Source organism: Hippichthys cyanospilos, chromosome 21 (genome assembly GCF_059441005.1).
Source record: "Hippichthys cyanospilos isolate Australia breed blue-spotted pipefish chromosome 21, RoL_Hcya_1.0, whole genome shotgun sequence".
Taxonomy (NCBI): Eukaryota; Metazoa; Chordata; class Actinopteri; order Syngnathiformes; family Syngnathidae; genus Hippichthys; species Hippichthys cyanospilos.
In genome coordinates, this window is record NC_142389.1 from 14083185 (window position 1) to 14155273 (window position 72089).

At 40.0% G+C, this 72089-nt stretch overlaps 1 protein-coding gene across 7 annotated transcripts; it reads right to left on the bottom strand.

The window, feature by feature from the left end:
• Positions 1 to 22163: 22163 nt before the first annotated feature.
• On the bottom strand, positions 22164 to 50112 carry atat1 (alpha tubulin acetyltransferase 1). Of its 7 annotated transcripts, none has more exons than XM_088405058.1 (12): positions 49733 to 50112; positions 48060 to 48120; positions 44896 to 44987; positions 43417 to 43474; positions 43200 to 43313; positions 40206 to 40307; positions 39270 to 39315; positions 31894 to 31968; positions 31353 to 31560; positions 27396 to 27481; positions 26962 to 27043; positions 22164 to 22725 (listed from the first exon to the last, which is right to left on the bottom strand). In XM_088405058.1, exons 1-12 carry the CDS (start codon positions 49822 to 49824, stop codon positions 22455 to 22457), a joined length of 1287 nt encoding a protein of 428 aa, XP_088261184.1. In that variant the 5' UTR covers positions 49825 to 50112; the 3' UTR covers positions 22164 to 22454. The 7 variants fall into 7 exon arrangements, with proteins under 7 accessions (XP_088261184.1, XP_088261186.1, XP_088261185.1 ...); XM_088405062.1 differs by lacking the exon at positions 27396 to 27481 and adding an exon at positions 25338 to 25401 and having other exon boundaries at positions 22502 to 22725; XM_088405065.1 differs by lacking the exon at positions 22164 to 22725 and adding an exon at positions 23760 to 23884.
• Between the last annotated feature and the right edge of the window lie 21977 nt (positions 50113 to 72089).

The following is a 72089-nucleotide window of genomic DNA, read 5'->3' on the forward strand; positions in this document are numbered from 1 at the left end:
GGAATCCATTAAAGTTGGAACGGTGGGAATCGGAGCAGGAATGGCCAAGATAGAAGGTTACAAAGTTTTGGATGAGGAAAATGGGAATGAGGAATTATGGGTAAAAATATGAAAATAGTTATGAATTACTGGAAGGTGTGAATATGAGTAGTATTCAAATTGGGGAATGTATTAACTGATTAATGTGAGTGTGAAGTGGAGAAGCTTTAAATAAAAAATGTAAAGTCCGCCACTGGGAATGAATTATGAATTGTTATACATGAAAAATATGTAATTATGGGAAAATATTGAAAATTATTAATTGTTACAATAGTGGGAATGAGCCAACAGGCGAAATGTATGAGTTAAATGTTATGAATATGAAATAGGAAAGCTCAAAATGTGAAATGTTTAATCTCCCATTGGGAATGAATGGGAAGCCCTCCCATTGGAAATGAATTATGAATATTTGAAGGATGAAAAATATGGAATTATGGGAAAATATTGGAATGTATTAATTACTGGAATGATAGGAAGGATCCCTATAACGAGATGAATAAGTTAAATATTGAAAATATGAAAAGGGAGAGCTGTAATAATGAAACAAAATATGACCCAATGTTAGTCAATGGGACTTTTTGGGGTGGAAAACCGGGAATTCTGGGAAAACTGTGAATACTTGGAATTCCAAAAATGGAAACGCCCTTCGGGCGCTTTACTGGAATAATGTGAAATTGGAACGGTGTGAATCGGATAAACTGGGAATGAGCTGAAACCCGTCGAAAAACAGGCAGAAGTAGAATAATAATAATAACTAGAATATTTGCAATTTCTGAAGAAATTGCGTGTGAAGGTGTAACCTCTGAAGGCAAAGGTGTTGAATGATGTGGAATGGTGGGAATTGGGGGAATTGATTAAAGTTGGAACGGTCCGAATCGGATGAAGAATGACAAAGATAGAAGTGATAAACTGAAAAAGTGGAATTGTGGGTAATTTTTGAACTCTGGAAAGAAGAAAATTCAAACTACCATTGAATGGGGGGAATTGGATGAATCGATTAAACTTGGAACGGTCGCAATCGGATGAAGAATGGCAAAGGTAGAAGGGAAAAACTGAAAAAGTGGAATTGTGGGAAATTTTTGAATTGTGAGTAAAAATGGAGTGGCGGGCATTGGGAGAATGGATTAAAGTTAGAACGGTAAAAATCGGATGAAGAATGGTGAAGATAGAAGGGAAAAACTGAAAAAGTGGAATTATGGGTAATTTTTGAATTGTGGGTAAAAATGGAGTGGCGGGCATTGGGGGAATTGATTAAAGTTGGAACGGTCAGAATCGGATGAAGAATGGCAAAGATAGAAGGGAAAAACTGAAAAAGTGGAATTATGGGTAATTTTTGAATTGTGGGTAAAAATGGAGTGGCGGGCATCGGGGGAATTGATGAAAGTTGGAACGGTCAGAATCGGATGAAGAATGGCAAAGATAGAAGGGAAAAACTGAAAAAGTGGAATTATGGGTAATTTTTGAATTGTGGGTAAAAATGGAGTGGCGGGCATCAGGGGAATTGATTAATGTTGGAACGGTCACAATCGGATGAAGAATGGAAAAGATAGAAGGGAAAAACTGAAAAAGTGGAATTGTGGGTAATTTTTTAATTCAGGTAAGAAGAAAATAGATACCACCATGTAATGGCGGGAATTGGGGGAATTGATTCAAGTTGGAACGGTCGCAATTGGATGAAGAATGGCAAAGATAGAAGGGAAAAACTGAAAAAGTGGAATTATGGGTAATTTTTGAATTGTGGGTAAAAATGGAGTGGCGGGCATTGGGGGAATTGATTAAAGTTGGAATGGTCAGAATCGGATAAAGAATGGAAAAGATAGAGGGGAAAAACTGATAAAGTGGAATTGTGGGTAATTTTTGAATCATGGGAAGAGGAAAGGGGATACACAAATGAAATGGTGGGAATTGGGGGAATCCATTAAAGTTGGAACGGTGGGAATCGGAGCAGGAATGGCCAAGATAGAAGGTTACAAAGTTTTGGATGAGGAAAATGGGAATGAGGAATTATGGGTAAAAATATGAAAATAGTTATGAATTACTGGAAGGTGTGAATATGAGTAGTATTCAAATTGGGGAATGTATTAACTGATTAATGTGAGTGTGAAGTGGAGAAGCTTTAAATAAAAAATGTTAAGTCCGCCACTGGGAATGAATTATGAGTTGTTATACATGAAAAATATGTAATTATGGGAAAATATTGAAAATTATTAATTGTTACAATAGTGGGAATGAGCCAACAGGCGAAATGTATGAGTTAAATGTTATGAATATGAAATAGGAAAGCTCAAAATGTGAAATGTTTAATCTCCCATTGGGAATGAATGGGAAGCCCTCCCATTGGAAATGAATTATGAATATTTGAAGGATGAAAAATATGGAATTATGGGAAAATATTGGAATGTATTAATTACTGGAATGATAGGAAGGATCCCTATAACGAGATGAATAAGTTAAATATTGAAAATATGAAAAGGGAGAGCTGTAATAATGAAACAAAATATGACCCAATGTTAGTCAATGGGACTTTTTGGGGTGGAAAACCGGGAATTCTGGGAAAACTGTGAATACTTGGAATTCCAAAAATGGAAACGCCCTTCGGGCGCTTTACTGGAATAATGTGAAATTGGAACGGTGTGAATCGGATAAACTGGGAATGAGCTGAAACCCGTCGAAAAACAGGCAGAAGTAGAATAATAATAATAATAATAATAACTAGAATATTTGCAATTTCTGAAGAAATTGCGTGTGAAGGTGTAACCTCTGAAGGCAAAGGTGTTGAATGATGTGGAATGGTGGGAATTGGGGGAATTGATTAAAGTTGGAACGGTCCGAATCGGATGAAGAATGACAAAGATAGAAGTGATAAACTGAAAAAGTGGAATTGTGGGTAATTTTTGAACTCTGGAAAGAAGAAAATTCAAACTACCATTGAATGGGGGGAATTGGATGAATCGATTAAACTTGGAACGGTCGCAATCGGATGAAGAATGGCAAAGGTAGAAGGGAAAAACTGAAAAAGTGGAATTGTGGGAAATTTTTGAATTGTGAGTAAAAATGGAGTGGCGGGCATTGGGAGAATGGATTAAAGTTAGAACGGTAAAAATCGGATGAAGAATGGTGAAGATAGAAGGGAAAAACTGAAAAAGTGGAATTATGGGTAATTTTTGAATTGTGGGTAAAAATGGAGTGGCGGGCATTGGGGGAATTGATTAAAGTTGGAACGGTCAGAATCGGATGAAGAATGGCAAAGATAGAAGGGAAAAACTGAAAAAGTGGAATTATGGGTAATTTTTGAATTGTGGGTAAAAATGGAGTGGCGGGCATCGGGGGAATTGATGAAAGTTGGAACGGTCAGAATCGGATGAAGAATGGCAAAGATAGAAGGGAAAAACTGAAAAAGTGGAATTATGGGTAATTTTTGAATTGTGGGTAAAAATGGAGTGGCGGGCATCAGGGGAATTGATTAATGTTGGAACGGTCACAATCGGATGAAGAATGGAAAAGATAGAAGGGAAAAACTGAAAAAGTGGAATTGTGGGTAATTTTTTAATTCAGGTAAGAAGAAAATAGATACCACCATGTAATGGCGGGAATTGGGGGAATTGATTCAAGTTGGAACGGTCGCAATTGGATGAAGAATGGCAAAGATAGAAGGGAAAAACTGAAAAAGTGGAATTATGGGTAATTTTTGAATTGTGGGTAAAAATGGAGTGGCGGGCATCGGGGGAATTGATGAAAGTTGGAACGGTCAGAATCGGATGAAGAATGGCAAAGATAGAAGGGAAAAACTGAAAAAGTGGAATTATGGGTAATTTTTGAATTGTGGGTAAAAATGGAGTGGCGGGCATTGGGGGAATTGATTAAAGTTGGAATGGTCAGAATCGGATAAAGAATGGAAAAGATAGAGGGGAAAAACTGATAAAGTGGAATTGTGGGTAATTTTTGAATCATGGGAAGAGGAAAGGGGATACACAAATGAAATGGTGGGAATTGGGGGAATCCATTAAAGTTGGAACGGTGGGAATCGGAGCAGGAATGGCCAAGATAGAAGGTTACAAAGTTTTGGATGAGGAAAATGGGAATGAGGAATTATGGGTAAAAATATGAAAATAGTTATGAATTACTGGAAGGTGTGAATATGAGTAGTATTCAAATTGGGGAATGTATTAACTGATTAATGTGAGTGTGAAGTGGAGAAGCTTTAAATAAAAAATGTTAAGTCCGCCACTGGGAATGAATTATGAATTGTTATACATGAAAAATATGTAATTATGGGAAAATATTGAAAATTATTAATTGTTACAATAGTGGGAATGAGCCAACAGGCGAAATGTATGAGTTAAATGTTATGAATATGAAATAGGAAAGCTCAAAATGTGAAATGTTTAATCTCCCATTGGGAATGAATGGGAAGCCCTCCCATTGGAAATGAATTATGAATATTTGAAGGATGAAAAATATGGAATTATGGGAAAATATTGGAATGTATTAATTACTGGAATGATAGGAAGGATCCCTATAACGAGATGAATAAGTTAAATATTGAAAATATGAAAAGGGAGAGCTGTAATAATGAAACAAAATATGACCCAATGTTAGTCAATGGGACTTTTTGGGGTGGAAAACCGGGAATTCTGGGAAAACTGTGAATACTTGGAATTCCAAAAATGGAAACGCCCTTCGGGCGCTTTACTGGAATAATGTGAAATTGGAACGGTGTGAATCGGATAAACTGGGAATGAGCTGAAACCCGTCGAAAAACAGGCAGAATAAGAATAATAATAATAATAATAAAGAAAATGGCCGAACACAATAACATATGTGTGAAGGTTCCACCTTCACACAATAAAGAAAATGGCCGAACACAATAACATATGTGTGAAGGTTCCACCTTCACACAATAATAATAATAAAGAAAATGGCCGAACACAATAACATATGTGTGAAGGTTCCACCTTCACACAATAATAATAAAGAAAATGGCCGAGCACAATAACATATGTGTGAAGGTTCCACCTTCACACAATAATAAAGAAAATGGCCGAGCACAATAACATATGTGTGAAGGTTCCACCTTCACACAATTAACAACACCTCAAAATCAAATCTCAGGTGTACTGGAAGCCAATGCAGGTTAGCTAGTATTGGGATAATATGATCAAACTTTCTCGTCCTCGTTCTCCTCAGGTCTTGTTTGTTTTTCTACCCACAAAATTTGTCCTATTTTGGACCTCAGCTGGTGTCTCTCCATTTCATTCAATGAAGCATCACTTTGTACAGCTCGTGCTTTCAGTATAGGAACTGGTTTTAGGTTGTTAATGTAGGTGTGTTGATGCACCTGCACTACACCGTCAAAAGTTACAATGTCCATGCCCACATATGGAAAACACTCAAGTTCATCTCAGCCCACATGAAAAACAGATTTGAGCACAGGGATTACAATGGAAATGAAGTGCTCTGACCGTGCCCCACCCCCCCAAAAAAAAAATAATCTACATGACACGCCAGTAGTCCTGTCACCTTAGACAGCTCATTCTGCCAATAGAACTTTGCAAGGTCAGCTTTTGACATTTTACCCCCAGTCTTTAGCATGAGGTGTTTGACTTTGTTGTACCAATAGAGAGAGGCATCCGCAAGTCTATACACCATTGGCGGTCCGTGACTTTCACACGTACTCCTTCTGTGATGTCAGACTCATATAAATACTATGCGTACGCATTACTGGGCTACACAGGCTGTTTTCCAGAGCTTTTAAACATCAATAAACCCGCATCAGTCATTAAAAGTCCAGAAAAGGCAGTCCAGAAAACAATACGTTAGGATGTTCAAGACGTGATGTAACAAAAGCATGAATTAATACTGTATTTCAGCATTGCTAGGTGACAGAATAGGGCGACATTGCGAAGGTGAGAAAACGCTGTTCTCGTCGTGTTCTTAATATGTGTTTGGAAAGAGAGGTTTTTTGCTGAGCCTCTTTGGGCAATAGTACAATTATCCGTTCAAAGTGGTATTCTTAAACAAGTGCTGATGATGAGCATGGCCAATGATTAACATCTCTGTTTTCCTGAGATTGAGAAGCAGAAAATTAGAAGACATCTATTAATTAATCTCAGCAAGGCAGACCTCCAGGTTACAGCATTTACGCAGATCTGTTATTTCTAAAGGCATGTATAGTTGGTTATCATCAACATAGCAATGAAAACAAATAGCATGTTTACGTATATCACCAAAAGGGATCATATAGATGTTAAACAGTAAAGGACCAGGTACTGACCCCTGCGGGACACCACATGAAATGGAGCAAGATTCAGAGGTCGCATTGCCATCCAGAGTTGAGATGCCGTGGGTATTCCCCGTCTGATGTTGGACTTCCGGTTCCGGGGGAGTGTTTTGCTGCTGTCGCTGTTTTAGCCTTAGCTGGAGAGACGAACGATGTTTTTCTTTTTCTATTTTTCTATTTTTACCACCACCCGTTCGGTGTTTTTTTTTTCTTCCTTTTCCTTCATTTTTGAGGACTGCTTCCATTCTTCGATAGCTAGTGATTCGCCGTTTCTTTGAACAGCTCCTAGCTCCGTTCGTCCTCGTGCAGCTCTGCTAGCGTAAGTATTTCGCTCGGTTGTACTAAGGTAAGCATGGCTCCATGCACCTCCACCTCATCTGTCACTTGCGACACCTGCGTTATTCTCATGGAGAGGCTTTCCCTCCTAGAGGGCCGTGTCCGTCAGCTAGAGCAGAGTAGTCTGATAATCATGAAATCAAACGAACACATCTGATAGTGACAATGCGGGCCGTAGCCCTCCCGCAATGCCGCTAGCGTCGGCTCGTGCGGGTCGTAGCCTACCCGCTAGTCCGGCTAGGATTAGCCCTAAGAAGCCTGCTAGCCGCTGTGAGCCTGTTCGGACGCATAATCGTTTTAGCCCCCTCGCTAGGCAAAGTCCATCTCAGTCTACTGGCTCCCGCACATTAGTTATAGGGGACTCCATCACCCGTAACATCAAGCTTAAAACGCCAGCCACCGTAATGTGTATCCCTGGGGCCAGAGCACCCGACATTGAAGCTAACCTTAGGGAGCTGACACGCAAGAGGGCTAGACACCAGTCTAGTGCAAACAACACTAGCTACTCGGACATAGTGATACACGTCTGCTCCAACGATACTAGAATGAGGCAGTCTGAGATTACAAAGAAGAACATAGCTAGGACTTGTAATCTCGCTAGAAAGATGAGTCGGCATCGAGTTATTGTCTCTGGCCCTCTGCCTGCGAGAGGCAATGATGAGAGGTTTAGCAGATTATTCTCGCTTAACCGGTGGATGGCTGGTTTCTGTAGAGAGCAGGGTTTCCAGTTTGTAGATAATTGGCCCTCTTTCTGGGGCCGGCCCGACCTGCTGAGGATGGATGGCCTTCACCCTAACTGGGAAGGCGCCATCACTCTTTCTAGAAACATAGATTACTGTTTGAGCCTTCCATGACTTCCCACATTAGAGCATGTCGGGTCGCAGGCGAGTAGCGAGCCTGCTAGAACGGGTGTGGAGTCGTTAAGGCTAGAGTTAATCGGCACTAGGCTGGACTGTTAAAACACACATAGCATATTTAGTCTAGGTCACTGCAATCCACACACTGTTTCAATACCTAATGCTGAATGCCCTAATGATAAGATTTCTGCTGAGGTGGTGTTGATTAAGGAAAACAGCCCTGCCTCTTTAATCAGTAAGACTAGTGACAAAGTGCCTAGGCGGAATATTAATATCAATATGCGCGCTGTAGTCGTCAACAATTGAATTCCTACTTTACTAACATTGCAACGAGGTTTTAATTACTCAAAATACAGAGCAAGCCCCAGCCATAAAAATCTTGTTGGTATTGGTACTACCAACACGAGGACTCAGAATAGTCCAGGAAAAATTTCCCAGTTTAAATTCGGCTTCATAAATATTAGGTCACTCCCTTCAAAAGCCCTTCTTGTAAATGATCTTATTACAGATCAAAATCTTAACGTGCTTGGTCTCTGCGAAACCTGGCTAAAACCAAATGAATTCTTACCATTAAATGAGGCCTCACCTGCAAACTTTGTGGGCTCACATGTTGCCCGTCCTTGTAAAAAAAGGGGGGGGGGGGTGTCGCCCTAATTTCAGAATCTGATTTTAGGCTTAGCACGAGCACGAGTCACACTTTCAAGACATTTGAGGCTCTCGTTATGCGATCAAGCTCCTCACCACCATTCTATGTGGTAGTTATTTACCGTCCTCCCAGCCCATACTCTGGATTCTTAGATGAATTCCCTGAACTTATGGCTGACTTAATAACTCACACAGATAATATATTAATTATGGGTGACTTCAATATTCATATGAACTCCCCATTAGAGCCACTTACTGTAGCTTTTCAAGCAATAATCGATGCATTTGGTTTTACACAAATAATAAAAGCAGCAGCACACCGGAATGGTAATATCTTAGACTTAGTGCTAACCCATGGCCTAACTGCCTCAAACGTCACAATTCTGCCACATACTAACGTTATGTCTGATCATTATCTTATAACATTTGAAGTCCTAGCTCAGTGTGGTCTTGTTGTCCATAACCAAGGCTTTAAGAGCCGTGATATTAATTCTTCAACCACTGCTGCACTTTCTGAATTACTGCCTTCCGCAACAGCTGCCTTTCCGTCTTTCACTGGTTCAGTCGATAAGCTCGCGAATGATTTTAATTCGGTTCTTTTAAATTCCCTAAACTCTATTGCGCTGCTGAAACTTAAAACTCGTCCGAAGCGGCACACTCCGTGGTTTACGGAGGAAACGCGTACGTGTAAATTGTTAAGTAGACAACTTGACATAAATGGCGAACAACTAAACTCGAGGTTTTCCGTCAGGCCTGGTGCGATAGCTTGCTGTAATATAAAGAGGCTCTTAGGTTAGCAAAAACAAATTACTTTTCCAAAATGATTAGTCTTAATAAAAACAACCCAAAATATTTATTTGAGACGGTAGCGCAGCTAACACAGCAGCAGCAGGTTAATCATAATTCCCCCAGTTCAGCACACGATTTCATGCAATTCTTTACTCAGCGGATTCAGCTAACAAGGGAAGAAATAAAAAAGCAGCGCCGCTTACCCCCTCGACTGTGATTGTTGATGCTAGTTTAGACAATCAGGTTCATGAAAGTCTGGTTACCCTGTCCCAGTTTGATTTAGTATCCCTGGAGTGTCTTACACAACTGGTTAATGCAGCAAAGCCGACGTCCTGCATGCTCGACCCGCTTCCAGGCAAACTCGTTAAAGATTTATTCCCGGTCTTAGGGTCATCTGTCTTGAATATTATCAACCTGTCACTCTCCTCTGGCATTGTACCTGAAGCTTTTAAGACGGCCGTCATTCAACCATTACTTAAGAAACCTCACCTAGATCCTGAAGATCTCTCTAACTATTGGCCAGTGTCACACCTTCCGTTTATCGCCAAAATTCTTGAGAAAGTTGTAACACAACAGCTTAGCGATTTTATGATAGACAACAATAGATTTGAACTCCTTCAGTCAGGTTTTAGGGCCAACCACTCAACTGAGACAGCCCTAGTAAAAGTGACGAATGATCTTCTCTTAGCCTTGGATTCCAACATCTCATCAATATTATTACTGCTTGATCTTAGTGCCGCATTTGACACTATTGATCATCATATTCTTATAGAACGTCTTAGATCATGTGTTGGTATCTCGGGATCAGCACTTTCTTGGTTCAGATCTTACATCCTGGGAAGGACGCATAGTGTCTCTTATGGCGATGCGATCTCTGAATCTTTCTCCGTCTCATGTGGTGTCCCGCAGGGGTCAGTACTTGGTCCCTTACTGTTCAACATCTACATGATTCCTCTCGGCGATATTATACGTAAACATGCTATTAGTTTTCATTGCTATGCTGATGATACCCAACTCTATATGCCCTGCTCATCATCAGCACTTGCTTAAGAATACCACGCTGAACCTAGAAAACTGTATTATTTCCCAAAGTAGTTTTGCAAAAAATCTCGGCGTGATATTTGACTCAACTCTCTCCTTTCGAACACATATTAATAACATGACAAGAACGGCGTTTTTCACCTCCGCAATATAGCTAAAATTCGCCCTATTCTTTCTCTTAGCGACATTTTGTTTTCTGGACTTCCCATGTCCTACATTAAAAGCCTGCAGTGTGTACAGAATGCAGCAGCGAGACTATTGACAAGGACGAGAAAGTTTGATCATATTACTCCGATTCTAGCTGACCTGCATTGGCTTCCAATACACGTGAGATGTGATTTTAAGGTGCTGTTAATTACTTATAAAATTTTACACGGTTTAGCTCCTTCCTATCTCGTCGACTTAGTATCACCTTATGTTCCGTCCCGACAACTTCGATCACAAAATGCCGGTTTGCTATCGACCCCACGGACTAAAAAGAAGTCTGCGGGATCAAGGGCATTTTCCATTCGCGCGCCAGTACTATGGAATGCACCTATGGAAGTTCGCGCAGCCACCTCAGTAGAAATATTTAAAACACGACTAAAAACACATTTATATTCAAAAGCATTTAGTTAATTGAGCCTGTCTGCAGCTTTCTTCTTTTTTCTTTTTTTTCCTGCCCCCCTCTTCCGGCTGGGTTCCTGCCAAATGGCTTTGCCTGCTGTCAAGACATCACTGCACTATATAGCACAATATGTTTTCTGTAATTTATATTGTTTCTGTGTCTGGTACATGCAGCATCCACTTCAACCTGTGGGCCTGGAAGGGGGCTCCTCCCACCTGTGGTCCCTTCTGGAGGTTTCTGATTTTTCCCAAATTGGGGTCTTTGAGTTTTTTCTTCCCCTTCTGGGAGCTTTGACAGGGGATGCTGTTCTGTACCTTATACTGAAAAGATGTCTCTGTACGACCTCTTTTCATCTGTGAAGCCCTTTGAGACTTCGGTGATTTAGGGCTATATAAATAAAATTTGATTGATGATTGATGATTGCCATGAAAAACACTAAGCATCCTTTTTAAGATGTAAGATCTTAACCAAGAAAGTGCTGACCCTGATGTACTAACACACGATTCTAGATGTTCTAGAAGTATATGATGATCAATAATGTCAAATGTGGCACTAAGGTCAAGTAATAATAATATTGATGAGATGTTGGAATCCATGGCTAACAGAAGATTATTCGTCACTTTTACACGGGCTGTCTCAGATGAGTGATTGGCCCTAAATCCTAACTGAAGGAGTTCAAATCCACTATTATCAGCCATGTAATTGCTAATGTGTTGTGCTAGAACTTTCTCGAGAATTTTTGCAATAAACAGAAGATGTGACACTGGTCTATAATTAGATTTTCAGAATTGAGGTGAGGTTTCTTAAGTAGTGGTTGAATGATGGCAGTCTCAAAAGCTTCTGGTACAATGCCAGAGGAGAGCGACAAATTGATAATATTCATGACAGCATGCATGATGTCGGCTTTGTTGCATTAACCATGCGTGTAAGACACTCCAGGGAAACTAAATCAAACTGGGACAGGGTTACCTTGTGTCGGGTTCATTTGTCAGACATTTGTAAGAAATTGTACACAAAAAAGGAGACAAGGCAATCTTCCCAACTCATGCATGAGGGGAGCGAAGAGGAACCGGCTAAGGACAATTCCACTGCGCTTTGCCAATCTCTCCGACTCCCCTTACTTTTATTTGATACAGAGATCCCTAACTACATGAAGGTCCCGGCTCTCAAGGGGCAGGAAAAAACGCAAGTCTATGGCCAGGACCTTGTGTACTTGTCCTTCTATGTGTGAGCATGTGGGTGAGAAACTAATGCATGTATGAAAAAATACGTAGCGAAACATTCTGATAATGCTTAGCAAAACATCGATAAGAGTCACAGCTGTGGGAATGCTCCGACTGGCAGGCTTGAGCGGCCTTCCTTCTGCTTGAGAGAAAACAATGACGAGACAGTTCTTTTCCCACAAACAGTGCACTCATTCTCCCAGGGTACCATCAACATACCTAGCAGTACATCAGCAGTTTATTCATACATTATTATCATTCAGTATGTGTTTATTCATTCACACAGCAAAGCATTTCTTCATTGCGAGCATTAATATTTTGTAGCAAATGTATAATCACTATCTATAATTATTCTAACAATAATTATTCTAACACCTTGTTACTAGGGTGAACTAGCATCAGTAATCACAGAACCCGAGAGGGTAATTGGCGCTGCATCTTTATTTTGTCCCTTATTCGGTAAATCCGCTGAGTAAAAAATTGATTGAAATCGCGTGCTGAATGGAGGGAGCTTTGAGTCGTCTGCTGCTGTTGTGTTAGCTTTGCTATTGTATCAAATACATATTTAAGATTGTGTTTATAAGACCAATCAGTTTGGAAAAATAATTTGTTTTAGCTAAACTAAGAGCCGCTTTATATTTCAGCAAGCTATCGCACCAGGCCTGGAAGACCTGGATTTTGGTTGTTCGCCACTTGCGAAAAAATTTACTGAACAGTTTAAGCGTGCATGTAGCATCTGTAAATCACAGGGTACGCCACTTTGGGCGAGTTTTAAATCTTAACGGGGCTATGGAGTTTAGAGAGTTTAAAAGAACCACATTAAAATCGTTTGTGAGCTGGTCAATTGAAGCAATTAAAGATGGAATAGAAGCTGTTGCTAAAGGCACTAGTTCAGAGTTCAAGTGCGGCATCGGTTGATGAGTTAATATTATGGGTCTCATAACTTTGGTTGTGGTCAATAAGACCACACTGAGCTAAGACCTCAAATGTAATAAGATAATGATCAGACATAACGTTAGTATACAGCATATTATGACTAGTTTATATTATTTCATATTATGATTACTTGAAGCTGGAGGACGGTAAATAACTAACAAATAGAATGGTAGCGCGCAGTGATGGGCTAAGTACACAAGATTGTTTGAGTAAAAGTAAAACTACCCTATGTAAAAAAAAAAAATGACTTGAATATAAGTGCTGAACCAAAAATCGACTCCAGTAAAAGTCAAAGTACAAACTCTAAAATGTAATTTAAAGTAAAATAAAAAGTAAAAGTTTTTTTTTTTTTTTCAAGATTCAAAGATCACACGATGGAACTGTCTACAGGCAGTACGCAGGTGACACGCTTCCTCACACATTCCAAAAACATGCATTGAAGGTATATTGGACACTCTAAATGGTCACACAGGAAATCAGGGGTGTCAAACTCATTTAAGCTTGCAGGCCGCACATAGGAACATCTATTAAGAAGTGGGCCGGATAAATGAAACCACAGTATACATTTATATAACATTAGAACAGCAACTTCAGATGTATTATTCTTTTTTTAAATTGTCCAAAATAGTACAAACACAACATCACTAATAATGACAAATAATTAACCATAAAACATTTCAAGTTGTTCTTTAAAAGAAATGAAAAAATCTCATTTTGATACTAAACAAAATAATCTGTCGGGCCAGATTGAACCTGTTTGGGCTAGAACCAGCCTATGAGCTGTATGTTTGACATCCCCGCTCTCAATTGTCCTTACGTGTGATTTGGTGCGTGAATGGTTCTTCGTCACTGTGTACCCTACGAGTGACTCGCAACCAGTCCAGGGTGTCCCCCGCCTACTGCCGGAAGACTGCTGGGATAGGCACCAGCAATCCAGAGACCTCAGTGAGACTAGGCAGCTACATGCATAATGCTATAATGCATGGATGGATGCAATACTTGACGTACTTCTACGTCACTATAAAGTTAGCAGCATTAGATGCATTTGTTATTTACTCATCACACTTCTGTGTTCTGGATGAGACCAGGATTATTTTAACTAGGATGGATTCAAACTCATAGACCCATCTTTTAATTATTTTTTTTTAAATAGTACCATTTGTTCTGAATGAAATTTTACAGCAGTGCTTTTAATTATTCTCACAGTGGCGTGAGCATAGAGTGCCACATCCAGACTGTTACCGTAATAATGTGCATTGTCCCATTTAAAGCAAATAAAATTGCTGCGCACTGTGAAAATCAGACATCCACCCATTATCTGTAGCTACTTATCCTCACTAGGGTAGCTGGCTTGCTCGTGCCTATCCCAACTATCTACGGGCAGTAGGTGGTGGACACGCTGGACTGGTTGCCAGCCGATCACAGGGCACAATGACGAACAACCATTCATGCACCCAGTCACACCTAAGGACAGTATAGAGTGTCCAATACACCTGCCATGCATGTTTTTAGAATGTGGAAATAAGTTGGGGAGAACCAACACAGGATCAGGGAGAACAAGCAAAATTCGCACGGGTCAGCGCGACTTGGATTTGAACTTGGGACTCGGGACTGTGAAGCGGCTGTGCTAACCATTTTTACTCCCAGCTGCGCTGTGCAAATCAGATGACCAAAAATAAAACTCATACGTATGCCAGGGAAATCAAAGAATCTAAAACTGCAAATGAATCAGGTTGAATTACTCAAGTCCTTTCAAAATCCACTGTCCTTATTTGCTCAACAGTGTTATAAACTGATAAATAAAATGATAATTATAATATAGTAAATATGATCGAAATTATTTTTGATTTTCATATTTCTGCCTTTGGGATGTGTGGAAGTTGTCTGCAGCCAACTTCAATAATGCCTGATATGCATGTCATATTTAATCTTAAATACAGGAAAACGACATTAAAGCCGGACGGCTTCGAGGAAATTCTGGTCTACCATCCAGTGTCTCAGGAGGGGGAATCAGTGCACCATTAACACTGTGTACAGTGAAGATGAGGCACTGCTGACCTCAACTCGGGATGTTGTGAACCAGTGGGCAGAATACTTCGAAGACCTCCTCAATTCCACCGACACGTCATCCTCTGGGGAAGCAGAGTCTTTGGGCTCCGAGGTGGGCTCTCCCATCTCTGGGGCTGAAGTCACTGAGGTTGTCAAAAAACTCCTTGGTGGTAAGGCCCCGGGGGGGGATGAGATCCGCCCGGAGTCCCTGAAGACTCTGGATGTTGTAGGGCTGTCTTGGCTGACACGCCTCTGCAACATCGTGTGGACATCGTCGACAGTACCCCTGGATTGGCAGACTGGGGTGGTGGTTCCCCTTTTTAGGAAGGGGGATTGGAGCGTGTGCTCCAACTACAGAGGAATCACACTCCTCAGCCTCCCCTGGAAGGTCTGTTCAGGGGTGCTGGAGAGGAGAGTCCGTCAGGAAGTCGAATCTCGGATTCAGGAGCAGTGTGGTTTTCGTCCCTGTGTTGGAACAGTGAACCAGCTCTTCACCCTCGGCAGGGTCCTCAAGGGTGCATCTTATTCACGAGTGAGGGTAGGATGGAATGGGCGATCAACAGGCGGATCAGTGCGGCGTCTGCTGTAATGCGGACTCTGCACCGGTCTGTCATAGTGAAGAATGAGCTGAGCCGAAAGGCGAAGCTCCCTATTTACCAGCCGATTTATATTCCTGCACTCACCTATGGTCACGAGTAGAGAGGTAAGATCGGGCCTAAAAAATCCAGCCCGACCAATTAACTTGATTTGCAGGCCCAAGCCCGAAGCAAACCCAAAATTTCATATTTTATTTGTGAGGACTCGGGAGGAGATGATTTATGATAACAAATTAGCCTTTTGTAACAAATTCTAAGTTTAACAAGACTGTATAAACATTTACATCTTTTATATTTCTGTGTCTGTAGAAGTTACATTAACCAACAATTTTCCATCATTGATGGATTTTTTAAGAGTTGACGGGGAAAATTTTAAGGCCGTCCGTCATTGGTGCACACTTAATTACGCGGAGAAATACTGCAGCCCACTAGGCTTTAAATAGAATAATGCAAATCAAATAAATGGGAAAAGATATATTAAGATTATTAAGAGGGCGGCGTTCACGGGCGCAGAGCACGCTCTGGCTCTGCGGCTCATACAGTAGTTAAATGGCAATTACCTTACAGCGCCTTCTCTGTTGTATCCAATTATTTATTTTATAACAAGTATTCCTGTAGTGAGATGACTTTCGCATATGAATGTTCCTCTGAGCCACCGTAGTGAGCGTCTCGGCTACGGGATGACGCCAGAGAGAGACAGAGTCGTGCGCAGCGGTTTTTATGTTAGCTTTTGCTACTGCTGTACTGTTCCGAAAACCAGCAATAAAGCCGATAAGGTGAAAACTAGGTCTGATTAATTCACGTTAATTCCTTAGTTTAGTATCCACATTCCACACATCGTTTTAGTATACATTTTTCTAAACATATATTTATTAAAAAATAGTCAGCGAGATTGAAGGCTGGCCCGACCCGACCGTAATGAATGATATTTTGGGCTTAAAAGCTTACCTCTAATCATAAGCTGTGGGTCGTGACCAAAAGAACAAAATCCCGGATACAAGCAGCATAAATGAGATTCCGCCGCAGATTCTCCCTTAGAGATAGGGTGAAAAGCTCGGTCATCCGGGAGGGGCTTAGTGTCGAGTTGCTGCTCCTCTATGTTGCGAGGAGCCAGTTGAGGTGGTTCAGGCATCTGGTTTGGATGCCTCCTAGACACCTCCCTGATGAGGTGTTTCGGGCATGTCCCACAGGAAGGAGGCCCTGGGGACGACCCAGGACATGCTGGAGGAACTGTCTTTCGGCTGGCCTGGGAGCACCTGGGGATTCTTTCGGAGGAGCTAGACCAGGGGTCGGCAACCCAAAATGGTGAAAGAGCCATATTGGACCAAAAAAAAACAAAAAACAAATATGTCTGGAGCCTGAAGGAATGTAGTTTCAAGTAGGTTCATTGGCGAGTAAAATTCAGAGTAGCAACTTTCTGTGGAGCCGGCCCGGGAGGTCAACACCTGGTGCGATCATTTGTCTTTGTGATACAGTCAGTAAAACAGGGACACGACGTATCCATAGGGCACAAATTGCATTACGTATTGGAAGACTAGACAGTCAGGGACGTACTGGCGGCAATAACAAAAGAGAGGCGCCACAAAAAATAGGAGTGGGGGTAAAGTCCTCCAGAATGCATTGTTTGATGATCGACCTCGAATACACAGAGGTGATTGGCGTCCATAGGTCTGGGATGGTGGGGACACACACACACACATATGCACACACACACACACACACACACACACACCTACGGGCGCAAACAATAAAATACTAAAATATCGTACCGTATGATGGAGGAGTTAAAAGATCGGATGAATGTAACAATAAAAGTCAGGGCTATATAATGGTGCAAAAAAGAACGTTCTAATGTGTATTTGAGTATGTTCAAATGCATCTACACAGTTGCTGAAACGTCTGGACTGGAATCCTCCAACCGAAAGGGGGCAGCAGAGGACAGGAAACAACCCAACATGATGAATGGACCGGCGACAACCCCCATTCGGTGGACCGGCAAATATAAAAGAGGGCGGCGGATGAGGAACCGGCATCATTGTCACCATGACACGGGAATGATCCAGAGATCAATGTTTTGGACAATTGGCTTGTAAACTGCATTAGACAATTTGGTAATAATAAATCTTAGAAGTGCTGTGACCTGCGATGAACGTGTGCATGTGTGTTTATCCCGGCTCATACCCGAACGCGCAGGAATCTTTCACAAAAGTATGTAAACAATATACTATTATTCAACTGGGCCCGCAATCAAAACTACGAACAAATTTGAAAGTTCCAACAAGCCGCAAAAAAATAAAAACCTTTTAATGAAGGCAACACATGCTGTATGTATCTATAATAGCTATATTAGCCTAATATCAAAATGATTAACTACGAATACATAATGAGGCTTCATGATTAAATGTTTATTTTTCCTGCAGTGCATCCTGACACACCACATGACTACTCTGTTGTGCGATGCCGCCTCATGTTTAACTAAATTACAATATTAATGAATTATGTTTCATTGCTTTGATTAAATTAAATAAAGCGGATTTTAGAAGATTTTTTCATGAGGATTCGAAAAAAAAAATGGAACGTGCATAAGGTGGCCCTTATCTGGGCAATAGAGTGCAATAAAACGTAGCCTGCATCTATAAAAATAAAACATCAGCCACATACCTGCATAAACGCGCAGTCTGTTCAATATCGATCAAATCACTGGCAATTGAGTATGCTGGCGCTGAATTAATGTCCTTAATTTGTTGATCGGTGTTGCCTGCCATTTTAATCGTTCTTTCCTTCACTGTCTTGGCGGAGAGGCGTGTCTTTTTTTTTTTTTTTTTGGATTATCCCGGTTTTGTTTATGAAGTCCTTAAATTGGTGTTCTGATATGTTGATGAATGACTCCATGTAGTCACCAACTGTAAACGGTTTGCCACGTTTTATTATCTCCCGGGTTGCAACGAAACTTGCAGCAGTCGTGGAGTTTGGAGATGCAATCCACTTCTTAAATATATTTTTGCGCTCCTCTAATTTCTGCAGAAGTAATGCAATCGCACTTTTTCTCTCATTGCCAACTGTAAATGTAGAACGCCTTCCCTGAAAATGTTGTTCCACATTGCTATTTTTGTTATTTGACAACTTCTCGCTACAGAGGAAACATTCAGGCAATCCTTCTGCATTGGCAACGAATGCAAATGATTCTGTCCTAGAAATGTTGAATCGTCTGTTCTCCTCAGTTATTTTTCTCTTTTTCCCTTTGGGATCCATGGCTCATGGCCGCCGGTTTGGTTTTTTTTTTTAAAAAGCTCTAGGACTAGCACTAGGACCTCTCTAAAGAGCCGCATGCGGCTCGAGAGCCGCAGGTTGCCGACCCTTGAGCTAGACAAATTGGCCAGGGAGAGGGAAGTCTGGGCTTCCTTGCTCAAGCTGCTGCCCCCACGACCCGACCCCGGAACACAGCGGTAGAAGATGGATGGATGGATGGATGGATGGATGGATGGATGAATGGACATTTCAGTTTGGTTTAATGTGAGTGATCAACTCAGTTATTTCTATGGTGCTATCTGCAAGTTAAAGGCACCCAGGCACAAATAAATCAATCAAATTATGCTGGAAAAATCCCCACACTTTTGCTTGGTATGGGCTACCCCTACTAAATGGGGTTTCTAACATTGGTAGAAGATAAACCAACGAGAATATAGACCGAGACCTTTGTCAAAAAAAACATTAGCTAACGACATTAGCATTATCATTATTAGCATAGATAGCTAACGTTAGCCACGTTGTGAACATATCCAAGCTAGCTAATGAATAACCAAAGTTATAACGGCGGTGGCATTTAGCTACCTTACCTTATTGTGCTGAGATTCAACGGAGAGTTCTTGAAGGCAACCGCCCCATGTCGTTTTGCCTATGGGTGAGGGTGAATGGCTGTGGGCTTTGGCCTCTTGAACCTGTGCTTATTTGGCTTATTTGTACGTCTTGTTTCGATGCTAGCTTCTAGCAGAGGCTACCTACTGATATCTTCTCTGTTCTCCAGCCTATGTGGCACTGACAGTTGTGGGACATCCCTGGGTTTTTTTTTTTTTTTTTCATTTAGCGGCATCCAGGCTGGTCAAACACTGTTTACGTAGTTTGCGCAAAGATGCTGAAAGAAAAGTAACAAGGCTGTTTATTGTGAATTGTTAAAAAAAAATAAAAAATATGTAAACTAATGCATTTTTAAAAAATGTAGCTAGTAAAAAGAATGATATTTGTGTTTTAAATGTAGGGAGTAAAAGTAAAAATTTGTCAGGAAAAAAATACTTCTAAAAGTACAAAGTACAGGCAAAATTTGTACAGTAACGAAGTATTTTTACTTCCCATCACTGGTAGTGAGAAGCTGGATCGCATAAGAGCCTCAAATGTCTTGAAGGTATGACTAGTGCTTGGGTTAAGTTGAGAGAATTTGCTGAAATTAAGGCAACACTCCTCCCCTTTTTACAAAGACGGAGCAACATGTGAGCCCACAAAGTTTGTTTGAGAGGTCTTTTTTATTGGTAAGAATTCATATTGTTTTAACTAGGTTTCGCAGAGATTAAACTTTAACTAGGTTTCGCAGAGATCAAACAGTTTAAGATTGTGATCTGTAATAAGGTAATTTACAAGAAGGACTTCTGAGCAGGCCTTTTTGAGTGGCTTAATATTCATAAAGTCGAATTTAAACCGAGAAAGTTTCCCCGAGTTTCCGTGAACACCAATACAGCTGAAATCGATTAACCAGGCCCTCAACTACTTAACCAACTAGAAAATTATCAGACAGGTTTAATTCAATTCATGCCAGGCCCAATCAAGGAAAAAGTGCTCCTTTAATTTTTGTGAGCAGTGTGTGTATATATACAGTATATATTCATACACACATATACAGGCATTATCTTCTCCCTGAGTCAAGTCCTTGCATACATTTGTTTTTCATTCTGTGACACTGCAAAAAAAAAAATAGAAAAATAAGAAGTAGGAGTCGCCAAAGGAAAGCAGAGTTTAGGTTTACCAGTTGATGAAGTAAACACAGCTATGATATTTTTGCTTTTAAAACTCACAGGAAAAGTATCAATCAATCAATCAATCAAATTTTATTTATATAGCCCTAAATCACCGAAGTCTCAAAGGGCTTCACAGAATGAAAAGAGGTCATACAGAGACATCTTTTCAATGTAAGGTACACAACAGCATCCCCTGTCAAAGCTCCCAGAAGGGGAAGGATATATATATATAATATATATAATATATATATATAATAAGGATATATATATATAATATATATATAAAATATATATAATATATATATTATATATATATATATATTATATATATATATATTATATATATATATATAAAAGTACTTTCATTGAGCATTTTATTGTTTAAAAAAAAGTAAACAGTATACGATATTTCAAATTGTTGTTTAAAGTGTTGTTTAATAAGACACAAAACACACTCTTGAAACTTTCACTGAAGAATGAGGTAACTTGCACTTGAGACTGAGAACTTGAGAAGCTGTTTGTTCCATCTTTATTAGATGACTAGAAATAGACGGAATACTATTTGAAGCAATAGGACAAGCATAACTTCCCATCAAAGGTTTAAATTTTTATAAAGATTAAAAGATTAAACTTGATGAAAAATGTGTGTGTTGCATTTGTTCTTCTACTGCAGTTTATATTTGATCAGCAGCAGTTCCGCATGCTTGACATGTCTAACTAAAGGCTGACTGCAGACCTCAGACTGGATGTGGAAAATGTTTAAAATACTTATGGTCTGAACTTTGAAAATGCAGAATGCATATTATTTCCAAACTGATGCACACACCCTGTGCAAAGGCACCTGGAAATGCAGCTGCACCAATAAATGAGCAGCATGAGCCAATCAGGCGGGAACATTTTGGAAAACGGTGGTCAGGAAAACAAGCCTGTTGTGTGTGTGCTGCAAGTTCTTAAATGATTGCACATTTTCCTGAAAGTGACGACTCAGCCCAAAAGCCTCGGACTATGCTTTCTTCACTCACCATCTGCTTACACGTCACAGAGAGGAAGTGATATCTTGTACCCACAGGTGTCTAATTGTAGTGTATCGGGTAATGACTTTTAGAGGTCTCTGTCTCTTTTGCGGTCAGAGCTCATTTCCTAACAGGATTATAAAACATTATATATATATATATATATATATATATATATATATATATATATATATATATATATATATATATTGTATTATATATTGTCATGTGTGTGTGTTTTGCTCTGTGCCTAGGCAGTGTTCGATTGTGTCACGAGGGGGCGGGGTCACCAGCCTTGCGCACCTGTTCCCCATTACCCATCAGGGTCTTTTTAAGGCTGGTCGCTACAGGAGAGCGGCGCTGGGTTATTCCTTCGCCATATTCCCTGTGCCCAGCGAACCGAACCCTCGCGTCCCTCTCGCTTGTGATTCTTTTGGTTGGTACTTTTCTCTAGTTGTATTTTTGCTCGCTTAATGTTTTTTGTTGTTACTTTGTTCCTAGTCGTTCTCCTGTAGCCTCCGCCCCCTCGTTGCCTTAGTCCTTAGTTGGACTGATCCCTTCTAGACGTTCTCGTCTCTTCCTTATTTTGTACTTTGTGACTTTTGTTTGTACTTTCCTGTTCCCTTTTTGAACACCCTTATTTTCCACGCCAGACGTGCGCTTTCTGTTGTAATAAACTCTTTGAACCCAACCCCTCGGTTGCATCCTGTTCGGGCTCGGGGTCCCCCGTGACATATATATATAAATAAAAGTCAAAGTCAAGTTTATTGTCAATTTCTTCACATGTGCTTAACATACAAAGGAATCGAAATTGCGTTTCTCACTATCCTGCGTTTTACATGTACAATAACAAAGTGCAGGTGCGCAAGATGAGACAATCCTAAAAACTAGATTCTTATTTATAATAATGTAATTTGCAGTATGTATATATATATATATATATATATATATATATATATATATATAATATGTGTGTGTGTGTACACACTATAGAATTCCACTATGGAATTTCCACAACATTAGGAGTCATGCAAGCGTCACCATGGACACGTGCTCCTGTCTAAAAGCAATTGCTTCACATGCAGGGTAGAGAAGAAGCCATTTCCTCCAATCCACGAACAGCCGCCATTCCTGCTTCTATCTGGGTCTTTAGTCAAAAAATGTCTATGACGGTCGGGAACACAGAGTGGCTTTTTCACAATGGCTGGCTCAGCAACTGTTTCTGGTCTTAGTTTTTTGTTGTTGAACGATGTGGGCCTGCGAACCACATTTTCCTTGGTCGGAGATAGTGCTGGATATGTAGGAAGCCTGGGGTGAACAAATGGGACCAGTTCATGTTATTAGTAGGAAGAAGCTGAACCAGCAAGAAGATATTTGAATTACATATTTGAATACAATTACGCTCCCTTCCAAAAGTATTAAAAAAGCAAACAATCAAAATGAGAAAAAAGGACAGAATTGCAACTTTTAATTCAGGGTATTTGCATCTAGCTGTCCTAAATAACTCAGCACAGTACCTTTGATAAAATTTGATCACACTTTTCTATTTTTATTTAAAAAGAAAAATCTTCTCTTGATTTTTATACAAATAGATAGTCACTGATTCACTACCATTGATGGTTATAGCCATCAGAGGTTGACAAAGACATGGTACACCAATGCAAGGCAAGTTTGCTTTTATTGAAATACTTGAAGCCCTTTTGTCCAATTTTGATTCAATTATGTATATGCACGCCAAGTCATTTTGTTACAATGCATATTTAATGTGGAAGTTTAGGTAACCTGTGCCTGTGATTTCTTTTGGTTGCATTCATTTTAGCAATAATGTGATAATATCATGTGATCAACGTGACGATTAAACTTACAGTATTAACCCTAGTATTTTTTTGGTGACAGTTTTTGGACTGAAAAAAAAAAAAAACCCTCTACAGACCTGAAATTATTTGTTGGAATGTTAAAAGAGGCCAAAATTCAAAAGGGCACCAAGATCTTGTCTCTCTTTCAGATTGGTGCTCAGAAAATGATACCCTGCAACGTGATTTAAATCTATTTTTTGTCCCATTGACGCCCATTATAAATGGTCATTTTCCATATATAGTGATCCCCCCCTACTTCGCGGTTAATGGAGGCTGTCAACCCCCCGCAAAGTCTGAATTCCGCGAAGTAGGGTATCAGTTCCTAGATTTCCATGTACGCCCCATTATAGCCGCAGTAACCATAAACAATCCTTTTTTTTTGGTATTTTTTGCCTATTTTATTTCCTTTCTCCTATTATCTAACATTACATTATCTTTATTAACATTGTTAACATTATTGTATATTCATTAAATAACTAATATTACTTAGTTTGTTGAGAATTTGTTCTCCGGACTGGTTATCTGCTCCAAGACTCCGGTGAAAGAGTACGCACGTCATCACGTTGAACTTCACATTTATTTTGGCTCATGTACGGTGTATCATGTAGTATCTGTTGAATAATAAATCAACAACAATCTTAAAGTCAGTAAACTAACATATAAACACGTAATCTATTGTTGTCCGTTCCCGTTCATCTGGTGGCCGCAGACACAAGATACGGGGGAAACCTCATTTCCAGGGCTGGATTTGCCCGTCCGGGTAGATAGCCCTCGCAGGACGTCTCGAAGCGGTGCTCGACTCGGTACAAACGGCAGCGGGAAGGCAGTGCCGGTCTCAACCGTCACTTTTTAATTTTGTAAATACAACAGAGAACTGAGCAGCACTTCCACAAATGTTTTTTTTTTTTTTTAATGTTAACACGTTTTTCTCAGAAACAGAACTCTCTGCGCATGCATCGTCTTTTCTTCACATTCTCCTTCGTCTCTCGCGTGATCAACCACCCTCTCTCTCCACGCAACACTATGAATTTACTGTATTTTTAGCCAACATTAGCAAGTTAGCAACAACTAACAACTACTAACTATAGAGTGCAACCTCTACACAAACGAACACATAAACAGAATAAACACTCATCGCTTACTAAACATAGGCAGTAGCATGCGTTAACATAAATGATAATAAACTATAAATATGAGCTTACGTTGTCATTCACTACATCACCGTAACCAGCCGAATCACGCTGAGAACGTAAAGCAGGAAACGGAAATGCAACGCGACCCGGCAAATTAAAAGCATGCATTTCAAAATGAGATAAAGAACATCACAAACTTAACGTTAACGCTTGAAGAATTCTTAACATAGTTATTAACTAATATTACTTCATTATTTGATTAATACAGTACTGTATAATGTACTTTTTTGCATTTTTCAATTTTTGTACATTTTTGCACTTTTTTTAAGTGATTTTTTATTTTGAAATATTTTTTATTTTTTCTGGAAAAATCCGGAAGTACTGAGACCGCAATATCTGAGACCGCGAAGTAGGAAGGATCACTGTACTGTAAACCTGTTCTTTTTTCATGTATTTCTCATGATTATTGTCTGAATCACTTCAATGGGTCCTCGACTGTCGATCAAAAATGAACTTGATGCGTTGAAACGTTTAACACAACTAATCCAGTAGGTGCAGTCATAGCCTAATAAGTAAAATTTCTTTACAAACATTCACTGCACAGCGGGAGTATATTATTTAATAAACACAATATGGATTGCAAGAAGTATGTATGTGTGTTTTTGCATTGGTGCTTGAAGGTATTTTTTTTCTTTTTTATTATTATTTGAAATACAGTGATCCCTTGTTTTTCGCGGTTAATGGCGACCGGAACCCCCACTCGATAAGTGAAAAACCGCAAAGTAGCGTCACCCCCTACGGAATTTTCATGCATGTTTTATGTCAGTAGCTGAATATCTTTTTGAATGTGGTCTTCATACTATACATATTTAAGACAAATAATACCGCAGAACATAAATTTACTTAAATCTTAAATTATTGAACCTCATACAGTGAGTGAACAGTCCATCCTTTGAAGTCTCGCGGCAGTCACGGTCATACAGTATTAGCGGCGGCTGGAAGTCAAATTAAAGAGAAAGCTGTAGATAAACAAACATGATAACAATGAGTGAATACTTAAATACCATTTTATTATAAAATAAATCTAGGAAAGAGAATTCCAACGGTCTGGTCAACGTCTTTACTCCTCTCCCTTGGGTTTATCAAACAGCCTGTGACGCGGCACGTCCCATTGGTCTAAGAGGCGGGAGTTGGGGCAAGATTAGATTAAAACTTCTGCCCTCATTGGTCAATGGTCATGCCGGGGGCCAATCACGGTGTTGCAGGGCAATCAAAGGGAGATAGGCACTTGTATGAGAAACGAGATTGGCTCCTGCCGCGACCATCAACCAATTTTTTTGACTACAAAGCTGTGAATAGGTCTGATGCCACTGAGCATTTTGAGTGGTTAACAGCAAAAATATATTCATGAGTGGTTTTGTTATGATACCTCAAAAGCACCGACACTTTTTGGAAGAAAAATAAAATGTGTACTGTTTTTCACAAGCCCCCAAGGGTTAGGTTTCTATATGGTTTCATCTTTTTAAGAGTCAAACTGTTAAATGGTCAAAGAGATCTCTTGATTCCATGCAAAATCATAAATATATAGAGATACAGTGGGTCCCCGGTTTACGAGATTATTCCATTCCACTCTTGGGATTGTAACGCGAAGACATCCAGTCTTTAGCATGTGGCCATTTTAACCGTGACCAATAACAGATCAGCATTGTAGTGATGTAGACGATGACACGTGTATGGACGTAGGAGCACAGAGACATCCAACATGCACACACACTGACCACCATGTTGGATGTCGTAAGCCGAAAGAAATGATGTAAAGAGGGGACAAAAAAGTCGTGGTCCACGTCGTAAGGTGAAAAAAACGCAAGGCAGGGATGTCGTAAACCAGGGGTCCACTGTAAGCGAAAATTTCATATCTATCTAGGGCAACCTCAGTTTTAGTATGCCCTAATATGAGTGATACAACCTGCATCTTGAAATAGACCTGGCTTTAGATGGTCTAAAAAGTTTAGTCTACTTTTGGTCACTAAATTGCAAGATATGCTGTGGAGTACAGATGTGCTAGGACACTCATTGAGGCGAAAATCGCAAACGGGACAGTCTGGACATGTGGCGTCACGAACTTTAGGATGCACTCCTTTTTAAGCATCAGGCAGTCCACTCTTTGTTACCAAAATGTCAGGTGCGATATATGCGAGACATACAGTATGCAGCATTTGGAAAATTTTGTCTCAGAGGATGGGCTAACTAGCTAGTCGGGTAAAGACATTATCTACAAATCACTTATTTTCATATACTTCAACTAAGGAATTGATTTTTGGAAGAATCAAAATCTCACTTATTCTTGTTGATGCGATCTAATCTGTCATTTACATGAAACTTTACTCGCTGGCATGCAGACTCTTTTGCATGCCAGCAAAAGTTTGATCTTGTTGTTTGATCTATTCATTTTGACAGGTTGGTTGCTATCATGATGTAAGTGGACACTGTGCGTTAGTCTGGCGTTTGTGTGTAGCGTGTTGACCTTATTGACCTAGTGACAAAAGTATAAATACCTGCTTTGTTGTATCGGCATACTCATCCTCTGTTTTTCCGTAATTTTCAACATGTGTGGTTGGTCTCTCGCTGGTTTCAGACCTGAGGAGGTACGGGGTACTTGATCAGGGTGAGGAGTAGCAGGACACCTAACTGCCAAGCACTCACACGTTTCAGTGAGTGAAATGAGCACTTTTTTGTAGAGTCAGGTCCATAGATTTTGTGGCATCAACACATTTTCATCCCTGATAGCATTTATTTCCAAAATAAGAGTACAGGAATTACAACAGTTGCAAGAACTCAAGCATTTTTATAATACGACAAAAAGCTGGATTTTGAACAGGAGTGTGTAGAGTTTACATCACAATTAAGCGCTTTACTTGTCAACCATGGTTTCAAAAGTCTCTTACCAACCATGGTTTCAAAAGTCCCTTACATCTTCAGTAAACTTTACCTGCAAGGGGTCTTCCCAGCAATCTGAAAGATTTGCAGTCCATGTGGCGGCTGTACAAGCCGTCTCTGGCAACTTGACCCTGTTGGCTAGTAGATTAACAGCAACAGTGTCCATGGGAGATGAAAGAAAGAAATATAGAACGGGAGAAAAAAAAGGTATGGGGGTAGATATAAAGATGGAAGTGCCAGTAAAAAAACAAAAAAGAAAGACAAGATAAGATAAGCAAAATAATACAATAATAAATATAAAACAGAACCAAAACTGGGCAAACAAAGATATCGTAAAAATAAAAAAGGCAAGTGGGCTTTTGCAGCAACTACTGTTTGGTTATGTTATGTGAGTAGAATTGAGAGCTGAAGTGCAAAATTGAAAGTTTACATATTTTGAGAAAGTGGAAGTTTAATGCATTAAAAATGAACAAGGCAATTCAGAGCTACCATTTTTTTCTGAAGACTTGATAACAAGAACCTTTTTTTTTACAAGGAGAACAGGAGATCTTGTCATCACAGTGATATTCTCCAAGCCCATCACATACTCCATCTCCGCACAGAAACAGGACTATTCTAAGAAACTCGGACACTATAGTCTTTCTTTTATGACAAAATGGCGCCTGTCAGAAGGCAGTCAATGGAAACCCAGTTGAGATCTGTTAAGGGAACTATTCAATTTTGAGCATATAATGATTGTTTGGAAAAGATGAGGCAATGAATTAATACAAAGGGGTTTTGAAAAAAAATAGGTGGCATAATGGGTGAACAAAAAAGTGAAGGAAAAGATATAGAAGAGACAGTGTCAAGCAATAATTGTGTGTACGTAGAAAAGTCAAGTCAAACTTCATTTATAAAGCACATTTAAAAAGACCAGTCAACCAAAGTGCTGTACAATGAAATAAAAGTGCAAATAGAAAAACACTTAAGAGACACAAACAGGCTAAAACAGATAAGACAGCACTTCAGGGATGTCACCTTTAAAGGTGTATTAAAAGCAAGTGAGAAGAAGTTTTTAAAAGGGATTTAAAATCAAAAAGGTTCTGGGCGGATCTAATGAAAATTGGCAAATTATTCCAGAGCCTTGGGGCGGCTGCTGCAAAGGCTCGAACAGCATGGGTCTTTAGCCTAGTTTTAGGCGGAGCCAGCAGCAGCTGGTCAGCAAACCAAAGGGCTCGAACAGGGGTATGATGGTGCAGGAGTTCAGCTAAGTGAGAGGGCCTGGCTATTTAGGGCTTTGAAGGTGATCAGTAAGTTTATTCTGAAGGGAATGGGAAACGAGGGCAGAGAGGCCAGTACTGGAGTGTATGGCGTTATATTTGTGACACAAACGCGAGCAAAAAAAAGCGCAGAATATAAAACTGAGCGAGCAAAAACAGATTTTGAGCGCAGAAAAAAAACTATTGAGCAAGCAATGAGATTGCTTGTGTTCACCTGGAACGAGCAAACGAGAGTGCGTCAGCACAGACTTGGGCGGGAGAAGCTGGGCTTACAGTCTATAATTAAAGTACAGAAACTAACAAGGTAGTTCTGTCAAATGATACGATACAGCAATAATAATAATAATAAAAGCAATGCCCATACACTCAAAATTTTTTTTTGCACGCTCCCAATTGTGGCACTAATATAACACTATAGGCTTTGAAGGTGATCAGTAGTATTTTAAAGTTTATTCTGAAGGGAATGTGTAACGAGGGCAGAGAGGCCAGTATTGGAGTGATGTGTGAATGTTTCTTGGTTGGTGCGAGTGAGGAGACGAGCAGCCACGTTTTGAACCAGCTGAAGCTGGCTGATTAAGGACTGGTCGAGGCCAACGAACAAGGAGTTGCAGTTAGCTAACTATGATGAAATGAAGCAATGAATGACACGCTCCAAATCTGCCTGTGTGAGGTAAGTTAGTTTTAGCAAGGAGCCTCAGCTGGAAGAAACTGGTTTTAACAACAGAGCTGATACTGTATGTTTGTCGAATTTGAAATCACTGTCTAGAAGGACACCAAGTTTTCTTACGGTTGCACTTGTTTTAATACTAATGGGACCCAGGATCTTGGTGATGGAGCATGGGGTGATGTGGCCAAAAGTAATGGCTTCTGTCTTAATGTCATTGAGGTTGAGAAAATTAGCCTTCATCCAGGCTTTGGGTCACTCAAGCAGTCAAACAAAGACTCCTGGGTGAAGGTTCTTAAGAGCTGATAGATTTTGACATCATCAGCCAAAGAGTGGGAGGGAATGTTGTGCTTGGAGAAAATAGATCCGAGTGGTAAGAAGTACTTGAGAAAAAGTACGGTGCCGAGAATAGAACCTTGGAGGACTCTGCAAGTAATAGGGTCTGGAGAGGAGGAGAAAGCCCCTAAGTTGACCAAGAATGATCTGTCCGACAGATAGGATTTGAACCATGTGCCTGTAATGCCAACATGGTTTCGAGCCTTGCTAGCAGGATGGCGTGACCAACAATGTCAAAAGCAGCTATTAGGTCAAGAAGGACCGAAAAGAAGTAAAAGGTCATTCAAAACTCTAATGGCAGTTTCAGTGCTATGGCTTGGTGTGAAGCCAGACTGAAAGTTATCATGGATGCCATGACTGCTCTTTGCGTAATACAGTACAACATATTTTTGTCAGTTTTAAAATATAATGTTGCCATCAATTACATTATGGAAATTTCAGTCATTATCATCTGGAAAACTGAAGCAACTACAGTATAAAAAAATAATGAAGAACGTCCTGTCACACACATTTTTATTCTTTTATTTAGAAATCCCTAGAAGGTAAGCTCTTTGACCAGTCAAAAAAAATAACGTCAATTAAGAAGACAAAAAAAAGAGTATCAGTGGGAAAACTAAATGTCAGTCGTCGCTTGACTCATGTTTTTTAGTGCCCTGAATTGACACATTAAACTTCATTTTCAAACAACATAGTGTGAACATGATTGATTTCACAAAAACATCGTGTTGTTCACTCTAGGAGTTTGGTTTAGTGTTGTTGTGACTATGCTTCAAAAACTTCAAACTAAAAAAAACTTCAAAATAAAAGTGTACCAATGCATTTGTTGTACCATAATGTTTTGGAGGATTAGCTGACTTCCTCAAAACGTTTGGCTTTGACTATGCTACAGGAAGCCTAAACAAACATGCTTAATCCAGCTTCTGATCCTTGCGACTTCAAAGAAGTTGCTCAAATTACTTGGAATCCTAAATTTAATTTATTGTTTTTTCAAATTCAAAACTGGTATATACATTTAGAAGAAAAATGAAAAAGAAAAAGAATGAAAAAAAAAGTGAATTTCACCCCCCCAAAAAATCCAACATTTCCTCCGTTTCGTTGTTTTTATGTCTGCTATCCCCAAAAAGGACTGTATGCAACGCTGTCATGATGCAAAACATTGTCAGAAATGGTAAGGAACCAAGGATGGTCAAAGTAGAGCTTAATGGCTTGGCTCATTTGATAGGAGTGAACTTCACATAAGCAGAGCGTTCGTAATACTGTGGTAAAATAAGGAAAAGTTGAATTTGTCAAGAGGTCCTTTTTTAACTGATCATTTTAACCACACTATACTTTAAAGCAGGGTTGGCCAAGTCCGATCCTCGAGAGCCACAATCCACCCTGTTTTCTATGTTTCCCTTCGACCAACACACCTGCCTCAAATCAGGGTTGTTATCAGAATTCCTTGAAGCAGGCCGATAAGCTCATTATTTTAATCAGGTGTTTTGGTTCTAGGGAAAGATCGAAAACAGGCTGGATTGTGGCTCTCAAGGACAGGACTTGCCCACCCCTGCTTTAAAGCTTGCTTCACCTATTTCTTGGGTTTCAATTGTCAATAACAATACTCAGTGTAAAGGTGTGACGTAAATATCTTTTGAATCATTTCCACTTGAGTGACCATGACCACATATTCTGCTGCTGAAAGACAATTATTTTCAAAGTTTACTTGCAGTATGTACAAGCAATGGTTTCCGGCAGAGGGCTGTGTGTATACCTGGTGCGTCTTTCCCGGGATTGTTCGATGAGAGGAAAGTTTGGGCTCTGGTCCCTGTGTACCACAGAAGCAGATATTGTGGAGGCCTGAGGGGATGTCCTGGTGGGGGAGGAGTCCACACTGAGGGAGTAGTGGGAGGATGCCAACCGATGGGGAGAATGGGGAGTGGCAAATGGCCAGGGACGACTCCTTCGCTCCTGACGCGCCGCTGTTGAGGAAATTATTATTGGAAAGGCACTTAAACAACCTAAAAACAGTCTCATTATTACCTTGGCCTCTAGAACGAGTGACAGCTAAATCTCCAATGAATAATGGTCAAGAACAAATAATTATTTCTAATAATGTACTCATCAATAAGCTTAATTTAAAGTGAAGAATATTACTTTCACAAAAATACCAATTTAATAAATTACAAGACAGATAAACCTGAAGCATGTTGATGAATACTGTCAAGTAATCAACTATGTGAACACCACTAGTCTCACACACACACACACGCACACCCACACACAATTTTGTTGTCATGGAACTACATGTATACCTTCTCTCTCCGTTACAGAATAGGGTTTGATCTCCCCATCTGGCTTTTTTAGGGGAATCGTTCTCAATTGGGCCACTGTGGATGAAAACATATTTAGAACCCTGAGTATTGCAAGATAAAATGACATTTCACTTAATCTAAGATACTACTGTATACCAAAACATAGTAGTAGTTGAACCTACCTAACAAATGAATACAGTAATCCCTCGCTATATCGCGGTTCATCTGTCATGGGTTTGCTGCTTCACGGGTTTTTTACAGTGTGGAGAATTTTTACAGCGCATTGTGCTCTGAATCCTGATTGGCTCAGGGGATTACTCGAAATAAAATATTGACGCTGTACTGTATTGGTTTTTCACTTATCAATTTATTACAAAAGGCAAGAGGATCCAAAAGCTTGCTTTCGTCTCGCCTGTGTCTCTGTGTCTCTCTCCTGCTCAGCTCAGCACACAGGTTGCAATGTGCTAGTAAGCACATTGATTGACAGCTTGGGCTCTGGGAGCCGATCACGTGACTAGTAGGCGTGCCGAGAGCAAACGCACACACCTCGTCTGTGTGGCTGAGCAATGGAGAAATGCACAGCTTTGGATATCTGACTTTTACCTACATTTCTTTTTTAATAAATTGAACTTTCAAGTGTATTGTTATAATATAAGAAGCTTCACTTTAATTGAATGTCCGGGCATATCCGTTTATAGAAATCTTGTTGCTCAGAAAAAGAAAGAGCTCATATAACTACTCATTACAATGTGCGGGTTCAGGAAGAAGAGGCATTGCTGGTACTGTGAAATACGCGAGTGACAATGTTTCCAACTTTGTGTTACTATATTAAAATGATTGTTTTAAACAATTTTGGGGCTTTAAAACAGGTTTTGATTTTTGGTTTTATTTTATAGTATTGCATTGTAAAATAATAAAAAAATAAAGCTGGTTACTTCACAGATTTCACTTCGCGCGTGTTATTTTTTGGACGTAACCCCCGCGATAAATGAGTGGCACAAATAAATTATTGTCATTATGTTTTCAAAAGCTAACACACATGGGAAAGAGAATGGAAAAAGCAAAACAAGTAAAATGCCAAAAGCAACTAATGACATAAATCAAGACACTAGGGATGCCAGAGAAAAGAAAGAATTAAAAAAAAAAAAATCCTTACAAAAAGCCGCACATTCCAGTCAAAGGACACGAAATTGAGCCTTAGACAATTTAACGGTAAAACAATTTGGAAATTGAATAAAATTTCAGCTGTAACGGATAAACCCGTTTTCATTCTGGTTTCATCTTGCAAGGTGTTTTGTCATCTTGTACATATACCTTACAGACAAAACCAAAAAAAAAAAGCAATGATGACAAAAGCAAATCTTTACAATGGTATTATGCAAGATATGGTATGAATACCATGTGGCTACAAATGCACCAAATGTTATGGTGTTTTAGACGGAGGATACAAACAATTTTCCTAAAATGATGCCCAGTTTAGGAAAATTTAAAAGGGATGTTTCTATAGCATGGCTCCTTCTAATTTATTTATGTTTTCTTCAAAAAAATAATTCAAATAAGTATGCAGATTTGTTTAATTTGAGACCGAGACTGCAAGTTAAAACTCATGGATAGCAGGTTATAGTCTGAATACTTTAATACACATGTTTATAAAGCTCTGTTCTTGGGTTTTATATGCAGGGGTGCAAATAACTTTTTTCACGAGTTACTCACATGAGTACCAGGACTTGGTGTTTGGTACTCGCCCTTTCTTTCATTAAAACGTCTGCCTCAATGTCATCATTCATGTCGCTCCCACATTATGTGCACTATCTGTGTGCAAGCAGCACACACAGCGTCGTCGCGTTACTCAAACCCGTATCTTCAAAAAGTTTCATACAGTAAGTCCATCAGTTAAGGTTTGCGCAGTTTATTTGGGACCTCATTTAATTAGTGCAAGGAAGTCAGAGGTATATTCTACATCACTGTAACAACATAAACAATCTCATTCACACCATCACCAAAGTATTCGAAACTGTTTTGCTCAACGATTCATTTATTCCGCAATACTCAACACCCGCCTAAAGCGAAACTGAAAATCTCGCAAGTACTCGCGACAACACACAGGATAATAACACTTTCCCCCATCTTTAAAACAAAACTAAAATAAAACAACTGAGCAACAACATTGCACATCACAAATAACAGAACAACAAATTTGAACATCATTAATAACACCCACAAACAATTTCACTTCAATGTGTGCATACACCCTCCTTTAGGGCTTTCAGAAGTATTGGGACGTATTGGGTTAAAGTGCCTTTTTTAGTTAAACAATCAGCTAGTTGTAACTGCATCTGACCAACGCACCTCTGTGATTTTATTTGTTTGCAGAAATTCTTTAATACTACTGATTTCAAACCTAAGTCTTTTCTGTGACTTGTTTTATGGATTTTAGAGCATCAAACAGGGAATGACTGTCTGTGACACGGATGAAAGGAAAGAGTGTTGAGGTCAGGATTTCCAATGGTAATCTCAGAATAGAGTGTAGCCAAGAAGAGTGCATTGTCGATCCCATCTGACATGGCAAGCCTTTCTCCTGCCAGTGTGCTCCTTACTACAGGCTGATTTTTTTAGACTGCCAAAACAGTGGTGAGACTCTTTCATTTTTTCCCAATGAGAACAATTAATGCACCTCCTTGTGTGCCTCCGTCTGGAAGATTAGCCAGCGTAGCATCACTGAAAACAGCCAAACTCAACACCTCACTTTTGCCTAAATACTGAAACTTAAGTGTGACCTTTTCTGACTTAAATTTACGGATTATTTTGTTGATCTCAATGATGGACTGGACATTAGCATTTCTAATGTTTGATGCCAGGGTGCACACATCAAACATATCAGGTCTTGTTTGTTTTGCTACCCACAATTTTTTTTCTATTTTGGACCTAAGATGGTCTCTTTCCGATTCATTCAATGAAGCATTATTTTGTACAGCTCATGCTTTCAGTATGGGAACTGGTTTTAGGTTGTCAATGTAGGTGTGTTGATGCACCTGCATACATCGTCAAAAGTTACAAAGACCATGCCCATATATGGAAAACTCTCAGCTCTCAGCTCACATGAAAAACAGATTTCCTGTCACCTGAGACTGCTCATACTGCCAAAAGAACACTGCTGGGTCAACTTGTGACATTTTACCCCCAGTCTTTAGCATAAGGTGTTTGACTTTTTTGTACCAATAGAGAGAGGCATCCACAAGTCTATACACTGATGGTTCGTGACTGTACAAATAGAGGTAATCTTCCACAAGTCCATACACACATTTCTTTAGTTTCCACAGAACACCACCGACACCAGCTTCTAGTGGGGGATGAATATAGATGTCCCTCGAAATTCCATTCCCTGCAAAAAGGCAGATTTAATATCCATAGAACGAACTGTCTATTGGTTTTGACATATCACAGCAAAGAGCAATTTGAGTGACTGGGGCAAATGTGGGAGAATCCTTTTGCAACTCATGAATATTGACTTCCTCAAAACCTCTTGCCACTATGCGAGCTTTAGGAACTATTGCCTTGGAGGTTTCATTCAGAGTACAAACCCATCTAGTAGAAAAAACATCTTTGTCCCTTGTCAAAGCCAACACCACATAGCTTGGTTGTTGAGCATTGCACCACCTTCTTGCAGTGAGCATTCACTCACGTCAAGTTCAGCGAGAGGCCTCTATATGGCGATCTTATGACTCGATTGGCTATTGCAGCAGTCTATTAAAAATATGGGCCTGTTTACATGTGTCTTTGCACACGGCACAGAAGGCCCGCAACTGTTGAAGCAAATCCCCTAATGCCCCCGGGAGCAAGCAGATTACATACAGCCTGGCAACAAAGTTAGCTGAATTCTAATTGACTAAAAACTCCAAATTAAAACTACAACACTAGATGGAGCGTAACCAAATGGATATGACACAAAAAGAACAGAATATGGAGAATAATTGTATGAATAAAAAATAGATATAATACATAAGTAACGGGTAAATGAATAACTTATTGTTATTGTAGTGAAATCCTGCTAAATATGATTGTATCATCTGCATGTATATAGTTGACCCTGCATGACTGGTACTTTGTCCCTACCTATGGTTGTGTGCCAGGAAACCGGAACTCCATCACAGTCAGCCGAGCTTTCTGCTGTGTTAAGTTATACAGTTATGCACCCCTGATAAAGTATTATAAAGTACGTTAAAAAGGCTAACATGAGACTTGTTGTGAGAGACACAGTTATGTGACAGCATTGGAGATGCTGTGCTTCCGTTTACATTAAGTTTATTGCTCACGTTGGTTGTACTATTTATTTTTATAATGAAAACAATGTCATCTTCCTTATAGACGCCACATAACAGTGGAGGGGCTTAAACAAAGTGTCCTGTGCGTTGTACCACTCATTTGCAGGTAAATGCCATTGCAATATTATTGTAAATGTCCCTTAATCAGTTAAAGACAGTTACAGTTCAAATTGCACTGAATCTGCGCCATTTTGAGCCTGCACATGTGGCCTGTTTTACTTTGTTCCGTTAGAGGGCGCCATTGTGCAGTCTAATAATTTGTTTTGGCTGCCGTCTGTATTACCTATTTTATTTCTTTATGAAAACTATAAAATGGATGTTGTTGGGTAAAAAAATTAATAAAATAAATAAAAACAGATTACATTGACTACATTGTGGAGCACTTGTGTTAAAACTAAGTTAAAAACCACTATAAAATCACATATTGCTAAAACCCATTGTAAAAAGACATCTTTATGTATTCTATGTAAATTTTCAGAGTTGTTTGTACTAAAAGCAGTCAGCCTAGCTTTCTGCTGTGACGTCATATGACAGTGGCGGGGCTTAAACAAAGTCTCCTGTGCTGTGTACCACTCATTTGCAGTAAAGTGAACCACTTCATCCAACCCTGTCGTCTCTGTGGTGTGTTCATGAAGGGACGAGTCCACATAAAAAAACCCAGCCTTTACTCGAAATATATTTAGAAAAAATATAATTTCAAATGAAATTGACTTTCATTATACAATGGGCCTGCGTTACGAGATTAATTTGTTCCGCGACTGGGCTCGTAAAGCAAATTCATGTATGGGGACAATCCAAACCTATGTTTAATAGCTAATGCATTCAGAACCCCAGGTAAAAACATCAAATTGTACATACAAATTAAAAATTGGTACCAAAATAGTATAGTAAGTGCTACGTATATACAAAATACATGTATACATTCAAAAATCATAAATAAGAAATATAGAAAGGAATTATTTACCTTTGAGTGGTGCTTGTTATGGCCATATTCCCTAGTAAGGGTTGCTTCGTGTTTGTTGATTATCTTCAGCTTTGTTTCCATATAAATCACCTTCTTACTTGTCTCTTTAACATTCTAGCAATCTTGGGACCCATGGCTAACCCAGTCAAGTTTGAATTAACCAGTAAAATGCACTAAAAATTTAGTTTTGTAACCACTCACAATAGAACAAAGCTTTACCATTCTGCCATTTTGAAACAAGTGAGGCTGATCAGCATATCCGTGAGGAGAAGCTGACCAATAGCAGACGGGCATTGTAGTGATGCGTTGCATGGGGGCAGTTAGGTAACAGAATAGAAAATCAGTGCAATTAACTAAAAACGCCTGCAGATCTCCATGCACCTCTTCTATCTCGAGATGCAAGAACCCATGCCTGGTACTTACCCATTGTAAAATGACACATGCAATTAAATTCTGTCCATGAAAACTTTCCACAAATGGAACTTGTCTTGTTTTTCCGGAAGTTCAGAAAACATTTATTTTATTTTATATTTTTAATGGCGCGAGTTACCAGTCCCCATGCAAGCAATGTTTGACTCTCCAGGGACTCGGAGATGCATGCGGTGGGCGGGGATGCACGGCCCTGTTGCGTGGCTGGAGCAGCTCGGCGTGGCAGACACACAGTATTAAAAATTTGTGAGGCAATATGTGGATTCCACGGGTTACACAGAGCCTGCTTTGTTCCTTGCATTTTGCCTCGCCACCCAGCAAGTGGGTGATTAGCAATCGCTATAGCTTTTTTCTTACCCACAGGTTGCACTACATGCATGTGCTCTTTTAATAAATAATAATAAATCATTCATTATAATTATCCATTGCAGGTGGAGGTGCTGATCTTCATCCCAGCTGCTTCACACTACTCCAGTGAGAGTTTGAGGTCACAGCTTAAAGAAGCCAACAGCACCACATCATCTGCAAAAAGCAGAGATGCAATGCTGAGGCTCCCAAACCGGACCCCCTCAATGCTTCGGCTGCGCCTGGAAATTCTGTCCATAAAATGAATGAACAGAATCGGTGACAAAGGGCAGCCTTGGCAGAGCCCAAGGCTCCTGATGGACTTCCTTATGGACTCTCCTATCCAGCACACCTGAATAGATCTTATCGGGGAGGCTGAGGAGTGTGACACCTCTGTAGTTGGAACACACCCTCCTGCCCCCTTCTTAAAAAGAACCCCAGTCTGCCAATCCAGGGGCACTGTCCCTGATGTCCATGCGATGCAGAGACGTGTCAGGCAGGACAGCCCTACAACATCCAGGAACTCCGGAAAGATTTTATTCACCCCGGGAGCCTTGCCACCAAGGAGTTTCTTGACATTGAAGTCCCCCTGCAGAACAAGGGAGTCCCCGGAGGGAGCGCTCTCCAGCCCACCCTCCAGCTCAGGCTCCTCCCCTGCCAGACAGGTGACCAAATCCCAAGAACTAACTTCTGTAGCCGGGGATCGGTGCACGAAGGTCCCCGCCTTTGGCCACCGCCCAGCTCACTTTGCACCCGACCCCTATGGTCCCTCTCACAGATGGTGAGCCCATGGGAAGGGGGACCACCATCATTCTTTTGCCGGGCCCCATGGGTGCAGGCACTTTTCAATTATAACTGTTCATCCGTGAAACGTTCCAAACTGGTGTTTTTTGAGTAGCCCTCAAATTTCCCGATCTTCCCAGATTTTTGGGAATGTGCCTTGCATGCACCAAATGCAAAAGTCGAGAGTATTTTATAAAACAAAAGTAAATAATAATATTAATCAGTTTGAACGTTACATGTTTATTCTTTGCGATGCATTCAACTAAATATAAGTTGAAAGGATTTGAAAATCATTGTAATCATGTTTTCTTTCAATTTGAACTTCTTTGGATTCAATGTTCTCTGAGGTGTTTTAAGTACAACACTCTTATGTGAATGTGAAATGTATGTTTTGTAATAAAAGGTGACAATTTCCTTCCACGCACAATACATTTTTTGCATGTTAGTCAGAAAGAAAGCCTGATTGCCTAGCAAAGAAAGAATGACTACAAACATCTAAGAAACTGAAAGATGTGTCAACAATAAAAAAGTACCTGATTTGTTGTTGAAGAAGCCATCAAACACAACAAAGTTATTGACCTATGAGCCAAAAAGAAAACAGAAGTGGCAAATAAAGAAAGATGAAACACACAAAATCTCCTATGTGATTCATGGAGCAACAATATGCAGTAGTTTTATATCTTAACTGGCACTAAAATGATAACACCAGCATGCTGTTGAAAAAAAAAAAAACTGTTTAGTGGTTAACCATGAATCTGAATGATTGGGATTTAGGAATGATATCCCTTGTATTATTTATTTTTAACATCAAAACAATTGGAAAATACATATAGAACACAGTCTACAAAAAAATCTCTATATGTATAGGTGGTGCCATATGTTGGTAATGACTGCTTGCAACAAGATAAAAGAGAGCTGCATTGCCTTGCATTTGTTCATTTTTATATGGAGAAATTAATCAACCAATTAACAAGTACATTAAATTTAAAATTAATATAACAAATATTACTTTCATGATAGGCCAGGTTGTAATTTGTCCAAATACAGTATAACCACAATATAAGGGTACATATTTGCCTCCCCAATAATTTATAATTTCCTTTATTAAACGTTCAGACCGTAAATACAGTACACGCTATTGGCTCCAAACAATTTCACATAGATATTTTTAGATTCAATGAAGAAAAACTGATTTCAAAAGTGCATGAAGAAGCAACTCGGTACTACTTATAAAGAAATGCTACTTTTGAAATTGACAGGGCTTAGGCGCCATATTGTGTTTTAAATATTTTAAGCAGTTTTTTTTTAAGCATTTTGAGTATGTGCACAAAAACTGCAAAATGTCTAGTTTTTCTGTGAGGAATTGAGAGATAGGTTGAAAATATCTACAGTATGAAGAGGTGGATCTGGTTTTTGTTGTAGTGATAACTTATACATACACGAATGAGTAAGCAAAATGCAAGCTGTACCTGAGGAACACTTTGTGTCAGGCAGTAATGCTTGGCCAGGAAAGACAACAATTTAGGAGAGGGCCTGTCATATGCCATCAGCACTGGGTCTATATTTTTGTGCTTTGAAGAAAAAGAGAAATGCCACTTATGTTATTGAGTTGTATTGTGACAACTTCAGTTTCACAAAAACAAGAACTGCCATACAGAAAAATCCATTAATCCATCCATTAGCTACCGCTTTATCCGGGTTTGAGTGGCGAGGGCAGCAGCTTGAGCACGGAAGCCCAGTGGGACATGCCCGCAACACCTCATGAGGGAGGCGTCTGGAAGGCATCCTAACTAGATGCCTAAGCCACCTTAACTGGCTGCTCTCAACGAGAAGGAGCAGCGTCTCGACACCGAGCTTCTCACCCTATTTCTAAGGGAGACCCTGGAAACCCTGCGGAGGAAACTCATTTCGGCTACTTGCATCCAGGATGTTGTTCTTTTGGTCACAACCCACAGCTCGTGACCATAGGTGAGGGCAGACATGTTGATCGACCGACAAGCAGAAAGCTTCGCCCTTTGGCTCAGCTCTCTCTTCACCACGACAGACCTGTACCTGTACCTCTACACCGATCCGCCTGTCAATCTCCCGTTCCATTTTGCCCGCACTCATGACCAAGAACCCAACCTCCTCTTGGGGCAGGACCTCATCCCCGACCCGGAGAGGACACTCCACCGTTTTCCGACTGAGGATCATGGTCTCAGATTTGGAGCTGCTGATCTGTGTACCAGTCACTTCACATTTCGGCTGTGAACCGCTCCAGCAAGACTTAAAGGTCACGGCACAAAACGGACCCGACAACGCTTCGGCTGCACTTAGAAATTCTGTCCATAAAAGTAATGAACAGAATTGGTGATAAAGGGTCCAACCCTCACAGGAACTGGATCCAATTTACTGCCGGATATGGGACCAAACTCTGACATCAGTCATACAAGGACTAAACAGCCTATATCAGGTGACAAAACGGCAAACTCCCGAAGCACCACCACAGAGCTCCCCAAGGGACACGGTCAAATGCTTTCTCCAAGTCCACAAAGCACAAGTACAGTAGACTGGTTGGGCAAACTCCCATGCATCCTCGAGGACCCTGCCGAGGGTGTAGAGCCGTTTCACTGTTCCGCAGGCGGGACGAAAACCACACTGCTCCTCCTGAATCTGAGATTTGACTTCCTGACGGACACTCCTCTCCAGCACCCCTGAATAGACCCTACAGGGAAGGCTGAGGAGTGTGATCCCTCTTTAGTTGCAACACACCCTACATTATCCCTCTTAAAAAGAAGGACCATCACCTCAGTCTGCCAATCCAGGGGCAGTATCCCCGATGTCCATGCGATGGTGTAGAGTTGTGTCAACCAAGACAGCCCCACAACATCCAGAGTCTTTAGAAACTCTGGACAGATCTCATCCACCCCTGGGGGCTAGCCACCAAGGAGTTTTTTGAACTCCTCAGGGACTTCAGCCCCAGAGATAGAAGACTTTGGTCCTGACTTAAGCACAAATCAAAGTCAGGACCCGTCCCCCCACCTGAAGGTGAAGGGAGGCTACCCTGTTGTCCACTGGGGTAAACTCCAACATACAGGCGCTGAGCCAAGGGGCACACTGCTTGGCGCCTCTCACCGCGGGCAACTCCAGAGTGGAAGAGAGTCCAACCCCTCTCGAGAGGACTGGTACCAGAACCCATGCCGCGTGTGGAGGCGAGTCCGACTATATCTAGTCGGAACTTCTCAGCCTCACACTGAAGCTCAGGCTCAATCCCTGCCAAAGAGGTAACATTCCATGTCACAAGAGCTAGCTTCTGCACACGGGGATCAGAGGTCCAAGGTCCCCGACTTTGGCCACTACCCAGCTCACAGTGTACCCGACCACTACGGCCCCTCCCACAAGTGGTGAGCCCATGGGAAGCAGAAAAATCTCAATTTTTAATTAAAACAGTTTTTGAGCTTAACAGTTCATCTTTAAATACTGTACACAGATAAATCATTTTACTACTTAGTAAATTATTTAAAATATTAAATAACTTTTTTAGCATAAAAAAAATGATATTAGGTGATAAATGACATGTCGGTTTTATTGGCATTTGACCATATATATTATTGTTGTTATATCTTATTGTCACTATTATAATCACTAATAGTACTAACTTAAGTGTACCTCTGGTGCTCAGAAAGAAAGTCATATTTCATTTATGAATAAAAACGACATCCAAATGTTTTTTTAAATTTTGTTGATTGTTTTTGTTATATTAAAGCAATCTCAAAACATCTTCATGATATTATTTACAGTGATCCCCCGCTATATTGCGCCGAGCATATCGCGCCCCAGTCGCAGATTTTTTTTTAATTAATTAAAAACAAAAAAGAAGCTAAATTGCCGATAGACGTGCTCTGAAGGTTTCTTGCATGCCAACAGACGAGGTAACTATAAATGCACTTAATGCACTTGCCACATCCAGTGAGTGCAGAACACATATTTACTTACATCTTAAATTATTAAACCTCATATAGTAAATGTAAATTTAAGCGGCTGTGGTCATTCAATTATTCCTTCCTTTTCCTCTCATTATATGACCATCATTTTATTGGTCATAGTTAGTTTCACAATTATCCAGAGAATATATTGATGTAAAGTCCTTCAATACATGGGAACTTTGACTGGAAAATTGTGACACTTAATTGAGATCAGTCACAATCTCACCAGGAAATTGACATGCATTGAACAGGAGATAAATGGAGACATTAAATAGGAGAAAGATGGATATCAGTTTCTGCCCCCCTCCTGGCAAATATATCTGTGCACATGCTGTCTTGCTAAATAATTTTTTAAGCATGCTTAACCCCCCCCCCCCCCCGGGTACAAATTACAATAGGGAAAGTTGTTCACAGAGGCCATCACTACCTTGGTTTTTGCATGCTAACTCATATTGAAAGTGGCTGCGACTTCCCCAACACAAAGTAAGATGGCTTCACCTGCAACATGAAATTAAACAACTCCAGTCCGTATCCGTGTCGCTGTACATTTTCAGCGATGAAGAAATCCAATACACATAGTGGCTCTGCCTCTACATGCAAATCTTGCTGGTCCTTTGAATAGAACACATCAGAGAGCAGTTAGTTAAAAAAAAAAAAAAAAAAGATCCACAGTAATGTCATTTGATGAAGAAACAATAAAATAATAGAGACTCACTAGCAGAAATAATTTCTTGTATCCAACCTTGAGAAATCCCACAATTGCGCCACACCCTCTGTCAGGAGAAAAAGAGAGGGGTTTAGAGGTGTCTAAATGTGGTTCCAAATGTGAGTAAACATGTGGGCTGAACAATTGTCACGTCACAAAGTCTTCTGAATTTGGCCAATGTGAGGGAGGTTGCTGCGAGTGGCGTTAACTACTGCCTTTTTCCAAATTCCAAAAAATTGCTTTTTTCCAGCTCAATGTTCTATGTGGAAAGTTACTGATGTAGGATTGAGTTGAAACAGAACTGAAAAGTTATAGACTTCTGATGTAGAGGTTGAAGGAATGTAGTTTTTAGTAGGTTGATTGGCAATAAAAATTCAGAGTAGCAATTTTCTGTGGAGCCGGCCCGGGAGGTCAAAACCTGGTGCGATCATTTGTCTTTGTGATGCAGTCAGTAAAACAGGGACTTACTGGCGGCAATAACAAAAGAGGGGCACCACAAAAGATAGGAGTGGGGGTAAAGTCCTCCAGAATGCATTGTTTGATGATAGACCTCGAATACACAGAGGTGATTGGCGTCCACAGGTCTGGGACGGTGGACACACACACACACACACACACACACACACACACGCACACAGACACACACACACACACACACACACACCTACGGGCGCAAACAATAAAATACTGAAATATCGTACCATATGAGAGAGGAGTTAAAAGATTGGATGAATGTAACAATAAAAGTCAGGGCTATATAATGGTGAAAAAAAAGAACGTTCTAATGTGTATTTGAGTATGTTCAAAAGCATCTACACAGTTGCTGAAACGTCTGGACTGGAATCCTCCAACCGAAAGGGGGCAGCAGAGGACAGGAAACAACCCAACATGATGAATGGACCGGCGACAACCCCCATTTGGTGGACCGGCACATATAAAAGAGGGCGGCGGATGAGGAACCGGCATCATTCTCACCATGACACGGGAATGATCCAGAGATCTCTGTTTTGGACAATTGGCTTGTAAACTGCATTAGACAATTTGGTAATAATAAATCTTCGAAGTGTTGTTGACGCGATGAACGTGTAAATGTGTGTTTATCCCGGCTCATACCCGAACGCGCAGGAATCTTTCACAAAGGTATGTAAACAATATACTATTATTCAATTGGGCCCGCAATCGAAACTACGAACAAATGTGAAAGTTCCAACAAGGTATAATCAGAGGTAAAATGGATGTGTAACCTCAGTGGAACATCACTCATTTGTGTAGAAAGTATTTGTCTCTGTTGCACTGACGTGGCAATGCAATGTGTTATAAAGTCACAGGTTCCATGTGAATGTGCACTATCAATAGGACAATGCGGCTTCGGCGAGTTCTGGCTGAGAAGTACAGGTGAAGAGATCGTTGTTTCTGTTAAACTTCTGCTTGGCTAATTTACCGGGTATACTATGTACAGAGAGAACCAAACATGACTATATAATATACCCTTTGCTTTCTCCATCCTTCATCAGGTAGACTTGATGACGTTGAGACTGCAACTTGGTGGCACTTGTGACAGGAGTGGAAAGCTTTTGGGCCTGTGGACAGATCACAAACACTCAATGTTTGTACCATGGAAAAATGTTGGTAGGATGATGGTTATATGGCACAAATCTATGCACAATAACCAACTACAGTGGACCCCTGGTTTACGGCGTCCCTAGCTTTCATCCTTTTTTTTCACCTTACGATGTTGACCGCTGCATGTATTTGTCCCCTCTTTACGCCATTTTTTTCGCGTTACGACAAAAACACCTCCTCAAACATGGCAGTCAGTGTGCATGCGTGACTAAGAGTCGCTCCGCGCTAATATGGCTAAACACGCGTCACCACTTACGTCACTAAAATGCTGGTCTGCTATTGGTCAGCATCATAACTTCATAAGATACTGGTCTGCTATTGGTCGGCGTCACAGTTTACAAAATGGCGAAACGTTAAAGCTTTGTTCGCCTGTAAGTGCTTACCAAAACGTATTTATAGTGCATTTTAGTGCTTAATTCAAACTTGAATTGGTCAGCCATGGGTCCCAAAATTGCTAGTGATGTTAAAGAGAGAAGAAGATGTTTTATTTGGATATAAAGCTGGAGATAATCAAGTAAGACGAAGAAGGAAAAGCTAGGCTCGGCAACCCTCACTATAGAATATGGCCATAACAAGCTCTCACAACACTCAAAGGGAAATAAATCCTTTCTATATTTTTGATTGATGATGACATTTAATTGTATACATGGATATTATATATAGGTAGCTCTCACTATACAGTCGGCCCCCGGTTTACAAACACCCTCTTTTACGAACATTTCGACTTACGAGCATGGACCCCGAATTCTTTTGTCCCCCACTTACGCACAAACCTTCCGTCTTACGAACAATACGACATTCCGGCCATTACATTAGTACAGTTATTTTCGCTTTGCTACGTCAACTACCTCAGAAGTTAACGCTCATCACGGTAACGTTGAACGCTATTGCTCTTACAATGTCACAGTCACTGTCTGAGTCACGGTGTCAGTCACGGAATCAGTCACGGAAAGGCCAATATGCTATTGGTCGATTAAGGTCACAGTGGGTCTCACTCACGGAGATGCTATTGGCCAACGTCACGTCAATCACAGAAATGCCGGTATGCTATTGGCCGCACGCCTTTGTCTAGCTGGATGGCACAGCTGGTCGGGATGGAAGGAAGGAGAGAAAATGAGTGAAAAATGGAAGGAAGGAATGTTGTGAAGACTTTGCAAACTTTATCTGTTAGACATGGCTTCTAAAATTGCAAGTGGCGGTAAAGGAAGAAGTAAGAGGATGATGACAATAGAAACCAGGCAGGAGATAATAAAAAAAAAAAATACGAAGGAGGCGCGTGCATAGTTAACCTTGCTCGTGAGTATGGACAGAACCGCTCGGCAATCTTCTAAGGGCAAGACTTTCCTTGCCGGGGGACGGACCTCGATTGACAACAAAATGGAGAGGCTTCTTCTATTATGGATTAAAGAGAAGGAAATCGCCGGTGATATGTTCTAGTTTGAGAAAAGTTCTTGTTTAAGAAAATAAATAAATACATTCTGCGGGTTGGTCTCTGCTCCCCTCCGCCTCCACCCAGCTCAAGTCACGTCACCCCAAAGGAAAATGTCACTTTTCCTTTGTATATTTACGTTATTTAATTTAACTGTACAGTAGATTATGTTAGTAATTTTCAATATGTGTATAAAATCGTGACGATTTTACCTAAGAATTTTGCACGCGTTGCCGGTCAATGTGTCCGTACAATTGATTTCGCTTTGCTACATCAACGAAATCAACTGCTCACGCATTTCACGGTAATGCTGATATGCTATTGCTCTTACAATGTCACAGTCACTGTTTCAGTCACGGAGATGCCGATATGCTATTGGTTGAACGCCTTCATCTAGCTTGATGGCACAGCTGGTCGGGATGGAGGGAAGGAGACAAAATGAGTCAAAAACGGAAGGAAGGAACGTTGTGAAGACTTTGCAAACTTTATCTTTTAAACATGGCTTCTAAAATTGCTAGTGGCGGTAAAGGAAGAAGTAAGAGGATGATGACAATAGAAACCCAGCAGGAGATAATAAAAAAAGAAAAATACAAAGGAGGCGCACGCATAGTTAACCTTGCTCGTGAGTATGGCAATAACCGCTCGGCAATCTTCTAAGGGCAAGAATTTCCTTGCCAGGGGACGGACCTCGGTCGACAACAAAATGGAGAGGCTTCTTCTATTATGGATTAAAGAGAAGGAAATCGCCGGTGATATGTTCTCGTATAAGAAAATAAATAAATAAATTCTGCGGGTTGGTCTCTGCTCCCCTCCGCCTCCACCCAGCTCAAGTCACGTCGCCCCAAAGGTAAATGTCATTTTTCCTTTGTATATTTATGTTATTTAATTTAACTGTACAGTAGATTATGTTACTAATTTTTAATATGTGTATAAAGTCGTGATGCTTTTACCTAAGGTTTTTGCACGCGTTGCACGCATTCACTAATTAACATAGGTTTGGATTGCCCGTCATACGAGCAGTTTGAGTTACGAGCGTAGCCGCTGAACGGATTAAGTTCGTAACACGGTGGCCCACTGTACTTTTTCACAGATCTGTATGCTGAATGTAAATACTTGTGTATTCATTCTTAAGTGATTAATTGTGGTCCTTACAATAATATAATTTAAAGAGACACTGTGTAAGATTTAGATTTTTTTCACTGAAAAATGAATAAATTATAAATTTTAAAAACTTGCAAATAAATGTGTTCTTGATGACAAATAGTATGCTTTAAATTTAAATGTAGGTCTTGTTATCATTTAATTATATTACATGAGGGATGGCACTCCTCTGGAGGTCACCATATCTGTTATAGCTACGGACAGTAGGAGGAGGAGTGTTTATTGCTGCATTTACCATGATCCCCCAAAAGCTCCCACAGGCGCAATACAAAAATTACTAATACTCCCTTTAATAAAATAATATTGAGAGGGAGAAGATTCTCTGGAAATTATCCAAATAGCCAATTTTGTTAACTTTCTCAATACATTATGTAATTGTCTACATGACAAAAACAACAACAACAAAAACTCTTGACCGGATTATGAGAGTGAAACTCACCTTTGCAGAGGCTCTCCCCAGTTCGTCAATAACCGTAGCTACATGGGATTGAAGATCCGGCCTGTAAAAAAAAATATACAATAGGGTTTATTACTCTGTGTCATTTGATGGAGGAAAGAGATGGGCAGTTTTTACCGATAGACTGTCCATCAGACCATCACTGACGGAAGCTCGTTTTGCCAACAGACCACAGAATAACAAGAAACATCTTAGAATTGATAAACTAAGCCTGACAAAACATTAGTCATGTCAGACATGAACCCAGGAATAACTGGTGGGTGCTGAAGCAGAAACATTCTGGAAGAAAGTGTCATTAAAATATTGCAATGATCAACACTGACATTGAATTAATTTCTTCATCATGGCTGGGAGGTCGATTGTTTTTATGACGTGAAACACCAATGTCTACACAGTCTTGCTTAACATTCATGGCACAGGCCTAAAGTAAAAATTTATGTTTCAAAATGTAGTATTAAAAGCTTTTTATGTTATTTTGCTTTTTGAAAATGAATTGAATGAATAAATCCGTCGCACATGGCTGAGCAAAGCACTCTGGCACGACTTCCTTCATGGTAAAAAAAGGCAACTTCATTCAAGTATGAATAATTAGAATAGTCATTAGCCAGGAAATGCAAGTTTTAAGTTTAGAAATTGTATACATTATAATAAATACATTATTATAAATCAGGCTGAGCAAAACCTTGATTTTTACTTGGGCTTTGTTTTTTTGTGTATGTGGAAGATGATTTGAGCTCACATGTGAATCTTTGAATGAATTATGAGTCTGAATGACAATCAGATCAATGACATCTGAGAGAAGGGCTGTGTTGATTACAACTATAAGTTTGCTTCTTAGTGTATGATTGCTGAATGTGGAGTCTGCAGGCAGCCTTGGAGGACTGACTTCAATGCATAATGTGCTTGCTGTCCATGTGTTGGGTGATGTGTGATTAGTACTATTTCCCCGGATGAATAGGTGATTGAAATGAAGATTCTATGGTGTAGATTTTGGGCCGATCTAACACGAATTGTGTTAAGAGGTTTATTTGTATAGAAGCAAATCTTTCTTTTTATTTATTTAATTCATATGATGATCCGATGTAAAATACATATGATGTTTGCCAGTGACGGGAATTCTCGTCGACTGATTTTTTTTGTTTGTGGGTTTGTTTGTTTGTTTTTTTTATGAAAGGACAAATGACACTCGTGACCCGCACTTCTCTTAGTATTAAGCCAATTAAGCACTGTAGAGATAAACTGTGCCAATTTTATGGCAGCCTTGCTCCTGCTGGCCAAGAAACATGTGATCAGTCAGGCCCAGAAGACAGTTCCCAACTGCATGTTGGGAGGCCCAGAAGAAGAACAGTTCCCAACTGCACGGGAGGTGTGGGGAAGGACTTGAGAGGATGAATGGGATTAGAGAAAATGGCAAAAATGCAGGTGAAATCATCTTTAAATCCGCACACATGCTAACAAGCAAGCTGTATCTCGTGAAAGGTCAAATGATAAAGACAAAAATATGGCGAGACAAATTTTACATCACAACAAGATAAGAAACAAGACAACAAAAGTTGTGGCGACTACACGTGACAAAGTCAGCGCTAAATGGTTGGCTGGTTTAGGTTTTCATATAGCCACTAACAATAGGTGGGAGCTAATATTGATAGCTTTACCTTCTAGGAGATACACGACCTGCAACAAGGGTCTCATCCAAAATGGAGAACCTCTCAGAAAACAATTGGTTAACATTAAAAGGGAACTCCATGACGTTTCCTTTCTATCGCTGGATGATGTACCAAAAAAAAAAAAAATCAGTCCAAGAGCAAGTGCGGGCAGGCACCTCCCGACTAGCGAGACAACAACGCTACCGACCGGCCACGTCGCTGCTGCTTCGCGAGCAAAAACAACCACAGCCCAACAGCTAGTTTTTTTGTTACAATCCTTCAGAAGACTCTCTACTCTAAAACGGAAAAGAAAGGACACTGATGTGGCAATGCTTATTAGGACATCAAGGAACCTCCATTGTGAACTGGGCACTGAGTCGCACAGTGATGTGACGTTCATGAGTCTTGTGGGCATGTACCGTAATTCCTACAAAAACAGGCTCCGAGTCGCACGCAGCTCGAGGCGTGTACCGTAATTCCCACAAACAAATAAGTCTGACATGTAGCTCGTGACACGTACCATAACTTTCTACAAATACGGATGCTGAATCAAGGCACGTACTATAACTTTCTACAAATACGGATGCTGAATCAAGGCATGTACCGTAGTTATGACACAAAAAGTGCAAATTCGCAAAGGTATCACTCTCGCGCTCTCTCTCGATCTCTCTCTTTCTCGTTCGCTCGCTCGCTCTCTCTCTCTCTCTAACTCGAAGAAAAAAAAAAGAAGACGACTAAACAAATATATATTGTTTTTCATAGAAAATATTGCAACCACTCATTGAACCACAGCAGGAAAAAAACATGTCTCATTTTTATGCAACATTGGTAGGAATCGGCTTTGACATAATGATAGAAATGAATGAGGCAGCCTGCCTGTAGCTGATTCGCATTTTGGGTCGTTTTTTATACTGTATTGCTAATTTCTATTAGGCTATTTGGAAGTCCTCATTTAGCCTATTTGCTCTTTTCTCCTAAACATATTTATAGAATAAAAAATGGAAACTAATTTCATATTTCTGATTGAAACTATAAATTGAGCTTGTAAGTTAAAAAAAAAAAAAGATTATTTCTTTCACACCCGAAAACAAGTCTGTAAAAAAAAGCAATTTTCAGGCACTCTTTAGGTTTATTCTGATTCAAAACTTTAATTCCGCTGTGTTCTCATCTACGTGTATCAATAACAAACACGAAGTTGTTATTTTGCTAGACCTCCACATGGAGGTGCCGCAAACCAAGGTATAAATTTGAACTGGATGCAACTGAAGTTCACCATACGTCACCTTTATCCTAACACCGTGTTGATTTGCATACATATCGTACCGTACATATCATAGTCCTATAGCACAATAAATAATATTGAACATATGTATCCACAGGATGGTTAATTAATGCCTTTGTTTGTTAAATGCTCATGAGGGGATGATGAAACAAGCTGTTCTTAAAAGTCATGGTCTACCCGAAAGGTGTCAAACTCAAATCCAAACGACATAATTTCGTGAAGTACAAAAATGACCTGAATTTTTCTCTGGATGGTGCAATGGTTCTCAAAAAGTCTACCTTCAGGAGGAACAAAACATTTTTCCTGTCATCAAGTTGTGGGCAGTATCGTGTATTTACTTTGGCATTTGGTAATATCTGCTGTTGGTTTTCGCTCACGTCTTGTAAATGTATTTTTGAATCTTGGACTTAATGTCCTTTTAAACGCGCAATTTTTGGGACTCCAAACATTTCTGTTTGGACCCATAGTATTGCAAATCCCAGGGATCCAAGCCATAAAATGAGCACTGCACACAGTATATTTAGTTTGACATTTGTTAATATCTGTTGTTGGTTTTCGCTCATGTCTTGTTAATGCAGTTTGAATCTTGGAGTTAATTTGTGCTTTTTATTGTGCAAATTTTGGTACTCCAAATGTGTTGGGACCCATAGTTTGTTACTATTGCGAGTCCAACACTATGAGGTAAAATGAACACTGGTCACTGTTACACTACTATTGCATTACTTTTATATTACTCTCACTAACAAGTATAAATATGGATTTGCCATTCTAAATGTAACTCATTACACAGTTAGTGAAAGGTTGGCTTAAGCCAAAAAAAAAAAAAAGTACAAATCATTTAATCTGTACTGTATTCTAAACCTTTGAAGACAAGATATAGAATCTTTTTTGTATTTTAATCGTTTTATTACTTGCTTCACAGCATGGTGTCACGAATAACCCGCAGATTCTAAATGGGAATGGACCCCAACCAGGCACAAGAGGTGATTGTTACAGAGTTTATTAACAAAAGGAGCACGCAAGGCGTGGGGAAAAACAAAAACAGTCCGAAAGTAAAGTAGCAAACCAAAGTCACAAAGTACTGTACCAAGACAAAGCGAGACGAGAACGTCTGGATCTTAAGTCCACTGGAAAGAAGGGCAGCAAAGAGGGCGTGAGTCTACCGGGAATGGCTGCAAACAAAGTAGTAACAGAAATCGTTCACAAGCAGAAAAACATAACATGCACAAAGTACAAACCAAAATGACTCAAGAAGGCAGGACGTGAGGTCATCAGCGCTGGGATTCACAGGACGGGAAGCGAGCTTGGCAAAGGAATAAGCCGGCAAAGGCTTGTAAATGCCAGCCAGTTTATAAAGCCCTATGATGCGATGTGCAACAGGTGTGAGTGTCCGATGGCCCCGCCCCATGCGGAGGAAGGGGACTCAGTCTGCAAATCAACATTAACTAAAAAAAAAAGGCAAGAAACGTGACACATGGTGATGCATCGTTTATGCTTACGGAGAAGAAGTTAGTGCATTCCACAATTTCAATGTCAATTAAAAAAAGTTAACATTTATGATTTTTATAGCCTCAAGTACCACTCTGCATTGGAAATGGTGGGCTCTTTAAGCAAGTACTGTTATTTGTCACATTTTACTTTTTCACTTTATGTAAAATATTAGCAACTAGCAGTGTTGGGCAAATAACTTCAAAACTATAATGCATTATTTATTACTTATTACTATCATTTCAAAGTAATTCGTTACATTTCAATATTACTGTATCTGAAATGTAATGCATTACACTACTTTTATATTACTCTCACTAACATAACTGAAAATATGGATTTGACATTCTAAATGGAGCACATTACGATCATTACAGAATCAGTGGAAGGATGGCTTAAGTCTAAAAACAATACAAATAATGTATTTTATCTGTCTTGTATTGTAAAGCTTTATCACTGATGGGACTGAGACAGCATACAGGTAAGAGGTGGCAGATCTTGTGGACTGGTGTTGCAATAACAATCTCCACTTCAACAGAGACAAAACCAAAGAACTAATCATAGACCCAAGGCAGCATGTGGAGCCGCACAAACCACTATTAATCGATGGGACTGAGGTGGAGAGAGTGAAAGCCTTCAAATTCCTTGGCACCTACATCAGTGAGGATCTCAGCTGGTCCCACAACACTCGACAGATCATCAAGAAGTCCCTTCAGAGACTGTACTTTCTGCGAGACTGAAGAAATTTGGCATGTTAGCAAAGACTCTTGACAACTTCTACAGATACACAATCCAAAGTGTCCTCTCCACCTTCATCACAGTCTGGTATGGCAACTTTACAACCCAAGACAGGAAGGCTCTCCAGCGTGTGATCAAGACCTCACAGCGTATCTGCCTCACCTTCACTGCAGGACATTTATCACACCAGGGTTCTGCAGAGAACACACAACATCATCAAGGACGGGACACACCCACAAAACGACCTGTGTGAAATGCTGCCAACAGCCAGACGCTACAGCAGCCTGAGGGCCAGGACTGCCAAACTGGCAAACAGCTTCACCCACAAGCCGCCTGGATTCGCAACAAATCCCTCACAAACTGCACTACGTGAGATTCTGTTTATTGCCATTTATTGCTATTTAATTTATTGCTTAATTATGGAATGTAGTCTGCTGCTCGGGGAAGTTAACAGAATAAGAATTTTATTGTATGGTACAACTATACATAAATCTCTTGAATCTTGAATCTAGTGATGCATTGTTTATGCTTTAGGCAAAAACAGTTAGTGCATATCTTAGTGTATTTCACAATTTCAATGTTAATTTTCAAATTCAAGTTCAGTCGGCTAGGTTTGGGACAGACGTTTCAAAAATAGATGGTTTCGGTGGGCTAACATTAGCAGCTAGCCTAACTCATTATTACTGTGTTTAACATACTGTTTAACATGAGTTTTTGAATACTTCATCTTGATACACATTGAGCACAGCTATTTATAGACTAGGGGTCTAAAACTCCATTCCTCGAGGGCCGCAAACCTTCATGTTTTCCTTACTGCTCTCTTAAACACACCTGATTCAAATGATTAGGATCATCCACGTGTTTTTTTTCAGAACTTCATGTTACAAAATCACTGCTTTAAGTGGTTTGTCAAATTACTGGTGCTATTTGGTGCCACACACAAAGTGTACCTAACTATTATATTCTTGTCTTTATCTCTGACAAACTGAAAGTAAGGAGCTTAATGACCACATCAACCTTTCGTCTGCTGCTGTCCCACTCATCTCTTCTGTAGTAGACACTAACAACAGCAAGTACTGTAAACATTTTGTCACAGACTTTTCCTCTCTGATCTTGCAGTGTTTGAGGCAAATCTGGGGAAAAAAATACCACTTTCAGGCTAAAAATGCATTGTAATGCATTGCATTACTCTCATTTGTACCAATTAAATTATTACATTTTGTGTGTGTGTGTGTGTGTGTGTGTGTGTGTGTGTGTATAATACAGTATATCACACTTCCGCACTACAGTAAAAAGTAATGTATTTCTGTAATTACATTTTTTTTTAATGGATTACTCCCAACACTGGTAAAAAAGTATGTAGAGAAAAGAGAGAAAAGATAAAGTTAGAGAGAGGGAGAGGGAGGGAGGGAGGGAGAGAGAGAGCGAAAGAGAGGGAGAGAGAGAAATGCTAATGCTAAACTAAGCATTGATGGAAATTAGGTTTTGTCCTTCATTGTATTGTATGTATCAAGCCCTTTTCACATGCATACTTGCTGATTCTTTAATTAAGGATCAAGCTGTGATTACAAGTTTCCTGCGTGCACATATTTTGAGTGCTGACGTACGAGCCTACCAGGAAGTGTAAACAGATTTTGGCGATGGTTAGACCACACCTGTCAAGATACAATATTGTTCATTGTCCAAAAAAGCCCTGACTTTTTTCACTTTAAGTAAAAAGAAGAATGACACAACTAACAGAAAAAAAATAATGGCTCAGTGGCAACCTGGCATGTGGAATCATACAGTTAGTTGTAAATGAGCCTGGCAAAAACACCAAAATCACTCCACCAGCTCATCTTCAATTAGAGGTGCAAGTATGTCATCACGACGCCGCACACCCAAATATAACATTTTCTAATTCAAGACGCCTTTCCGCTCTTGAGTTGGATTCCGTTGTCTGATTCTGTTGTATATAATAATTGTTAGTTTCTCACTGATATACAGTGATTGCCATTTCTTTCTAAAATGTGTGTTACACACCTTGTCAGTTGGTTTGGGCCAAACAAGCATGGGCAACATCCCAGTGGCCTGCTAATTTTGTGAAGGCGAAAGGCTTCACACATGTTTTTTTTTATTCCACTCGTAATTTGATGTGTTTCAACTCATTCCCAGTTCATCTGACTCACACCATTACAATTTCATATTATTCCAATTACGTATTTGTGCGACGGCTGCTATTTTTCTCATTAACATTATTCATAGTTTTCCCACAATTCTCTGTTTTCCATGCCAAAAATCCCATTGATTTAACATTGGGTGATTGTACATTTCAAATTTACAGCTTTCACGTTTCATATTTTCAATTTTTAGTTCATTCATCTGGCCTGAGGGATCCTTCCCATCATTTCAGCAATTCATACATTCCAATATTTGCCCATAATTCCATATTTTTCACCCTTCAATATTTCACAATTCCTTTCAATGGGAGGATTTCCCATTCTTTCCCAATGGAAGATTTAAAAGTTCAGATTTTGAACTTTCCCATTTCAAAATGATAATATTTAACGCTTTCATTTCACCTCATGGATCATTAGCATCATTCCAATAATCCAAACATTTTAATATTTTCCATAATTCCATATTTTCACTTCAATATTCCAATATTCATATACAATGGGAGATTTAACATTTCACATTTTGAGCTTTCCCCCATTACACATTCAACATTTAACTCATTCATTTTGCCTTAAAGACCATTTCTATCATTCTAATAATTCATGAATGTTAATATTTTCCCATAATTCTATATTTTTCACCTATAATAATTCATAATTTATTCCCAATGGCATATTTAACATTCCACAATTGATGCTTTCCCATTTCACATATACATCATTCAATTCATTACTTTCACATTTTCATCATTACTAATATTCACTCATTCCAAAAATTCATAACTATTTCAATATTAATACCCATAATTCCTCATTCATTCCCACTGTTCTCACTAAAACTTTACCTTCCTTCTTTGCCATTACTCATCCGATGTACACCATTCCAACTTTAATCAATTCCCCTGATTCCCGCTATTCAATGTGTATCCACTTTCCTCTTCCATAAATTCAACAATTTCCCACAATTCCAATTTTTTCAGTTTTTCCCTTATATCGTCGACATTATATGGCCTATTCAAACTGTTCCAACTTTGTAATAGTCAGAATACTTCACAGATTCAAGCCATTCAAACATTCCACATCATTACACCATTCAACACCTCTCCCTTAAGCGTTTTCGCCTTCACACACAATTTCTTCTAGGAATTGCACATTTTCTAGTTCAGTTTCATCTACACCCCAAAAAAATTCCATTTACAAAATTTGTCCATTTGACCTTCCCCCTCCACATCCTTCCACATATTTCACTAGTGTCACCCAGACATAAAAAATACTAAAGGAATCATGCATTGTGTCATCACGATTTCTCCAGCCTCTATTGCATAACAATGGTGTTTCCTTCTTTCCAAATCCATCAATTTTCAAAATTCACATCTTGATTAATCTACTGTACCATTCTAAAATTATTTGGAATATTTTACATTTTCACTTCCATGTTTAATCAAAGCCACCAGATTTATTGATTCTGTTTTCAGAGAGTGCTTTTTCTTGTCATTGTTGGTCAAGATGAAAAGAGGAGTTTATTTGTAAGTTCAAACTTTTCCTCTGAATTTGCCACGTTAGGAAACTCTTCACTGCATGAGGGGCTTCCATCTAAGCATTTGTGAAACAGCCTTTCTTTGTCAAACTGAAACTTTGGTGCTCCACTTGGTTGACAAGAACAGGAAAACCACAGGTTGAGAGAGGTTTTATCATATTTGAAAGCTGAATATGGAGAAAGAGCCTGATAAGTATGACAAATCATTCATCATATGTGTCATATTTTATATGATATACTTGCAAAATAATTTATCAACACATTGAAGTTTTGCTGTTACGCTGGAGGTGGGGCACAGACAAGGCATGTGCATGAAAACAGTCAAGGCAAAGCAGGCAGTGTGAGAATATCTCAATAATTGTATTTATTACCATGGAAGACAAATAAAGGTACATCTCAACTTTACTGTACATTTCATAATATTGAGTGTATTGTTTTTATCTTATAAAATGTATATTGTACAACCAAAACACTTTATCATAAAAACATTTGTATGATGGCTCCCGCCCGTAACCCACTAGGGGGGCGAATACTTCATATACTTTCATTCATTCAAAATGAGTATTTCTTATCTATCTATCTATCTATCTATCTATCTATCTATCTATCTATCTATCTATCTATCTATCTATCTATCTATCTATCTATCTATCTATCTGTCTGTCTGTCTGTCTGTCTGTCTGTCTGTCTGTCTGTCTGTCTGTCTGTCTGTCTGTCTCATTCTTAAGGACTCAATCTCAAGTGAAACGTCCGTCCGTTCGTCTGTCTGTCTGTCTGTCTGTTGGGGTTTGACAACATTTCATTTGAGATTGAGTCCTTAAGAATGAGAAACCCGGAACACCTCACCAGGGAGGTGTCCGGGAAGCATCCTAACCAGTTGCCCGAACCACCTCAACTGGCTCCTCCCAACGCAGAGGAGCAGCAGCTCAACACTGAGCCCCACCCGGATGACAGTGCTTCCCACATTATCTTTAAAAGTGACTCCGGACATCCTGAGGAATGATAACCAGTAAATAGAAAGCTTCGCCTTTCGGTTGAGCTCTTTCTTTACCACGGCAGACCGGTACAGAGTCAAGATTCAAGAGTTTATATTGTCATATGTATAGTATTATTATACCACGCAATGAAAGCTGGGGGGGGGGGGGGGGGCACGGATGACGAGGATTTGTCGCGTCAAGTGTTATTGCAATAAAATAATAATTTTAATCTTTTGTTTTAGTTTCAGGCACTTTGATGCACTTGGTCATTTTTTTTCTGTTTTAGACTAAGCTGTAATCCGGATGAACGCAATAGAAATAATTAACACTTCTTGAAAGTTGATTCATATATTGCTTTTTTTCTTTTTTAATGTTAAATACGGTATACAACAAGGTATACAAATACAATTTTTATAGATAATAATCTTATTTATAGTCAGCACTTTGAGTGTGTGTGTGTGTGTGTGGGGGGGGGGGGGTTGTTTTTTTTCCAAGGGCAGGCTTAGCAAAATATCATTGAGAAGCACTGGTCTATGGGATGAAATCAGTGGTCTAATCTCTACCCAATATAGTGTGCTCTCTCAAGCCTGAAGGGAAAGTATGAAAGTAGTACCGCACACTGATAGTATCTGCACTGTTCATGCATGCCCACAGAGGAAATTCTGAATTGAGTGATAATCACAAGCTTCCGACTTCAAGCATTCTTTGAACGGAAATGGTTATCATCCTTTCTGTATCAAACAGGTCTTGTGGTTACTTTACTTATGAACATAGTGGCCTCTCCATTAATGAAACATATTGAAGTTTTCAATTTACTGAGCAATGCTGCGTTGGCCCTTTACCTTTGTCCTTAGTCAATGAAAATGTATGTACTCCACGTAAAATGGCAGTAATTCTGAAACTCCAAATGATATATTTTTGTGGAACCGAATTCGAGTTTATCATGTACACTTGACTGTATGTTGATTATGTTAACGTGTTGGCAATGGAAAATGGTAGCCCTTTATAATACTCAGTTCTACCAGTTTGATACACACTTCTGAAATGAAAAAAAATGCTCAAAATATCTGTCCTATTGTTATTGTTACAGGTTAATTCAAGTGAATTCAATTTTTAATTATTTCAAGGTCATGCTCCGATCATGTTAATGATTTCTCACAATAACTACGAAACAGCTGTATAAAATTGTGAAGTACAAGTAATTATAATTGTGAAACACTTCATACAGATGGGATGTCGGATATCTCTAACATACTTTTCAGGCCACCGTCATTCGCAATCTCCAGCAGTTGATCTTTTTGCAAAGGCATGATTCCCCTGATTTGGCGAGAAAAGTAGCACTCGAATTTCTTACTGCGATAAATAATTATTTAAAGTAGTATTGCCTCATAAAACTTTCTTTTTCTTCAGAATTGTAGGCTCTTCTCCTGTTGTTTCGCTGGACCTTTTCCTCTTCCGAAACAGATTTTCCAAACATTTTCAAAAATCTTACCCAGTTTGCTTTTCTCTGTGAGTGAAATTTTGGCTCTCATGTGACCAAAACGAGTCAAAGAGAATCTGGTTATAAAAAATGCATACAGCTCAATTCAGTTTCCAGTCATTGTTCTGTAAAGCAAAGGGAGGGAATTTTTCCTGGAATATCTTTTTAACGTACAATAACCCTCCCTTCTACAGTAATCACTGTGATAGGACAATCAAATTTGGTGGTTCTGAGTGAGACGTCAGGTGACACCTAGCGATATTAGTCATCGGAATCAGAACTGTCATTCACATTACTTCACAAAATATTTAGTGAGTGAAAACATCCTACCATTTGCCTGTGCAATATGTTCAGAATGTATGTTCACAGACGCTCTGTGGCTAACCCATGAAATAATTCAACCCGAGTCACCACAACAACAGGACATTATGCCTATTAATTTGGGGATCTGGAATGACACGGAGGACAAACAGTACAATATTAAATAACATTCAGATATTTAAAAAAAAAAAAAAAGCATTTGACGAGAATTCTCATCATTGGCACAGAACATAGGCTAAATATTTTAAAAGATGAGGATCCTCCTAGTGGCAACCAATGAGTTTAAAGGCATATTCTCCTGTCTTTTTTTATGCACCTGGATTGTACTCTATCAAGGTATGACAGATCTCCTGACTTCTGAAACACTAAAGCTAGTCCAAGGTGAGTCAGTGAGCATACATAGACCAGGTGTGTTTTTCCACCACATCTGCAAATCAGCACATATCAGCCAGGTGGGACAGTCATCACCAGTCATCAAATGTGAAATGGCTCAAAACATGTAATATTTTTTACCTTCACTGGGCATTGGGTTTATTACAGCCCCTGGAATGTGCAAAGAATAAGTCTGTGAATATGAAATCCAGGTGAGGAAGAAAAAATGGAACGTATTTCAGGGCCGCCGCTACCCAAAGTGTGTAAATTTCATTTGGGTGCACAAGTGACATTTGGGTGGGAGGATCTCAGCTCAAAAATAAAATATTAAGTGCGCTTTTTCTGCTTCAGTGCAGAGAGAATATGCCACTAAGTAGGTTGATGTTGGTCAAAACGTACAAAATAAGCTGCAATTAGTGTTGCTTTGAAGTTGATATTTTGGACTAGTTGGGATTCTATAACAAATCATATTTTGCGAAACAATTCAGTGGCGGTCGGTGCGTTTTCTCACTTAGGCTTTCAGTGATTTGACCCCTCAGAAGCACACGTATACATTACTGGGCTACACCGGTTATTTTCCGGAGCGTTTAAACACCAATAAACCCACATCAGCAATTAAAACTTATCAATATACATGAAACTGTACCGCCAAAACTTAAAATCATTTATAATTTATAATTTATTTTTTAATTATTTTTTCACAAAGTTTTGTGAAGTCCACCAAGTGTCATGTCGGCGTGGCATGTTGGTGACGGGTGGGAAGGTGGATCCTAAATGCATATGAGATGAGCTCAACAAAAAGATTTATTACTCGAAGAAGCTGCGGGAAACCCAAAATAATGCCGGATAAAAAGTAACAACAGAAATAAAAACCAAAACCAAACTCACAAATTACACTCACGAAAGATGCAAGGGAACAACACAACATAAACCCAAAAGCGAAATAACTAAAACTCCACAAAATAAACCCACAACAGGAAAAATCCAGACAGAATGTGACACTAAGAGCAGGCAAGCTTTAACAAGATTGTACGCTAAATTACAAATCATACTTTAACTTGAGAACATCATTTTATTTCTTTGCCACAAATTGAATATGAACAAAATAAAATGACGAAAACATATTAAAAATGAGAAAATAAATAAATGTAATTTTACATATAAAATATATATATTTAGTAAAAATTAATTTAAAATGAAACTGACTTTTATTATAGTTATTATATTTATTAGTTATGATATTGTCAGGTTATATTAGGCCAGCAGAGAAAGCCTTGCTGGCCCTGACGGCCAACCACTGCTCTAACTGTGTCGCATTTTCTTACTGCTACTTCCAGTCCTCAAGCTAATCCGGCCCTTTTGGGAAATTACCATTGAAATATACGTTCCATGCCACAGACTGCCCAAAAATTGACTGAGGTCATTGTCTTGCATATGCATGGAAGCCATATACAGTGGACACCTGGGTTACAGCGTCCCAGGTTTATATTTTTTTCACGTTACGGTCTGGAATACTACGTTTTTTTGTCCCCTCTTTAAGGCATTTAGCCTGCTTTATGATTAACATTAACAACTGTCATGACCTGTTGGGTTGGTTGTGTTTGTTGTTTAGTCTCCCCTTTGAGGCGTTTTTGGGTAATTGCACTTATTTTCAGTTGGCGTCAAACTGCCTCTGCTTCAACGCGTCACTGCAATGCTGGTCTGCTTTTGGTCGGCGTCTCGACTCCCTAAGATACTGGTCTTCAATTGGCTGGTGTCTCGGAAACAATAAGATGTTGGCCTGCTATTGGTCAGCCTCACTCATTTCAAAATGGCGGAATGGTAAAGCTATGTTCTATTGTGGGTGGTTACAAAACCATATTTATAGAGCATTTTACTGCTTAATTCAAGTTAAAATTGGTTAGGCATGAGTCCCATGATTGCTAGTGATGTTAAAGACAGAAGTAAGAAGATGATTTATATGGAAACGAATCTGGAGATAATCAAGAAATATGAACAAAGCTAAGCTAGCCTAGCCTAGGCTATCCTTACTAGGGAATATGGCCATAACAAGCTCCACTCAAAGGTAAATAAATCCTTTACATATTTTTAATTTAAGATGTTATTTAATTGTATATATATATATATATATATATATATATATATATATATATATATATATATATATATATATATATATATATATATATATATAATGTGTGTGTGTGTGTGTGTGTATGTTTATGAGCAGACTGTCCTCAGGCAAGGTCGAAGAATAATAATCCCATATCCTCTTCACAGAGTACCAGCTGATGCTGTCTGGTAGATGATATAGAGTCCCCAAATGCAAACTCAACCGTTTTAAAAACTCATTCTCCATGACGCTACTGAATAAAGCTGTTTTAGGTCATAGATAGTGTGCAATAATTTCTATTTATTCTGGTGGCTTTTAAAATGTGTTTTATTTTTTTTGTTTGTTTTTTTACACGTCTTTTTACATCTTATGTCTTTTTACTTGCTTTTAGCATAATTTTACATGTTTTTAGTATGTTTTTAAGTATTTGTCTTTATTATGTGTCAGGGTAGCCTGCTTTTACAATATTTATGTCCATGGGATATGTGCAAGACAAGTGCAAATTTTTGTTTGTGTATATTGCTTGCTGTCTTATTGTGTTTGTTTTCTCATGTTTGCTGCAGCTGCTGAGTCCAAGACAAATTTCACCAAGAAGGACAACAAAAGTATATTGTATCGAATTGTATCGTACGTAGCACTTACCATACTGTTTTGATACTGTGGAACCGATTAAGATCGGAAAACCAGGGGCCCACTAATTATTTTGATGGAAGACAGAATGGATGTTTCCAAATTTTTTGACTGGTATACATGTTAAAGTTTACTTGATTCTAGCAAAACAGGACAGAAACATAACCTGACATCATTATCACATCTATAATAAACTATAACAATGATTACAATGATTACAATGATTACAATGTAATGGATTTAAGTAAACATATTTCTAATGTATAATGTAACTTAAATGACAAAGTAGGAAAACATAATGTTTTCATATTAAAAACAATGATTTGGAGTAAGTCCGTTCTTATAAGATTTTGTTTTTACTATCATTTCCTAAATTAAGAAAATAGGCTTGGTCTTAAGATGAAGATTTTTATCTTGTTTTGAGAAAAAATATGAATGTTTTAAGCAAAGAAATTGTAATAAGAAAATGCTAAATATGCTAAAAATATGAATGTTTTAAGCAAAGAAATTGTAATAAGAAAATGCTAAATATAATATCTTGAAATAAGCAAGTTTTTGCTACACTATTTTTTTCTTTTTTTGACAAAAAATAAGCACCTTTTTCATAGGTCTCTCTTACTTTATTAAAATTGACTTTTTGCAGTGTGGGCAAAGAAGCATTCTAGGTAGATTCCCAATCACATATTTTTGCCTAGAAACGATATGAAACGATATTCATCTGATATCACTTGGTACCAAATTGACTTTGAAGTTAGGGCCAAGTGGGGAGTTCCAAGTTACATTCAGAAATTCCTGAACTGTCGCGTAATTTTATTTTCACATCATTCAATGAAAAGGGAAATGGCAGTTGAGTTGCGTTCTGTTGCTTCCTAAAACATAGAAGTAGTTGGTTCCACTTTCCAGACTGTTTAATGTAATGCACTTTAAAAAACATGAGGAAGTTTGACATGGTTTTCTCTTTTTCTTTAAATGACAACATCACGTCTACTAAAAAGAATATTGTTTACATATGCAGGCTCGGGTTGGTTGACAAAGACAACTCATTCATCACATGCACGCCTTGTCTGCTAAAGACGGCAACACTCATTCTGAATCATGCCACTGATACTCCTGCATATGGTATGGTCACTCTCTTGAGCAGGCAAGGCAGTTGTGCAGGACATTGTCAAACTAACCCTCGTACAAAGTGACAAGACAACAAGGAACACCTGGACAGAAGGGACACCTGGCTGGTGAAACTTATTGGAAGACAAAAGGAGATGGGTTGATGAGAAAAGGCCTCTGTGTGGAGTTCCCTCCCATCTTAAATAAACATTCATAGTCAGTTTATTGAATACCTGTCAGAGAAATCTCAGAAAAGAAGACTAGGACAAGCCTAGCTGCTTAAACAGCAAAAAGAGTAACTCAGACCAGCCAAGATTGACTTTTCTATGCCGGACATAGGGAAAAACCGCTTGGGCAAATGTAACTCGTGGGTCTTCCAACGCGTTTTTCCACTTGCCCAGCCGTTCCCCCCGGCTTTTATTGAATAGAAGCATAGCAGATTACAAGACACAACAAAAGAGCCAGCCGGGCGCCACCGGCAGCTGGGCCAAGGTCCCGGCTCACACTTTCGTGCGTCAACAGTTCTATCTAAGGACAGGGTCAAGATGAACTAGGATTGCATAGATGGGTAACAATGAACTAAGAACATAATGATAACAACCTAATATATGATTCCCTTCACATATCCCCCCTGATTATCATTATGAAAACACATCAAACGATGTCAAAAGCTATTGCTTGAGTGGGAAGAAAACTACCCAAAAACCCAGTGGGAAAAAGGTAGAAACCCTTCCCAAGCAAGAGCTTGTTATAAGGAAAAAAGAAAAAGAAAAAGCAAAAGCTAAAGCTGTTTTTGGTCCAATACATGTATATACATATTGCAAACCATGGCACATCAACATCCTACGTCTGAAACCTTTTCCGTAGGTGCATCATAAATGGTTCACACAGAAGTTGAGTCGTTATCAGAGTCGGAGTCGTTGTCGGAGTCGGAGTTGGAGTCAGAGTCTGAGTCAACAGGTTGATAGCCAGTCATGGCCACGGTCACTTGCGCCGCTATTTTGAATTCGATAGCATCCATGATTTTGGTGGCACAGATCTTACACAAGGGCACACCGCAGATTATGCAGAGACATGACAGCACGAAAATCCAGGCGATGACAGAGGCAATGGCCACAGCTACCCCCTTCCAGTCGCCAAAGGAGTCTTGCAACCACTGCAGGAAGGGGTTGAGCTCAACTCCCTCCATACTTTGAGTCCTCAGTCTGTACTCCCTGAGCAATGTCAGTGTCTCCGACAACGAGCCATTGGACAAAGTGTGTAAAGGAATAAATGCACAACATTCACCTGATGGTAAAAGCTTGCACACACCACCCTTTTCTGCCAAAATCATGTCGAGTGCTTGTCTGTTTTGAATGGTCATGAGTGAAGTAGCATGTAGTTGTGAGGCGGTGTGCATAAAAAGTGCCTCGGTGAAGTTAATCAACGTGTTCACCTTGTGATTTAAATAGTTGATCAACTCTGTGTGTTTGTACACGGTCACTGGAAACAAAGCACCTATTATGGGCAGATGTGAGCCCGCTGCGTTTGCTTCATCAATCAATTTGTCTTTGTCAGGAACCCGTCTAGGCATGCCAATCACGTCAAAATAAACTGGAGTTTGTCTGGTAAGCGGGACTGGCGGCTTGTCAAAATTGCGTTTGGACCGATGGGTGGAGTTCATCACAATGTTATCTCCTGGAAATACATACGCAGTAGTCTGTTGAACACCTGTAACGTAAACGCATGTGCCTGTCCAATGGGGGGATAATTCTGGATATAAATTTCCCCCACCGCAATACCACCACAACTGTGAACGTGCGACATATCTGGTAATGCCAGTTGATACAGTCACAGTCAAATTGCACATTGAACTGTTAATTGTGCCATGATCTACGCATTGTATCTTTAAGCAATCCGATCGTGTGAAGCAAGTGAATGCTGCAGCAGTTGGTGGATGAAACAACATGGGCTTGGTTCCCAATTTAACAACTGGGAAGTGCAGGGAGTACCGTTTGCACATGTCATTTCCTGCAATTCCCTGGGTCAAATTTAAAACGCATTCAGATGGTACCGGTTCCACAAGTCTTAAGGCTGCTCTAGGTTTCATGCACACAATGCAATCCTGTTGTAATGATTTAGCAACGAAAACTAGGCGATCCATAAACAAATTATCATTAATGCCCACCCCAGTATCTTCTTTTAACAATGTTTCGATATTCTCACCCTTGTAATGAATCTTAACACCTTTTGTCAATTTTCCCACTTTTCCCCGAAAAGAGGTCACCTCGACTTGTGGAAGGACTCGTGTGGTTTTAACTGAATTGCTGGAATGGCGCCGACTATAACAAATTTTAATTGGGACATGCGGATGGGCTCCAGCCATGTACCAAGCCCATAACGTGAGCATGGAACAATTTGTGCTATCTGCATTAGGTAACGAAACCATTGGTTGCAGAATAAAGGTTATGGAAGGTTCGCGATCAGTCGACACTTTGATTGTCAGTTTCTTGTGCCAATTCAGTGCCCCTTTGTTTCGGTGTGGATTGGCCCAATAATCACCGTCGACAGAAGTAATGTAATTAGACCATGACAACCACTTGCCTGCATCCGCATCATGGGCGCTCATAACATAAAACCAATAATCATACCATTGACTCATATCAGTGACAGATGTGTAACGTTCTACCAGGTTTTGAGACTGCAACTGGTTCAGTGGTATTGTGATAGACAGTTCATGAGCGATAGATGTGACGTTTATCACCGTTGCCGTGGTGTCAGTCAGAATCCTGAGGTTGCCCACAATGCCAGTGGACAACAGCCGTCGGCCAGGGGTAGGCGTCGTAGGTCGTCCGGACACAAGGACACCGCCCAGCACCAAGCAGAACGCTGCTCGGAGGAGTGCTGGCGGACAGGCCATTCTCCTGGGAGGAGTGTGTTTACCACACGAAGCTCCCTTCACTCTGTGGTCTTTCGTCGGTGCACCGTCCGTGCACTTGGGGGCGCTGATCCTCACTTCGAGGGACTGGCGTCGCTAGGCCCGTCAACAGGGGGTCGAAGGATCTTGCACTGCGACTGGTGGATCCACCCGTCGCGTCCTTCAACTTTCACCGCAGTTGGTGTCGCTGCAATCATCTGGAACGGGCCATCCCAGCGTTCACTGTCCCAACGAGGTCGTCAGCACCTTGAGGAACACCTGGTCTCCGATCTGGACCCGGGTTTTCTGTGGGATAGAACACACTGGCCAGTCATTGTGCTTATGCATCTCCCTTGTGCCAAACAGTCTTTTCATGTGAACTGGAAAAGAACATCCACTAGGTGGCTGGTCATGGGTTAAGTCTGTTAGTCCGTATGGTCCTCCATATACTATTTCAAATGGTGATAAAGTTTTTCCTTCAGCGGAACAAATCTCATTTCTTTTCTCATCGTGGTTTTGAAGCCGCGGTTAGCCCAAAGTTGATAAAACACATGCCATACTCTCTGTCTGTCCATATTGTAACATCTTTGCTTTCAAAAATTTCACACGCTTTGATTAGCGCGGCCAATTCATCTGCTTGCAATGAACATGTCGATTTTAATGTTCCTTAAAACAAAATGTTTAATATATGTAGTAACTACATATCCCACCCTTTTGCGGCCGTCTACCCCTTTGCTAGCTGAACCGTCAAAAAAAAACAACTTCTCCAGTCGGGAGAGGGGTGTCATTCAGGTCAGGTCTTGGTTTGGTGGAAATTTGGGCGTGGCTTCCACAGTCGTGTGGGGTGCCGTCTACAGGTGTGGGCAAAGGTGTCGCTGGGTTTGATGCTCCACATTTAACAATTATAATGTGTCCCTGTGATACAAGAACCGCGGTGCAATATAAATGTCATGCAGGCGATAAGAGTGTCATTTTTTGGGGTGGGGGTTTTCCAGCAACAAAACAAATACATAGGGAACCCTCAACGTGAGGGAGTGAAACAACACAACCTCCACTGAAGCCTCCCCAGCCAATGCTGCAGCCAGCACCACCTGAACGCCTTCAGGGGTCAGCCCAGCAACTGCATCCAATTCCTCAGAGTAAAATTTGACTGGCCTCAGTTTCCCGTCATGCTTCTGCAACAAAACTGAAGTCATGAATCCCTGTTTAGCGGTCACTCTTTGCTCAAATGGTTTGCTGTAATCCGGTAGTGTCAATACGGATGAATTAAACCAATTCCAATTTCACACTGTCAAATGCCTCGTCAGCTTTTTTCATAACTGATATCAAGCAGTGGCCTAGTCAATTCAAAACAAATTTTGGAATCCATATGCTACAATAATTCATCAGCCTCAAAAAAGACATCATTTGTCTTTTAGTCTGAGTTTTTGGGCTTTCGCAATGGCGAAAATCGCAATTTTGTCTGTCAGTAACAATTCTGCCATCCTTATCTCATTAGTTCTGCCAACCTTCTTCCATTTGTTTCCACTTGCCCAAAATCTTTCTTGCCACAACGCCAACATTCTTATGCATTCAATTTTGTCTTTCAACTCTCTCTTACATCCTCTTTTTCCGCTACCACAATTCCTGTTTCCAACACAACGCACTTCCTCTTCTCCATCACACCAGAATGTCTGTTTTCTCCCCTACATTCTTCTACTTTTCTTCTTCTACTCCACTCTCAGCTGAATAGTCGATTTATCTAATCTCTGAGTGTTGGAGGTCACTCACATCTACATTTTTGTTTGTCGTATAGTTCCATTTAGCCTTGCATTTTCTCAGCTGCTGTCAATATGTTCAGCCTGTTTATCCATTATCTACCATAATGCGATTTGTTTTTAGAAAACTCTTGCAAACTATACTATATCAAACAATTAACATATCGACTGGTTCATCCTCCTTTTGCACAGTTGAATCTATTTTACTGTAAGACCTGATCCTATCATGCTAATCTCTTCAAACAATTATTACATATAAGGCATCAATCTTCTACCTTTTAAATTCATATTTTGTAAGGTGCCAGGCTTTCTTCCGCTTTTGCGTACTTGTATTTTGCAGGGCCAGTATACAAAAATAATTCTGTCCTTTCTGCCTCCTTTTGTCTTAACATGCAGGGTTTGCTACTTGGATCATGAAATACAACTCCCTATCACGTGTCTATGCAATTTTCTATACAGGTGTGGTTGGTAGAGAAGGGTCGCATTCCTGTTTTCAGAAAGTGGAGGATAAATTACGAAAAAAAGGTCGCAGTCACGGTCAAAAAGGGAGGCAGAGGCCTCTGATTGCCACCCCTGCTCTCCGCGCCTCTGTTTGTCCTGTTATCTGCAATTCTCGCAAGCAGCTTTGTTTGGTGTCTACTTGGCTGTTTTATTTTTCTACAGGTCATTTAGTGGCTGCTGCTATTTCCAGATTCAACTTTTTCTCTTTTATCGATTTTGCTATTTGAAATTTTTCTTCAGCTTTGTTCTAACAAATTCAGTGGTCTCTATCAATTTGCCAATTACAAATATTTTCCACTTTGAAGAACAACAACAGCAACAACAACAAAATCAACTTTAGCAAAAACGACAATTCCCACAACTATGACAAGAACAATAACAGCAACACATGCAGCAAACTGTGTGAAAATTTCAACAGAGCAAGCTTCACAAACTTACACTCACAATCACTTCTCATTTTCATACCACAGTCTCCCAAGCTGGCTATCGTACGACAACATGCCTACATGTTATTAAGCTATGAAAACACAACATTTATAATTCAACGTCATCTGGCTATCCACCCCTGGCATAGCCTCACATACAACACAACAACTTTGTGTATTTTATTTGTGTTTCAACCACTAATTATTCATTGCCAGTTAATCTAGCATTTGGAAACATCCTAATTCTTAATTTAGTCTCAACTGATCCCATAATATATTTTTCCATTTTTCTCATTTCACCTGTGTGCTGAGAATTAACCCTGTGAATGGACCAGTTTCTGCCCACAAACCTCAGGTTTGAAACCATCTCAAATTTGTCATTTTGACTTTTAACCATGCAGACTAGATCAAGCCCGATCTAACAATGTATTTTAGCCAAATTTCAACAAATATCATTGTTTATTTCTAACAATCTAACATACAAACATGTAACACACCAATAGTTACACACTAGCAAACTGACAGATACACACGCAGATCCACATCACACAACATGCAGTTTACAACGTATATGCGCACTTTGTTAAGCACGAACAAGACACACTTTTTGCACACACCATTTCAAATGGCATCACTCCTTTGGCTTCATGTCAACCCTCAGTACTCAGATGTGGAGCTGAGACCCAGTCCCGAAAAGGGTCTTACTGCCGTGGCCACGGTCTTGCCTGGTTGTCAACTCCGCCTCTGAAAACCTCAGGTGTCTGGGTTTAAGAATATGGTGGTAAACTCAGGTACAAATTGTTGGTGTCTGTTTTCCACCGTTAATTTGGGTTTACTGTCTGGCTGTGTTAGTTGCCGACAGGTTAGTGGCTGCGGTCAAATCATCATCTGCTTTCCTTTTTTTCTCGGCCACCTTCCATGGTCGTTTCGGTTTGGCTCTATCAACTAAAGCCTTGCATTTAAACCACTGTTAACCATCACTGTTTTCAATCCTTTCCCTGTCCTTCAATGACAACTTCCGCAACACTTTCTCCAATCCACCACAATCATCCACGTCTCCTGAAAAGCCGTATTGGTTTTTCCATTTTTCCACATACTTAGTACTTCCTTTACTATCTATCTCTGCCCAACGTACTTTTTCCTTCAATTCATCCACAAAACAACAACATTCCTTTTCCCATTTTGCCTCCTTGGGCCGAGTTGCGGCCTCGGAGGACTTATTTTTTTTACTCATGATTAACTATGTTTCCTTCGTCACGGGAGAAATGCTACGTGCCTGGTGTCGTGTCGGATACCGAGCTTCTACCTCGAAAGGCGGATATCCCCAGGTGTTTGTACTCACGACCGTTTCACCAGTTTTAGATTTCCCGTCACTCAGGACAGCCACTCCACATTCATTCCACACTCATACATCACAAAAATGATCAGCAACTGTGCACCGGATGTTAAACTTTCTCTTTTTTAAGTCAGGCCGTTTGTTTAAAGTCCAATTGACTATACGTTTAAGGTCCAATGGACCAGCCAGTCTCGTCAGACTGAACCCGTCTAGACGGTCGTTTAAGGTCCGATGGACCGCACGTTTAAGGTCCGATGGACCGCCCGTTTAAGGTCCGATGGACCGCTCGTTTAAGGTCCGATGGACCGCACGTTTAAGGTCCGATGGACCGCACTTTTAAGGTCCGATGGACCACACGTTTAAGGTCCGATGGACCGCCCGTTTAAGGTCCGATGGACCGCCCGTTTAAGGTCCGATGGACCGCACGTTTAACATCCGGTGGACAATTCAGACTCGTCAGACTGACCTTTTGTTCTTGCAATCTCTCCGCTGGTCGAGTCACTCTGGTTCGTTGGATGGTGTTTGCGTTCCTCCGGTGAGCGGTGTCCGACGTCTGGCCTCGTGGAAAGGAGGGCTTCCAGAATCCAACGGATTCCGACGGTATACCGATTGGTTCAGCTGTCGTCGATCGTCCACCGAAGAGAAGGCTTCTTAACCATCCGGCTCGAACGGACCAAGTTAGAATGTCAGAGAAATCTCAGAAAAGAAGACTAGGACAAGCCTAGCTGCTTAAACAGCAAAAAGAGTAACTCAGACCAGCCAAGATTGACTTTTCTATGCCGGACATAGGGAAAAACCGCTTGGGCAAATGTAACTCGTGGGTCTTCCAACGCGTTTTTCCACTTGCCCAGCCGTTCCCCCCGGCTTTTATTGAATAGAAGCATAGCAGATTACAAGACACAACAAAAGAGCCAGCCGGGCGCCACCGGCAGCTGGGCCAAGGTCCCGGCTCACACTTTCGTGCGTCAACAGTTCTATCTAAGGACAGGGTCAAGATGAACTAGGATTGCATAGATGGGTAACAATGAACTAAGAACATAATGATAACAACCTAATATATGATTCCCTTCACAATACCCCAAATTGTCCTTAGGTGTGTTTCCATGTGTGAATGGCTGTTTGTCTGTGTGTGCTCTGCAAATGGCTAGCAGCCAGTCCAGGTTGAAAGGGATAGGCTCCAGCATTACCCCAACCCTTGTGAGTAAAGCCGTCGAGGTAATGGATGGAAGGATACATAATTTATGTCAATCTGC

Bases quoted from the DNA above. Each gene is read 5' to 3' on its own strand.
- atat1 (XM_088405058.1), bottom strand. From the start codon at position 49,824: ATGGAGTTCCCTTTTAATGTTAACCAATTGTTTTCTGAGAGGTTCTCC. The intron at 31,969-39,269 runs GTACTTTTTTAT...TTTCATCCACAG, and splicing joins CTTCTTCAACAACAAATCAG to TGGCCCAATTGAGAACGATT. The intron at 27,482-31,352 runs GTATACACACAG...TTAATCTACTAG, and splicing joins TCCCGGGAAAGACGCACCAG to CCAACAGGGTCAAGTTGCCA.